The sequence below is a fragment of the Cajanus cajan genome, chromosome 9 (genome assembly GCF_000230855.2).
Source record: "Cajanus cajan strain Asha chromosome 9, NIPB_CcT2T_4, whole genome shotgun sequence".
Taxonomy (NCBI): domain Eukaryota; kingdom Viridiplantae; phylum Streptophyta; class Magnoliopsida; order Fabales; family Fabaceae; genus Cajanus; species Cajanus cajan.
The window spans coordinates 18,770,982-18,843,070 of NC_138525.1; the positions used below are offsets into that span (position 1 = coordinate 18,770,982).

Here is a 72,089-nt window from a genome sequence, read left to right on the forward strand (position 1 = left end):
GTCCATGCCCCAATTGGTACCCGAAAAAACGACAGTGATAACGGAAGTGAAAGGTCATGGTACGGTTGGTAAATCCATCTATTTTTCATTATAATTAAATATTTTAAACAAAAAATAAGGAGTGAGAACAATTATCCAATAAATATCAATAACTAAACAATATATAAAAATATTTTTAACCAATACTAAATGAATATATTTATTCTTCTTGATATAATAAAAATTTGAATTATGTTTATAGTGACTAGTCAGGATAAATAAGCATTATAATAACAAATAACTAAAGGTTATTTCACCTTAAGTTTTTACTCATTTAAATTATGTAAATAAGTATCACATAGTAATATAATTTTAATTTTAATTATAATGTTTTATTTAGAAATAAGATCTTAATTACAAAAACAACAATAATTAGGCTGTCAAAAATATAAAATTAGTTATTTGACTCGTATGAAAATTTATTTATTATACACTTAATTAAATGGGGCTAGGTCGTGTAACGTGCTCGGAAAAAAAATGGTCCATGATAATTAAATAAGGCTATATTGATTTGTTTTTTTGGGGAGAAAATTTACTTTTAACCTGTTTTAGAAAAGAAGATTTAAATTTAACCCAAAATTAATCAGATATAACTTCCCAATAAAAAGTTATCTGATATAATTTGGATTGTTTGTGTAACGACCCGCCTAGCCGTCACACAATAGTAGAGTATACATATAAATGAGTAAATATATTTTCATATGTCTAGCCTGAGGCTCAACAAGTCAGTATCTAATACTAACAAAATTGCTACACCGAGTAGTCCACACACCAAAAGTCAGCTCCTGCTACCACCTGTAGCCCTGCTACCACTCTCTAGCCTATCCATGCTCTGCTCTCATACACAGTATGATCATTGCAGTCCAATCCACATGAAAGTAGGCAAGGGTAAGCTAGTGAAAAGAAATCAACATATAGTTATATTTATAAGTAGCTTTCAACTTAACAGCAACATCATCATTCTCAACAGATTTAACATACAACACATAACAACATACAGTTCAATCACAGCTTCACAACACACTGCACATATACAACTCACATCAACATCAAATCAACGTAACACATCTTATGCGTTGTCACGCATTTCAACTCAGAGATCTCCTACAACATGGGTGAGCAGTTTAAGTGGCTAGGTCCTACCAAACCAATAACAAAGAACCTTTTTGGTTTTGTTAGGTAAACAACAAATTTGGATGCCAATCCACAACACGATAACGATTTCTCAGACTTTGCCACTTAAACAAGGAAGTATAGTACTATGTTAGGATAGAACAGTTGGGTTTTAGGCCTACCACGACATTAGCTAGCTTAACTAAGCCACCTATGGAATTAGCCTACCAACTATCCTCCAAATACTACAACCCTCCGATACTCAGTTAGGAACTAAGTTCCCGACTTCGTACTTTACTCGATTGGCCCCTTATAATTGCTATAGCTTGACCTGGCCCCTATACCGTGGTCGCTTTGTACACGTGTGCCTCGACCTTGCCCACACACGAGACCAACTAAGTACTAGAGGAGAACAACACAATGTCCACTCCAAGGGACAACTTTCCAAGGAGGGTTTTCAACAAATTGGGCTCTCTGAGCACCACAGCTTCTCAATCCTCACAATGGGATGAACAAATTCAAAAACATTTCCTCTAGTCCTAGTGATCAACAGCTCATCATCACAGCTTAATCAGCTTACAACACAGCTCAACTCAACATCTTTAACAACATAATCAATATACAACACAGCTCAACTTAACATCTTTAACAGCATAATCAACTACAACACAGCTCAACTTAACATCTTTAACAACATAATCAACATACAACACAACTCAACTTAACATCTTCTCATCATCTACAAAATTCAACATTTTCTGAGTCATAGAGTAAAACACTTCCACGCCCGGTGCAATTAAACTCACGCTCGGCCTGAACCCAACCTGAGAGCTCTAAAGCTCTTACACGCCTGGCGTATCATCATTACGCCCGGCGCAATTAGAGGCAGAGACTTCCAGGAGTCGCCTAAGCCCGACGTACCAAACTTGCACTCGGGGCAAATAAGGCAGAGACCTCACCAAGGTCTCATGCCTGACGCGCTCATTCTGCGCCTGGCGCCACCCTAGGCAGAGACCCCCACAAAGTCTCGATGCCCGGTGCCATATCAGTAACTCAAAATTTTGAGCCACTATCTGATATCATGCCTAGCGCAGTTCTCCCCACACTCGGCGTGATTCATCCTAGGACTTCCATTCCCAACCTCGCTCGGTGCAACCAACCAAGCGCCCGACATGCTTGGACAATGGAGTTCCCTGATGAACACACCCCCGATGCCAAGAACTACACCCGGCACAATTTCAAACTGCAACACTCACAACTTCGAAAATTTCAAACAAAAACCTACAAATCAGCCAGCTCAGCACACATGCAATCTATGAAATGAACTACATTTACATCATACAACTCAAAAACAAGCTCTATTTCAACATGCAACCATCAAACGCATCAAAATCACCATTTTCCCTAATTTTCCCGAAACCCCAAAAATGAACAACTCTTCAATCCAACCATTAATCTTTTGAATTCAAGCATCACTTGAGTTCCTAAACTCACTTACGACCAATCCGCACGCAATCTAACTTCCCTTACCTTGAAAAGAAAAAAATCCAAGCTTCGGGGAAGAGAAAGGAAAGAAGAACACGGAGGTCCGCGCTTCCGACTAGCTCCTAACGTCTCTACTCCACACCTTCAACCACAACAATCACCACAAGGAAGTTTGAGAATTTGATACCAAGGAAAAGGAAGTGAGGAGAAAATGAGAGTGTTGAGGGGAAAGAGGAAGAAAAGAAGTGAGTCTTACAGTTTGGGTTGAGTTAATCATGTGACGTGATGGTCAACTTTTCTTAAAGCATTTTTTGTTTCACCAATAAAAGCATTTATTTTAAAACCCCAAAAATAATAAAAATGAATTGAAGAAATTTAAAATTTATTGAAACAAGATTCAAATCATCTTTAATATTTGAATCAAGCAATTCAACTTGATCAATTTGTTTCTTAAACTCGTGCTTATATTTATATATAATTAATTGTTAGACAAATAACTAATTTTGAAGCTAATAATTAAGAATAAAAAATAATTTAAACTAGCTAGTTATTTTATAATTCTATAAAATCATCATAAAATATTAGTATAATCTTTAAAAAGACTTTCCAAATAAGAAAATTAAAACAAATAATGCAATTCTATGTTTAATTCCAAATACCATTATATATATGTCTTATTATCCGAGTACAGCTAGTTTTATGTCATTTTGTGCGTACTCACAAAATTTCATTTAGCTATTTTACGTAAAGATAAGGTGATGTGATTGATAATGAAATCCACTAATCTTAATTTTAATTTATAACCAAAAATCATAGGTGAATACAGCTTCTGCATTATTGCTTAAAGCATTTTAAAAGTATTATCAAATGTATGATCTAAAACTATTGTGAAAAATATTGTCGCTTCAATCCATTCGAACATTCCATAAGAATTGGTCAGTACCTTGATTTATCGGGTCCGTCAATTTAAGATTAAAATATAAACACATGTACATTTTTTAATGATCGATACATTAAAAAAAAAAAAGAGTACATGTTTTTTTAAAATATAATCCTAATTTCTCATATTCTAATGTAAGAATTAAAAACATTGAAGATGTTATTTTGTGTACGTGTTTTTTTAAATATAATTGTAATTTTTCATTTTTTAATATAATAATTAAAAAATAATGATAATGTTGAACGGATGTTTAGGTATTTTTAACAAGAGTTAATCACTTATACACTGTCAGTGTAAAAAAATTTTATATTAATAACTAATTATATTTTTTAATTGTATCATGTTACTGTTAAAAGTAAATATATTTATAATAAATGACACAATTAAAAAATATAATTAGTTGTTAATATAAAATAACTTTACACTCATGATTAACTCTTAAATCAAAATATCAAACACACGCTTAATTTAATTCTTGGAATTTTCCCTTACGCGTATTACTTAAAAAGCATTTCTCTTTTGATAATTTATCGTGCTTTATTAACGAAGTGTCTCACCCATTTTAACCATAAAAACTGAACTAGACAAGGTCACCAAAATGGTAGCATAAAAGGACAAAAGTCATCATCTTCTATAACAGATAATATTATCTTTATTATCATGAGAATATTTTTTGTCACGTTTGTTAATTTTTTTTTAATTTTAAATATTTTTTATTCCTAGAAATGTATCGTAATGTTTCAAGAAGTTTTTATTTTCTTTATAATTAGAATATAAGAAGTTACATGACAGTTGTAACTTTTTATTTTTGTTTAAATTATTTTAAATGTATTTCTAAGAATATTGAAATTTAACTAAACATTTTTTTTTTACGTATATCTAAAAAAAAAATTATCATTCTCACTTATAATATTATGGGAAATGCCAAATTATATTTCAAAAAAAAGTCGTTAGATATTGTATCGTAGATATTATTAAAAATTTTCTTTAATCAATTTTACTTATGTAATATGTGTTAATGGAATTCTTTATCATATATTATTAAAGAGGAACTTAAACTATAATGGTGAAAATATTTTTCTAAATTTTTTAAATTTTTTATTATTTTATTTTTTAGTTTTTACTGTTTAAATAATTTTTAAAATTTTTACATTTACAGTTTTTTTATCTTTTACTCTGTATTATTATTTTTTTAATATTATTTATTTTGTCTTGACGTAATATAAGTTTATAATGGGCGAATTGAATTAATATCTTGTCAACACAAAAATGACTAAAGTAATTAAAAAAAATACAAGTTTAAGTACTAAAAATATTTATATTAAATTATAAAAACTAAAAATGATTGAAAAATATATAAGAATTAAAATATTTATTTTAAATTATAGAGATTAAAAAATAAAGAAAGTTAAAATATTTAGATTAAAAAATGTTTTAACTAATTATAATTGAAAAATAACATCAATAATAGTTATGATATTATATGTAACTTTTAGTCATAATAAAATTAGATCATAATAAAATTAGATCTTCTTGACCGGTACTCCCTCTAAATTTATATAAAAACAAAAATAATTATTTTCACATTGATTAATAAAGATAGTTAAATATACTTATTTTTTACAATCTGGTATAAAATATACACTTTCATTTAGTAAAATATATTTAATCATATTTATTATAAATAGTGTTCACATTTATTATCTTAGTTGTATTTTGAATTAAACGTATTAAATAAAAGTAATTGAGTTAAAATTTGTTTTTAGTTATGTTAAAAATATAAATATTTTTTCAATCAACTTCTATATATAAAAAATGAATATATATATATATATATATATATATATATATTATAAGATGGTGTTTTTAGAGATTTTTTTTCAATAAGAAGATTTGTAAGATTTTTATAATTTTTTATCTAATTTAATTTTTATTTATTATAATTAATTATTCATTAAATATTAATATTTTAAAATAAATTGTCAATAAATAAAAATAATTTTTTATAATATAAATTATTTATCATAAATTAAAAATATAATTTATTTTAAATATAATTTATATATTTAAATGTAATTTTTTTTATATATAATTTAGTATAAATTTTAATTATATTATATGTAATAAACATGCTTATATTTATATTGTAGATGCTAATTCTAGTTATATATAAGTCCATATAGATTCCTTATAATACACTTGTCATTGTCAATAAATTAAAGGTGACTTTTTTTTTATTGAGTAGCTAAATTAAAAGCTATGAGAAGTGTGTCCCTACATTTTCCAGTAATTTTTTTCCCCTTTTTTATTCTTTAACCAATATCAACATTTATAACTTGATCCATTAAAAAATACTAGAATTATATTTTCTATTATACTCTCTTTATTACTTAATCTTGACTAAAACTACATAAAATTGTGTCAATTGCACAATTTATATAATATCAACAATAAAAAAAATAATAAAAAAATTACTTAAAAGATTGTGTAGACTGAGAGCATTTATAGCACTCCAGATTCAAATCATGTGATGCACGTAGTTGCACAACGAAGGTAACTCTTTCTCCTTACAAGTAGATTTAGAAGTTGACGTGATTTTTTTTTTTAAACTACACCTGATAAATACATAAAAAAAAAATATATTTGAGTGTATAAGAAATAGAAATATTATAAATAAAAAAGTGTGAAATAAAGAAAAAAGACAGTTGTAATAAAATAAAAAGGTAAAAAAAAAAAATGTTTGAGTAATTTAGAAAGTGGAAGTTGAGGTGATGTGAAGAAGTGAGAAGTGTAGAAAGCAGCCAGCGAAGGAGCTACATACCAAACTCGTGAGCTGTACACTACAGACTCTCTCACTCACTGACGGTGGTCCTAAATCCTAATCACTAATCACGCTTCTCTCTCTGCATCTGCACCACCATAATTAATCTAATTAAATTATCGGATACAGCTCACCCCTACCATACTCCTGCTTCTGCCGCAAGATTTCCATTCTCAACCCCAATTACGTCATTTTATTTTCCATTTTCCCTACGTGAAATTAAATTAAATTAAATTAAATTCTTGCTCAATTGCATCAACACTGTGTGAAAAGCTCGCCCTTTTTGGAGCTTCTGCTACACCTTTCTTTTTAAGAAGCACTTAATTCCGAATATATCTTAGCCCACTCAACCACCATTGCTACTGCCACTCTCACACCCTTCTCTCATTGCTCACTCCCATTTCTTTCTCTCCGGTAAGACCATTTTGCCCTTTCCGCTTCAGTCCTTCGATGCTCCTTGTTCTTTACTTGATTCCTTGTTTCTTTCTAGAAATTTTTTCTCATTATTCTTACTGCAATACTAATACAACTTCTGTTGCTTAATTTGTTCCTCTTCCACGTCGTTTTGTTTCCATTCGATTACTCGTCATTGCCGCGGTTTTTCTTAATCTATTAGTTTTTACTCGTCATTGCCGCGGTTTTTCTTAATCTATTAGTTTTTGTTTTTGTCAGTGTGTGTTCGTGTTCCTAGCGCTTCCAATTCAATTGTTGCGGTTAATGTTTATATATCTTCATTGTTTCTAAATTAGGAAGAAAAGAACGAAGTCGGAAACTGTTCAATTCGTTTCTGAAAAATTGATACGATTTTTCCTCGGATTATGTGTTTTTGTATTTCTTAAAAATCTGGATTAATTTGGATCTCATTTTGAGCCGCGAAGACGATTGATTATTGATATTCATGTCTGAGGTCGAATGCGTGAATCAAAACGGTATTTTATTTATTTATTCAGTTCAATTAGTGTTCTTGAATTCGAGTTTGTTTCAGGATTTTTTTCAGTGAAAAAAGAATTGACAATTGAGTCTAATTTTGTAATTATTTTTTATTTTTCAATTTTCTGAAGAGAAATGAGTTTGTGTTGGGGTGTACGGTTGTGTGATATCATGAGATGAGAATCACGCAAGAGCAATGGTTAGATCTTGGAGATCGCAAGGAGTAAGCATCATTGGGTGATGTTGGCAACTGTGGGTCACTGTTCAAATGAGTGCATCAGCAGCACAAATATAGTAACTGGAGTCAATCAGGGTTCCCAAAATGGGTGCCAAATTGTGAGCAATCTACAATTTGGCTCTGTTTGCTTTTGGTGTTGTGTGGTTTCTATTGCCACCGACACTACCGAGGAGTCAAGTGCATATAGCCATTTACTTTTTAGTGTGTTGAAAACGGAAGCCACTTGTGTGAGTGATGATATCGCGATGGATGGGGTGATGGCTTTTTGTGAAACGGTGGGATAGTTGAGTATCCAGTTTGAATTACTTTGTTGTGTAATAATAATAGCGTGTGTAAAATTCAGCAGTATCCACCGGTTAAAAAAGAGAGAAAGAGAGAGAAGAAAAGTTCCTTTTAATTTTAACTGTTTTCCGATTACAGGGTGTCCGTACTTTTCAATGGACCGACGCTGGCCATGGAAAAAAAAATCATCGGACAAGGCTGTGCTTGAGAAAGCGGCTGCGGAATTGGACTCTGCTGCGGGTGCTTCCACTCAGGTTAATCAGGTATGTATTTATTGTCGTTTCGCTAAAGCTAAGAACTAGTTTCATATTGAAAAAGGTAAAAAAATAGTTTCTAACATTTGTGCTGCTGCAGGAAATTTTCCTATAATTTTTTTTCTTCACCTTCTTGACTTTCACATGATAATTAAAAGTTTTAACAAGAGCAAAATTTCCATATTGGTCCCCCCACCCCCCTCCAAAAAAAAAAAAGAAGGTAGGGGACAATTTGATCCCTAGAAAAAAAAAATCATTTAGTCCTTCAAGATTATACATGGGATGCTCTAGTCCTTTTGTCCATTTGAGTTAACTTTTGCAAGGACCAATTTGGGTCATTGATTATTTTGTCAAGGACTAAATTAGTACATGATTAACTTCTTTAGGACTAGCCATATATGCTAACCATGGAGAGAGAATGACCCAAAAACTGGTGTGTCCCACGTTTGTAATCTTGAAGGATTAAATGAATATTATTAATTTTTTTCTAAGGACTAATTTTCAACTGTAACTTTTTTCAGAGGCTCAATTTGGACCTTATATTCTTTTTAACTATTATTTGTGTTTTTAATTTTTATTTATTTTTGCACACTTTACATAAGATCTTTTTTGTTTTTGTTTTTGGGTTAACAAGAAGCCGAGCTACGTCCAAATCTCCGTAGAGTCATATTCCCATCTGACTGGTTTAGAGGATCAAGTGAAGACATATGAAGAAAAAGTTCAGACACTGGAGGATGAGATCAAGGAATTAAATGAAAAACTGTCAGCAGCAAATTCAGAGATAAATACTAAGGAAAGCTTGGTAAAACAGCATGCTAAAGTAGCAGAAGAGGCTGTCTCAGGTACTGCTTTAATGGTTCCTATTTAAAGATATTCAAAGATGAAAGTCTTCGTTAATATAAAGTGCTTCTTATTGTTCTTGGAATTAAAATTATATTAATACTCCACAGGTTGGGAAAAGGCCGAAGCAGAAGCTTTGGCATTGAAGAACCATCTGGAAACTGTAACTCTTTCAAAACTCACTGCTGAGGACCAGGCATCGCAGTTAGATGGTGCTCTTAAAGAGTGTATGCGACAGATAAGAAACCTGAAGGAAGAACATGAACAGAAAATACAGGAAGTTGCTCTCACAAAAAACAAGCAATTGGACAAGATTAAGGGTGAGTTTGAGGCTAAGATTCACAACTTTGAACAGGAACTCCTCAGGTCTGCTGCTGACAATGCAGCTCTGTCAAGGTCATTGCAAGAGCGCTCTAATATGATAGTCAATTTAAGTGAAGAAAAAGCTCATGCGGAGGCTGAAATTGAGCTTCTTAAGGGCAACATTGAATCATGTGAAAGAGAAATCAATTCACTCAAATATGAGCTTCATGTTATTTCCAAAGAGCTTGAGATTCGCAATGAAGAGAAGAACATGAGTATGAGGTCCGCGGAAGTTGCTAACAAGCAGCATATGGAGGGTGTTAAAAAAATTGCCAAATTAGAGGCTGAGTGCCAAAGATTACGTGGTCTAGTGCGGAAAAAGTTACCTGGTCCAGCTGCACTTGCACAAATGAAGCTAGAAGTTGAAAGTCTTGGTCGAGAATATGGAGACACTCGATTAAGGAAGTCTCCTGTCAAACCTGCTAGTCCTCACCTGTCCCCATTGCCTGGTTTCTCCCTAGATAATGCACAGAAGTTCCACAAAGATAATGAATTCCTTACAGAGCGTTTATTGGCAATGGAAGAAGAAACAAAGATGCTCAAAGAAGCTTTGGCAAAACGTAACAGTGAATTGCAGGCTTCAAGGAGTATGTGTGCTAAAACTTTGAGCAAACTTCAAGTTTTGGAAGCACAAGTTCAGATGGGTAATCAGCAGAAGGGATCTCCTAAATCAATCATCCATGTAAACCATGAAAACATATACAGTCAAAATGTCAGCAATGCACCAAGCTTGATCTCCATGTCTGAAGATGGAAATGATGATGTGGTAAGTTGTGCCGAGTCTTGGTCTACAGCAATACTCTCTGAGCTATCCCAATTCCCTAAAGAAAGGAATACTGAGGAATTAAGTAAATCTGATGCCACTAAGAAGTTGGAACTAATGGATGACTTTCTGGAGGTGGAGAAATTGGCCCGATTATCAAATGATTCCTGTGGAGTTTCATTTACTTCAAACAATATAACAAATGAAACTGTGACCAATGATGTATCAGAAGTCAGTACAGTGGAAGATGTTCCCTCTAACCCCAAAGAGAATAGTGATCCAAATCCATTGCCAAGTGAGGTGTCTTCTGCTGAAGAATTGTCATCACCTGATCCCCAATCTGATGTTCGTGGCTTGTCACTTGCAGAGCTTCAATCAAGGATATCATCAGTGTTTGAGTCCATGGCGAAGGATGCTGATATGGAGAAGATCCTGAATGATATCAAACACATTCTTAAAGAGGCATGTGACACTTCCATCCAGGACTCTCTATCTGCCATTCCCCGTGATGACAAACCTTCTGATATTACATGTGATAACCAGGGTAATACTGAAGATGCTGGCTTAAATGCTGAAAAAGATATAATTTCATCCCAGCAAACTACAGAATATGTGCAGATAACTTTGGATTTAGAAGCTGCAATTTCCCAAATTCATGACTTTGTCTTGTTCCTAACCAAAGAAGCAATGACAGCACATGATATATCTTCTGATGGAGATGGAATAAGCCAAAAGATGGAGGAGTTATCTGTTACTTTTAATAAAGTTACATCCAATGAAGCAAGTTTGCTACAGTTTGTTGTAGACCTGTCTAATGTTCTAGCCAAGGCAAGTGAATTCAGATTCAATATCCTTGGTTATAAGGGTACGGAAGCTGAAAGCAATAGTCCTGATTGCATTGATAAGATTGCTCTGCCTGAAAATAAATTAGTTCAAGACGATTCATCAGGAGAGAGATATCAAAATGGTCATTCCCATATTCTTAATCCCTGTTCTGATCCTGAGGTTCCCGATGATGGAAATTTGGCCTCGGGCTATGAAACAAATGGGACGTCACAGAAGTTCTCAATGGAGGACTTTGAAGAATTGAAATTAGAGAAAGAGAAGGCAGTCGCTGATCTGTCAAAGTGTGCTGAAAATCTTGAAATTACGAAGTCTCGGTTACTGGAGACAGAGCAACATCTAGCTGAAGTTAAATCACAATTGGCTTCTGCTCAAAGATCAAACAGCCTGGCTGAAACGCAATTAAAATGTATGACAGAATCGTACAGGTCAATTGAAACACGTGCAAAGGAGTTTGAAACTGAGCTTAATCATCTGCGCATGAAGACCGAAACTCTGGAGAATGAACTTGAAGATGAAAAGAGGGTTCATGAAGAAGCTTTGGCCAAGTACAGGGAGCTAGAAGAACAATTACAAAGGTTAGACACATTCAATATCTTACTGTTTATATATACTGAAATTACACATTCTACATAGTGCAGCCCTACACGTAGGCTTTTTATCACAGCATTTGTGTTTTGTTTATGTCAGTTTGAGTAAGAAGATATAGGATAACGGTAGCATTGCATATATTTAATTTTCTTTCCAACAACTAGGGACACGTTTTCAAATATTTTATGTTAATCTCTGGTGCTGGATGTATTTCTAATTCCTAATTTCCCATTTGTCTTGTTAGGAATGAAAACTCAGCTGCTGATAATGACATCAAGACTAAGCAGGTAAAGCTGTAATTCCATTCAAATAGACAGACATATACACTGTTGCATTGCCAAATACATGAAAATACTATGAGTTGGAAAACATCAACATCCAGTGATAATGATATAATATGTATCTCAATTTGTGAGTCTTCGCAATGAGTTGACAATCTAAGATTGATTTTTCTTCTTCTTTATCATAGGAGAGAGACTTGGCAGCTGCTGCTGAAAAGCTAGCAGAGTGTCAGGAAACCATATTTCTTCTTGGCAAACAGTTAAAGTCTCTGCATCCTCAAACAGAGCCAATGGGATCTCCGTATTCAAAGGCTGAAGGCTTCACAGAGCTTGAACCTTACTCTAGAAGCCAAAATTTGCAAGATCAGGCTGAGATGGACAGTGCTACTTCTGCATTTGTGCAAAGACTGGGTGGGGAATCCCCCTTACATTTTGCCAACACTTTACACAGTCCACCACATAATGAGTCAAACTTTCCAGCCATATCTCCTGTACAGAATCCAAACCACAACCCTATGAAGTCAACCTCTTCTTCAGCTTCGTCCACTCCTACACCAGAAAAACACACCCGAGGTTTTAGCAGATTCTTTTCATCAAAAGGAAAAAACGGTCATTGAGCTTGCAGCATGCATGACCTTGAGATATCATGATTTAGGACCACGCTGTAACCTCCATGATTTAACAGAATTGGGTTTTTGGGAGGTTTATCGGGTGATTCTTGTATCTAATGGTTGTACATGGTAAACATATATTTTTCTTCTTTTCCTTTCCATTGTTTTATTCTCCCTGTTCTGTAATTTAATTAGCAAACATTGACATAGTCTCTGAATTATTACAGGATGCGTTGAATATGTTGTATTTCACAAATTTATGCACCATACCTTGATTCTTTACCAACGATAATGGATAAGTGATTTTATTTTCAAGCGATAATCAGTTTCAGAAACTATAAAGATTTCAGCAAATAAATAACATTAAAATTAAAACTTCCTTCCAATATATTTTCATTTAGGAATTTTATATAATAAATTTAAAATTTTATTATTTATTTAATTATATAATATAATAATACATTAATATAACAAACTGTAACGATAAAATTATAAAATTCAGTTTTAAAGTAAAATTATAAAATTCACATAAAATTAATTATTAAAAATATTTATTATTTTATGTTAAAAATTAATGTATGTTGCAAAATAAAAAAACACATTAGCAAAGAATATTATTTATTACGTTAATATAATAAATATAATTAAACATAATTTCATATTAAATATTACATATTTTTAATATAAATATTTAAGATTTCTCACTCAAAAAATTCTCATAAAAAATAATATTTTTATAAAATAAAAAATAACACATTAATATAATAAATCATAATACCGTCATAAAACATTAATTATTAATATAATATAAATAAAAATAATATTACTTTAAGCATAGTTTTCTTTTTTTTTTTTGGTGAATTTAAGCATAGTTTCCTAAACACATATAATATAAATATCTCAACTTATACCATAATTATCATGATAAAAAAATATTATATTACATAAGTTATCAAAATAATTTGTAAATCATACAAGTAAACAATTTAATTAAGATAGTGATAATAGAGTTTGATCTTAACTTGTATGCTACTTCAATTTTTCCATAATAGCTCAACTTTGTGGGTCTGTTATATCTAATGCTTTATTGTCGTATATTATTGTTATTATTTTTAGATGGATTTGACACCAAATTTAGAAATGTTATATTTTAATAACTTTTGAAATAGATTCTCAAAATTGTCTTCTTCTAGAAATAATATGAATCAGAACTTTATAGTAGCAATTATATTTATAATCAAACAGTTTATTTACGATACTAGAAAATACGACAGAAATTTTTTATAAATTAACTTAATTATTAACTTTTAAAAAAACTTAATTATTAACAATTTTCAAATATTAATGATAATAGCATGGAGAAAGGAAGATAGTGACATTTTACATTCTTATCTTTCAAAATGTGGAAATTGTAATAAGTGTTATATATTAAACATGTTTTTAGGTTTTTTTTTCTTGAAGAAATTTTTTCGATGTTTCAAAGCTGGCAACTAAAAATTAATTTGTATTTGTGAAGTGTAACTTTTGCTAGTTAAGTATTATTTTAACACTAATGAGAATTAATTTTGGTAGTACTAGATTGACCTGTGTCCTAGAATAGGTCATACAATCACTAAGTCAAGAAGCTTAGTTTGATGAAAGTGCTTTTACGGATTTTTTAACTTCTTATTTATTTTTAATTTATCTTTATCATGTTTATTTTTAAATTAGTTAATATTTTAAAATAAATTATCAATCCCCTATATTTTAAACACTTTAACTGTCTTCGATTAGAGTATTTGTAGGGACTTTTCCTTAAAAAGCTATTTTATATTTTTCCTCAATGAAAAGATTTTAAGAGAATCTTTTAATTTCTTATCTATTTTAATTTATACTAGTGGAAACAAAGGCACTATGTGTCTCGATGTAGGTTGAGTTATCAAAATGAGCTGAACTTATGAGCCAATCTGACCCACCAGTTATAAGAAAAATTTGACTTGACTCCCCACGAGTCAACACGCGATGAGCCGAGTTAGCTCACAAGTTGACCCACTTATGGTACTTTGTTTTTGATTCCCAAATGTTAGTTTATTTGATTATATATTTATACAATTGACTAGGTTTTATACATAGTTATGAATTACGATAGTTAATAACATTTTAATATCATTTATTAATATTTTATGCAACTACTTTGATATTATAAGCTAATTAAATTAGTTTTGATTAAGGATGTCAACGGAGCGGGGCGTGTACAGGTAATAGCCCCCTATTACTCGTTCTGTTGGATAAATATCTGTCTCATACCCATCCTCGTATGCATTTGAGTATCCATAAAGTGGGTATATGCATATTTTTTTTTTCAATATCTATGGGTATATGTAAACATATGTGAATATTTATTTAGAAAAATTAAAATTTTGTAAAAATAATTCCTATTTACCTTAATAATTTTTTAAAAATAATAGTCTCAAAGTAAAAACTGAAATTATTTAAATATTATACACAATTTTATTATTCAAAGTTCTTTAATTTAAAAATTAAATTAAATTGTTAAAGTATTTCATCCCCATAGGTCTAAACAAATTTAATATATAATTATGTAATTATGTAATTAAATATTAGCGAGTACTTGCAAGTACGAATAATATGATATTTGTACTTGCATATATGAATACTATGATACTCGTACCTATCCTACATGCGGGTATAGAAAATATCTATACTCATTACTCATGGGTAGGTGTGACAAAATGGGTCAACCCAAACCCATTTAGGTTCGCTAAAAATAGGCTAGGTCGGGCTGCCCTTCTAGAAAAAATATGTTGTAAACTCTGGTTGGCCTTGACTAAAGGCTCGTTGGCTCGCCAAAAATAAGAAGAAAAAAAAAAAGAAAAAGAAGTTTTTATATTTATTTTGAGTTACTCTTCCAACATATTTTTTTCTCAATATCTAATAGACTTACATAAATCAGTGTACCTAAATAATAAAAAAATCTCAAATTTCATCTGATTTGATTTGTTGCATAACAAATATCAAATTTGTTATATAACAAAATAGATATACAATTAAGTAATTATAATAATATTCATAACTCTTGTAACAAATTGATTGCACAACAAATATCAAATTACATATACTAAAACAAACCAAATGCACGACAATTTTGTTGTATAATAAATAAAAAATTATACACAAAATAAATTTGAGTGATTTAATTTAATTTACATTAAACATATTATATCAAACGGGCTAGCGGGCGAGTTGGCGAGTTAAAATACTGGTTTAACTCGCGAACCATGACCCATTTTGCCACTCCTACCCATAAATACTTATTTACAATATTCATTTTCTACTTGTAATAGATTTTATTCGCGAATATCCATGGTTACAATTTTTTTTTACATCTTTAGTTGTGGCTAATTCTTTTTATTATTATTTTTTTGTGACAATTTTTAGTCATATTGTCAACACAGATGTAGTTTTAAGATATAAGACTATATAGTAGGTATTTTTTTTATAAAAGTTCAATTTTTTTTAATCTAAGTGAACTAACTTGCTTAACTCACCAACTCACAGTGGATGGACAACCGAGTTTATTTTTTTTAAGCTTATCAAAAGATGAGTTGAGTTGGATTAGTCCACTTATTGCTCAACTCATGGTGGGTCAGGCGGGTGACTCACTTTAATAGCTCTACACTAGAGGTGGTAAAGTGAGTTGTAGTCAGCAAGCTAACCCTACAACCCACCAAAAAAGAAAGACGAGTCAAGATAGACATTTTAGCTTGCACTGTCTAACTTGCCAGCCTATTATGCCAAATGACGAGTTAGGGAGAATTAACATGCCAACCCGTCTAATTAAATTTTTTTATTTTTACTTATTTTGTAATTTATTGTGTTTGCCATTTTATATTGTGGTATAGTATTACTGTTGAAAGACTATTAATACCTGTGTTGTAATTCTTAAAGAATATTATAATTTTGTGTAATGGAAGGATTATTAGTAGTAATTTTGATTGAAAAAGAAAGACTATTAGTAATTTATAGTTTATTATTTTTGTATTATAATTTTGAAGTTGAAGGACAAATTTATATTACGGGTCCTTTGATTAAATTTATCAATTGCTGTAAAAAAAAAACCTTAAATTTGATAATTTGATATAATTATAAAATAGAATCTTAAACATAGTAGGTCAAGATTTTCAACCCACTCGCATCAAGTGGGTCAGTTCGTTTTTGTCCTATATTTCATTTTAATTTTAAAGGTTAAATTTGTCAAAAATATTATGTACACCAAAATAGAAAATTGTCATTTTGTATAGAAATAGATCAATAATTTAAAATAATTTTGTACCAAATTATAAATTATTTATCATAAATTAAAAATATAATTTATTTAATTTAAAATATGAATTTATATAATTTTAAATATAATATAATTTATATATTCAAATATAGTATTTATTCATATATAATATACAATACACAAATTACAATACTAATTTGAAAAAATGAGTCAAACTTTTTTGATACTTAATAATTTTAATTAATTTAAATAATAAAAACAAATTAAAACTAATTCATTCAAATATATAATCATTATAAAAACATTTAGAAAGCAATTTGTTTTCTTTTTCTTTTTGTACCAAAAAGAAACCAATCATAGGTTCCGAGAACACTTCGTAAATACTTGGTTTAATTATAAATTTAATTATTTTCTACTTATTTTTGTCATTAATAGTATAATTAATGAAATATACCATCAACATTAATCATATGTTTAACATATTACTTATTCTCTAAACTTTTTTGAGAATTTTTAATTAAATTTTTAAACTAAAAAAATAAAAATTATATTTGTTAAATATAATAATATTATTATTCTTAAATACAATAGAATTTATTTGATTAAAATAACCTAATTATTAATAATTTTTAAATCTCAATAACTGCGGAGAAAACAATACGAAGAAAAGTGACATGTAATATATTACACTATCAAAATATTTATATTTGAATGATTTATTTATAATTTAGTGTTAATTTTGTATTACGTATGTTAATTAAAATTAAAATTTGGTATAAAAATAGTTAATATTGATTTTTTTTATAGTTTATTGTTATTTTAATTTGTTGATTTTTATTTATATGAAATTTATAATTTAAATGTAATTGTAACACCATGTTTTCTAAACTTAAGTTATAGATGATGTAACTTGAGCATAAGAGTTGTGATTGGAAGGGAAGTTGAGGTTTAAAAGAAAAAATTCAAAAAAAATAAATTTCATAAGTTCATTCTTAAGAAATCTAGAAATATAAATTAGAGAGGGAGTCTCTGGATCTTTGAATCATTCTTCTTCTTCTCTTAGCATTGGGGGGGGGCTTAGGATTGCATTTTCTTTGTGGTTAGTTGTGATCTAAAGCTTCTTATAATTGAGGATCAGTGTAGTACGTTTTCTTTGTGGTCTTCGAAGTTCTTCTTCTTCCTTCTTTTGCTTGGATTCGAGATAAGGGAAGATAAAAACTTGTTTGTTAGTAGATTGTTGTGCTGCATATACCTTGATTCTTGTTACATGTTTGTTGGTATACTTGGTTTTTGTGGGTGTTGTATTTTATAGATCCTTATTGTTCTTAGTAAAGAATGGGAGGTTTGCTGATGGAAAATTGGTGTTTGTTGTTGCATGTCTCATTTTCCTCAATTTATGAGTTGTATGCATGTATTGTTGTGAGGGTTGAGAGAATTTGAGGTTTGTTCTTGAGTTGCTAGGTTTTCTTGAAGTCATGCATGCTTTCTAGGTTTGGTCGCTTAAAGTGACTAAAAAGGTCTGGTCGTTTAGAGATGCTATCTGACTTGGGCCGTTTATAGCAAATTTTGGTTGCTTAGAGCAAATTTTGGTTGCTTCAAGCAAATTTTGGTCACTTATAGTGAGTTGTTGATTGCTTTAAGTGAGTTGCTTGGTAGCTTCTAGGTATCTATTGACAGCTTTGAGCTAGGTGTTGGTAGCTTTAAGTTAGGTGTTTGATAACTTTAAGCTAGTTGTTGGTAGCTTTGAGTTAGTTGTTGGTTGTTTATATGATGCATGATGATGATTTTAAATACTTATTGTCATAAGTTTCCTATTGTTGTTAGTTGTTTAAGTTATATGTTGATTTAAGTTGTTAAAGTTGAAAGGTGTATATTGATTTAAAATGTTATATCCATTGATTTATGAAGATGATGTTTATGAGTGATACTGGCTGAAAGATGAATTGAGTTGTATATGATTCAGTTGAGTAGATGTGTTGAACATGTTCTATGCATGATGTTGTTATGTCGTTGACATGATGAATTTTGAGAATGCTTTAAGTATTTGGACAAGGTGTTGAAAGTTAAATGGTTTTGATCAACCTAAGACTAGATGAGAGGTTGCGTTTAAAAGTTGCATATCCCATTGTGTGAATATTATGCTGTGGTGCTCTAAGAGCATAATTTATTGAAAACCCTTATTGGGAAGTTGACCTTGAAGTGAAAAGTTGAGTTTCCTCCAAGCCCTTAATTGATGTGGAGTAAAGTATGAAGTCTTTAGTCGATGTGCTACCACCTTTAACTGATTACTGGAAATATTGCGTGGTTTCTTGATGATAGCTAATGGGCTAAGTCCACAAGTGCCATGGTAATGCATGCTATGGTTGTAGTACGCAAATACCCAATTATACTAGTCTTGACTGTGGAATTGAACTTTCATAGTTTAAATGGTGACATCCAAGAAACCATTATGTGTCATGGATTAATATCTAAATTTGATGTTGATTTAGCAAGCCCCAAAAGATCAACTTGTGTTGTTGGTTCGATAAGGTCAAATCAATTGGATTGTTCATTTGTATTATAGGAGATCTCATAATTGAAGTGCATGATGATGCATATAGTTGTTGTGTTGTGCATAAGTTGTGTTGTTTATATGTAGTGTTTGGTCTGAGATGAAATGTGTTGAAATTTGGGTTGTTGTTGTGTTGCTTAAGTTGACATTGTGTTATAGTAGATTTATTTATGCTAAGCATGCTATACCCATTTATAAGTTGTACTACTTGTTGAAAGTTGTGATTCAAGTTGTTCAGTTGATTAGTTATTTTCAATTGATTATTAAAATGTCGTTTTAATTGATGTTATGCTTAATGTTGAAAAGCTAACCTCATGTTAAGTTATTATATTGATTTGATGCTTTTAAGTTGACATGTCAAGTTATGTTGTGTTGTAAGTTGCTAGATTGTCATTATACTGTGTTGAGATTTTGTTTAATTGAAAGGATTATGTTGTCATGTTGCAATTTTGTACAAGTTGTTGACCATTGAAAAGTGGCATTGTCTATATGCTAAGTTGTATGTTGTGAAGGTTGTGTGTTACCAAAATGGGCTTTGGGTCGTAATTATGTTGATCTATTGATTATTTTGATATATAGCTTATCTTTGTATGTTTTCTGATGGTTGGATTATAATGATTGTATTTTCATGGGAGTTAGTTAGAGGCAAATGGTGACTTTGACGAAACCATGCTGGTGGTTGATTTTGCTGTTCTATTGGGTTACTCTGGTGTTACCAATTTGTATAATTGTTGCTTAACCAATAATTAGAATTTTTATTTCATAGTTGATAGGTTATTATACGTGTGTGTGTATATATATATATGTGTGTGTTGGACTAAATGTTTTTTCCTTAATTGTCTTACACATCACATATATATATATATATATATATATATATATATATATGTATGCGATGTGAATATAATTATTTTAAATGTTGTTAGTTGATTAAATGATTCTCTAATGTGAGGATAATGACAAGTCATTACAAATTACAATCTTTTCAATAATCTATAAAAATATATAAAGAATACTTCCATTTGATTTAAGACATTTATATTTTTTTATTATATTTAATCTTTTTCTCACCAACATATTATCAAAGATAAAATAAAAATAAAAATTATAAAAAATAACTATTTAATCTGTACTTATTTAATTTTTCAACAAAGTCGCGAAAGGTCTTTTTCGTTGCCAATAACAATAATATTATGCAAGATAAATACTAATATTATTTCACTTTGACATAAAAATAAATACTGTAACAGTGCTATTTGCAATCTTAGGAGTTAGGACACATGGGCAGAAAAATATCTGGCCGCGCGCAGCCCTTAAACCTAGGCTAATGCAATGGGCTGACGATTGAAACCTAACCGATCTCTGCATTGACAAAGACCAAAAAGCCCTCTTTAAATATCACGAAAAGTTGAAAACCCTCGCCACTCTGCGAAATCCGTAAAGGGTAGTATCGTCCATTGGATCCCGTTCTGTGCCCTAGCAAGCCAACACCAACACGCGCGAGATCAGTATTATAGCGCAACAAGCAAAGAATCGGGCCCTCACAGCGGAATCAGTGTTTGCTTCTTCTCGCATATTCTTCCTCCTTCAGATTTGAGAGAGAAGAATAAGAGAATTGGATAAGACCTTTCGCTCTCGCTTTCGCTGAATTGATCCGAGAGATGGGAGTTCCAGCGTTCTACCGGTGGCTGGCGGAGAAGTATCCGATGGTCGTTGTGGACGCAATCGAAGAGGAACCGGTCGTCATCGAAGGTGTTCAAATCCCCGTCGATACGAGCAAGAAAAACCCTAACGACATCGAATACGATAACCTCTACCTCGACATGAACGGAATCATTCACCCGTGCTTCCATCCCGAGGATAGGGTAACGCTTCTCCTCATTCTCGCGAATTCCTCTTCGTAACGGTTTTATTTGTTTGTGTATTGTTACTGTTCGAATTTCGAGATTGTGAATTTGAACGTTTGTGCGTTTTTGGTTGCAGCCGTCTCCGACGTCGTTCGACGAGGTGTTTGAGTGCATGTTTGACTACATCGATAGGCTATTCGTCATGGTGCGGCCGCGGAAGCTGCTCTATATGGCTATTGGTGTGTGTGTGTTTCTTCGTTGTGATTGTTTTTACTTTGTAATTTGTAATTGTCATTGCGTCGTGTGTAATTAGTGAGGCTTATTTGGTTTGTTTGGTTCAATTTGTAGACGGTGTTGCGCCGAGGGCGAAAATGAACCAGCAACGGTCTAGGCGGTTTAGGGCTGCGAAAGATGCAGCTGATGCGGTATGAGTTGTGCTTATTTTTATTTCCATTCAGTAGGTGTTGTGCGGTTTTCGATGCGTTAGACTTCAGTAATTCGTGTTTCTTAGTATCTAGTAGAGAATTTTTATTTGTACGGGAAATTTTACGAGAGAGGAAATAGAGGAGTGTGAAAGGTGGTAAATGATGTAATATTGAGATTGGGAAAAGAAGTGTTGGTGTATAAAATATTGTATTAACAACACGTCTCTATCTAGCAATTGTTGCACTTTGTATGAACTTACACTGTTAGGCTGTTATCAACAATTCAGTTGAATCAATGTCATGACATACTAGTTGGTAATTGGAAGCTTGAACTGCACAGTTGTCTGATTACTGTTATATATTGAAATAGTGAATACTCTGGTCTTGGTCTGGAGTATTTATGCACTGCATTTTTTTCATCTCAGTTTTGTGGCTTACATCTACTGGTAAAATGTTTTTTTTTTTTTGAAGTGGGAGATAGTCTTATGATAAATATAAGTTCTCTCATAACAACATTTGAGGTGAAAGTGGTGGTGTTTCTTACTTTCACCCATTCCTCTGTGATTAATGTTGTTGCTGTCTTACGATAATGAAATGTATATGAGCAACTTCCATCTGTCCAGAAAATGGTGAAATATTTGAAAACATGCCTAAATATTATTTTCCCACATTTCTCTTGTGTGATAGGCTGCCGAAGAAGCAAGGTTAAGGGAGGAATTTGAGAAGGAGGGCAGAAAGCTTCCTCCTAAAGAAGAGTCGCAAACTTTTGATTCAAATGTCATTACACCTGGAACTGAATTTATGGCTGTTTTGTCAATTGCACTTCAGTACTATGTTCATCTTAGGTTGAACAATGACCCTGGTTGGCAAAATATTAAGGTAGAGTTCATTTTATTTAAATTTTGTGGCTGTGGCAAATTTGTCTTAGTGGAGGGGAGGATCTTAATGCTATGGTTTATGTTTGTGCCTCAAGGTTATTCTTTCTGATGCAAATGTTCCTGGTGAAGGGGAGCATAAGATTATGTCCTATATCCGCCTGCAGAGAAATCTTAAAGGTTATGATCCAAACACACGTCATTGCCTATATGGTTTGGTAAATATCTTACTTCCAACTTCCTATTACTCTTCAAAATTCAACTTCAATTTTTTTTTCAAAAAAAGAAAATCCAACTTTTGATTTTTCACTGTGTCTTCTTTGCTTCATTTATCATGGATTATAAGTAACCTGTGCTTATCATTGGGTGTCTGATGACAGGATGCTGATTTGATTATGTTGGCATTGGCTACCCATGAAATCCATTTTTCAATTCTTAGAGAGGTTTGTGTGTAATGAGTTGTTCTTTGTCTCTGAATTGGAGTATATTAGCATAGTAAAATAATTACATGATGTTGATAGTGAAGAATGATTTTTGTAAATTTTATGCAATGTTTTTGGCTTCTTTCCATCAGACTCTGTGAGTGATAAAATTGTTGGTTGGGAAATTGCAGATTGTATTTACTCCTGGACAAGACAAATGCTTCCTCTGTGGTCAGATGGGTCACATGGCTGCAAACTGTGAAGGAAAGGCAAAAAGGAAGTCAGGAGAGTTTGATGAAAAAGGAGAGGCTATTGTGGCCAAAAAGCCCTACCAGGTCAGCGTTTATGATTTGAAATTCATGTGTCAAAGTTATCTTATATTGGATAATAATATATATATGTGTGTGTGTGTGTGTGTGTGTGAGGAGGAATTCGTTTACTTCAAGAGTAAATCTACTTAGCTTACTCCGTTTAATAAGTCATATTCTTCATCAAATTTCAACAATACAACCATTTAATTTAAAGTTTTTAATACATAGATAAGTCTGCAAATTTTAAAAAAATTTGAAAAGCATTTAATTCGTTTCATTAATTCAAATCAACGTATAAATTTGATGTAGAACATGAGTTATTAAATAGAGTTAGTCTATGTAGACTTACTCTTGGAATAAATGGATCCCTCCCCCCTCTCTCTCTATATATAACAATTTAGTTTTGGCACTTTAGTCATTCATTCTCTCTTCCTTTTCTTTTCATTTGTAGTTTCTGAATATTTGGACTCTGAGGGAATATTTGGAGTATGAGATGAGAATACCTAATCCTCCTTTCGAGATTGATTTTGAATGCATTGTGGATGATTTTATCTTCATGTGTTTTTTTGTTGGAAACGATTTCCTACCACATATGCCTACACTAGAGATTCGTGAGGTATGTTATTCTATATCTCTTGTTTTCTCTCTCTCTCTCTCTCTCTCCCCCACAAACTTTCCCTCTTTTCTATTTTCTATATATTTGGTGAATCAAATTTCAGGACTGGTCTCTTATTTTCTAAGCATTAATTGTGGATTTTGTCCTTGACTGAAGCTAACTGGTATTGGACAAATATGGGAGCTGTTTTTTTCTTTCCCTTTTCCCCTTGTTTGGATTTTGGTCACTAATGTGAACAATTTGGGTCAATATTGAACATTATGGATTTCTTTTATCTAAATACTAACAAGGAACTGACTATCAAGAAAGCATAAATTGTTAGATAGAACAAGGCAAAAGCACTTTAGGTTGTAGCATGGATAAAATATCAAACCCACTTTACCTTGCTCTGAAATTTAATTTAATGTAAAGCATGTGAGTTTTCATGCTGGATTTCATAGTCTTGAATTAGGAACAAACAACTATCCCAAAAACTCATGCTTTTAGATGGAGGCAAACCAATGTTGTAATATATGACACAAACTTTAGAAGTGAGCCTTCAGGCAAGTGCACACTTCTGTATGTGTCACTGAATCAAAACTCTTTTAAAATATATGGTATAGACTATGGATCAGTTTTCAAGGTTTTGCAAAAGTAGTAATGATTTTGAAATAACATCTGTTTGCTTTTTCACATATATTTGTTGAAAGATGTCTGCGAGTTTAGGTGGCCATTAATTTGCAGTGACCTAGCATTTTGTGAGGTCTGCTTTGCAGTCATGTTTGCCCAAGTTTGGAATTTGGATTTCATGTGACAAGCCATAGGATGTTATCATATGAATATGATCTTTCAAATGGGTTTTCTGGTACAATCATAGAGAATGTAATCTGTGTTTCTAACTGGTTGTTTTATTTGAGTTAATTGATTAAGACAATACACACACACATATATATCCTCCCACGTCTCTAAATTTTTCTCTAAATTTCAGGGATGGTCTTGATGTTGAGGCAGAAGGAAGCCATAATCTTTAGCATTATCTTTAATTTCTTAATTTTTGACATATGGAAGTAATTATGTTGTGATGATATTGGCTGTGGTTTGATGTTTTATATGCCGTATTAGGTTATGTAACTAATGTATTTGTTGGAAATCTCATTTTTTAAAATTTTTATATAGGGTGCAATTAACTTGCTGATAGCAGTATACAAGAAGGAATTTAGGGAATTGGGTGGTTATTTAACCAATGGATGCACGGTAGGTGATGGTAACATGGGGTGATTTGTTTGATATGCTGTGCCACTTTTCTTCTGGATAATGTTTGTTTATGATTTGTCTTCTTCTTTCCCTTTTTTTTCAGCCAAATTTGAGCAGGATAGAGCACTTCATTCAAGCTGTCGGATTTTATGAAGATAAAATTTTCCAGAAAAGAGCTCGATTGCATCAGGTCTGTTGAGCTTGGAATATTATACCATTATTCATGTTTGCTTTGATTGATGGTCAAGTACTATAAATATTATAATATTAAGGTCTCAAGAGAACTATGCAAAGAACCCTGAGGCATTGGTATGCAAACATATACTATTGTCAAGTTTGTCTGACTGTGTGATAAGGATGTTTAAATTATTCAGATATTTTTCATGCATGTTGAATTGCAAGACTCTATGGTTTGTTGGTACATAAATTGTTTTTCAATATTTCCTGTTATCATTGTGTCAAGTTGCATCACTTTCCCCTTTGTGGGTACTGGGTAGATAGAGAGAGATCATCAATTTGTGCCCGTTGGCAGTGTGTGTATGTCACACTATTGATGATGTATGAATGTTCAATTTTTGTCATAATTTAGAGCCATGTAGTATACAGGGGGCATTTTTGAAAGAGTGACATAGTAAAAATTTATACTTCTGCATAGTTTTTCTTCCTAGAGAGATGTTTGACTCTGTTCTGAAGTGATCATTTTGTATTTATTATTCTGCCTTCAGCGACAAACGGAGAGAATAAAGCGGGAAAAGGCACAGGCAAGAAGGGGAGACGATGTTGAGCCTCAATTTCAACCAGAGTCTTTGGTTGCAGTTTCACGATTCCATGGTTCTCGTCTTGCTTCTGCTCCAACTCCTTCACCATTTCAACAATCCGGGCATTATAATTCTCAAGTGTCCTCATCAGTTAGAAAAGACAATAAAGAAGCCTTTGAGAGGCCTGGTAAAGTTGCTAGGTTATCTTCAGGAGCAACTGTTGCTGCTGCTATTATTGAAGCTGAGAGTAGTCTTGAAATAGATGTATGTTTTCCTGCTTCAGGAGAGGCATTCTTTAGAACTAATATATGGGCTAACCTGTTACTGGGTATGAGCCTGGCAATGAATTAAATGCACTTTGTTATCTTGTAAAATCATTGTTATTCCAACTTCTAATGTTTTTACAATGAGCTGGTTATTTCCTCCATTCTTGTCTTATTATAGTATTCTTTTACCTTTCAGGTTGAAGATAATAAAGACGAATTGAAAACAAAATTGAAGGAGATACTTCGAGAGAAATCTGATGTATTCAACTCAAAAGACGCTGGAGAAGACAAGGTAAAACCTGGAGTTCTTACAGGTTTTTTCTAGTATTCTAGTTTTCCTGTGTTTGTGGTTGTGGTTTTATTTGTATTTAGTAACTAACAAATAATATGTAAATTATGCTGCCTGTGGATATTAGATCAAATCTTAGTGATTTAGTTATATTGCATGGGAGACTTTCCCATAGTGGCCTAGTGGTAGTGGGGGGGGGGTCATGGTAGTTAGAACTGCATGAATTGTACAATTCATATCCTGATTAAAATATATTTGTTTTTTCTAAAACATTTTTTAGGTGCTATCGAGCTGAATTTGAATAAGTAGTTTTTTCCTCATTATTTCCAAAAGTATATCTCACTATATTAGCTATGTTGTGAGCTATTTGAATTTAAAAAGCCAATATATATATATATATATATTTAATGTTTTTATATGTTAAAATATTTGTGTTTACAATTATTGATCATGAATCTCTTACGATTCACAATACAGTCCAATTCACAATTCAGAAAATAGATCTTATTCTGATTTGACAATTGTTTTTTATTCTGTTGTTGGTAATTGTTATTTATTTTTCCATCCTAGAAACTACATTTTATGTTGAGGAAATTTTGGGATTTTGTTGGGATCTCAGAATATTAATCATGCTTAAGTTTTCAAAATGTTTAATTCATGATTTGGAAAATAAATCTTTTGATTAACAATATGAATTCTGATTTGACAACCTTGGTGGGGTTCGTGGGGATAAGTCTCTGTTGTTGGTAATTGTTATTCATTTCCCATCAAAGAAACTCTAATTTATGTTGAGGAAATTTGGGAGTTGGGATCTTAGAATGTTAATTGTGATGATGTTGATAAGTTAACTCTCCTATGAAAGAAAACATGAAAGGAAATATTAAATATTAAATTCATGATCCAAACTGTATTGGATTAATTTTATCTCTATTATTATTTAATACAGGCTTATCCCTGTACTTTTTTGTCTGTATTCCTTATTTATTTATTTATTTTAACTACATTTAACACTTTTCAAATTGAGTCCTTGTCTCAATGTACAAAAAAGTAAAACTCCGGACAATTTTAACCGAGTTTGTAGGGCATGCCTTGGAAGGATTATCCATTTATACTTGTTTATCTGATAGTGTTGATTCATTTTGGACAATATTTACTACTATGTGCTGGAGGGAATGATTGAGTTGTTACCATGTGACCTGGAACAAGTTCAATCTATGAAATCAGTCTCTTGGTGACTTAGTAGCACTACCCTTCCCTCAAATACATGCTTAACAGGAGCTTATAGCACTAAAGCATTCTTATTTGGTTTTTGGGGGGGCAGTGATTGGATGCCAGATTTCAGTAAATATTTGTGATTGTGTTTGGATACTGTAATGCAGATGCTCACCGTTATCTTTTTTGTTATGCCACATTTGGAATTGAATTATGTGCAAACTTTGTGCCACCTTTGGAATCAAATTCTTTTTGGATCTAGGCTATAACTTTGTATTTCAAGAAGTATGACATGCATATTTATGTAGTGCTTGCATTTGTGACTATTATACTGCATTTTTGTTTGTTGAAAGTTATTTCTCTTAATCTTTTTAAGTTATTTCACTTCATTTTTGCTGATATTTCTGGTTTCAACAGATTAAGTTGGGAGAACCAGGATGGAAAGAGAGGTATTATGAGGAAAAATTTTATGCTAAATCTCCTGAGGAACTTGAAGCAATACGGAAAGATGTTGTAAGTTAATGAATTGAAGTGGTACTAATTTTGATTCATAGCGGATATCTTGGTTTTCTTATTGTAGTTTGTTGTTCAGGTCTTGAAATACACTGAAGGCCTATGTTGGGTGATGCACTATTACTATGAAGGTGTTTGTTCTTGGAATTGGTGAGTTCTTTTTCTAGTTTTTTTTTAGAACTCTACGAATCTGAAATTATGTTGGCTTTCCTTTACTTTTATTATTGAACTTAATGGTGTTTTTCTTTTTCCTCACCTTGATCAAATTTGTGATGCCTAATTTTGGGTATTGAATGCTTAATTTTAACCCTTGTTTGGTCAAAACCAAAATTGTGTAATGCATGATGCTTGTTGATAACCTTTTCCTGGCTTGTTCTTTCTACTGTTCTGCTCAGTTTCTTTGCTGAACTCCTTAATTAATGTTGTGTGAATTTGGGTACCAATGTCTGAGGTTAAGGTTGTCAAAATTGCTAGTTGAATCTCTATTGACTTTTTTCTTCCCTGACCCAACACCACAGAGTAGGGAAAAAAGAAAAGGAATCAGTTTACTTGTATTTAATAGACCAGTGCTCTCTGCAACAATTCCCTCCCACAATTTTTGACGCCTCCCCTCCCCTTTTAAGTCAATTTAATACCTTTTCACCCTATTCTGTAACCACTGTTAGTTATATAATAATAGGGTCAATACTGTTAGTCAGATAAGCATAGTGGATCATAAGTATATCCTTTCTCTTCTCTTGCCTTTTGTCTAATCTTTAGTTGAAGTCTATGCTTGACAAAGACTAAAACATCTAATCTTTTTTTTTTTTTTGCTCTAAGCAGTTTCTTCTTATTATTGACTTAATCACATATGCTACAATTTTTTTCAGAGCCAGTAGCACTACAAGTGAAACTCAACTCTCATTGCTAGCTTTTGTAACCCTTTAGCCTCTCCACCATAACTTTCCCTCCAAAAAGAGCTGCAGTTTCATAACAAAAGCTAACATAAAAATCAAGACTGTATTTTAGCTTCCATGCTCTTTCTAATAATCTCCTCATCTACCTGCCTCTAAATGTGGCTTCCTGTGATTTGTTAGAATGTTCAGGTTGATTTACAATTTAGCATCTTAGTTTCTTGTAAAATCACATTTTTTAGAGATAGTGATGTTTGGTTTTAATTGGAAAATTGTAACTCCGACGAACTACTAAATTACTACAATTGGACAAATTCCTTTTTTGAAAATGTTGGAACAAATGTTGTTTTAGGCCTGTAATACTAATACTGCTATCGCATCACCTGTATTGACACTGTTAACCACAGCACAAGCTAATTGCACTGGTTAGAAGACCAATGTTTTCTGTGTGACACTGGTAAGGTTACATAAATTTATCCTTCCAAGACCCCACTAGGCGGGAACCTTGTGCACTGGGTTGCTTTTTAATAGATATAAGGAAAGCACAGCTAGCGCAAAAATAAGAAAACTTATTTACTTGCATGTGAAATTTTCACGTTTTCTTGATTTCAAATTACATGTCTTATTTTACCAATATATTTTTTTGTTGTTGAACAGGTTTTATCCTTATCATTATGCCCCCTTTGCATCTGATCTCAAGGGCCTCAGTGAACTTGATATTAACTTTAAGCTGGGTACTCCATTCAAACCATTTGACCAGCTTCTAGGGGTCTTTCCTGCTGCAAGGTTTTCTTGCTTTCCAGCTTTCTGTTTTGGTAAAGAATTTTAGCTTGCTGAACTTTTGTTAGTGTAACATTGTTATTATCATATATCTACAGCTCTCATGCACTTCCTGAGCCATATAGGAGACTTATGACAGATCCAAACTCACCAATCATTGATTTTTATCCAATTGGTATGTCATTATTGAATTGGACTGTAAATTTAAGCTTTAGAAGTTCCACTGTATGAGTATTGCTCCCTTTATAATATTAATGTTGTTTGTCAGACTTTGAAGTGGACATGAATGGAAAACGCTTTGCTTGGCAGGTTCAATCTTCATTTACCTTTGCCTTTTTCTTTAGTATTTTCTAGACAGGACTGCATTATAGCTCATGATATGATCATTCCTCATTGCAGGGTATTGCGAAGTTGCCTTTTATTGATGAAGCGCGTCTTCTTGCGGAAGTTCACAAAATTGAAAACTTGTTAACAGTATGTCTCTATCCTTCGAGTTTAAATGCATATTGTTTATTTTTCTGTTCCTATCACAAATTATTTACATATTTTAGCTTATATATTTTGACCTTATCCTGTTTCTTTTAAAAAAATAAAAGCCAGAGGAAAAGAGACGGAATGCAATTATGTTCGACTTGCTCTTTGTGAATTCTTGTCATCCTCTCTCTGCATGCATAAGTACACTTGACAACAAGTGTAAAAACATGCCAAACACTGAACGAGCTGTGGTCAAGGAAAAAATCGATCCCAAAGAAAGGTGGGTACATAATGCTTTGCAATTTTCTAAACAAACTTTTTGGATGATGATAAGATTTAATTTTTAATTGAATTGCCTTCTTATCATAGTAGTGGATTTGTTGCATATGATGAAGCATTATTTATGGCCTTGAGTCTTGGGACTATGATGTGGCTAGCCATAATATCATCTTTGAACTTGCATGGAGCATAATTATTGAATTTAAATTTTCCTTTATGAAAATAAATTGTGATGCCTTTGTGTTTTTTTTTTTATTTTTTTTTATTTTTTATTTTATCTTTTCATTGATAATGAAATTGGATGTTGAGAAATGAGTAGTTAATGCAGAACTGATAGGTATCTATTTTTCAATTTTAAGTTAAGCTTGGACATACTACCTGCATAACTTTATTACTTTAAAAGACTTGGTAAAACTAATTAATTTGTAAGATAGCTGATCAGAATGTGGGTTTAGGTGCTTGAGCATTTTATCACTAGTTAGCTACATGTTGCTGAAATTCCAATTTAGTTCTTAGTTAATATTCAAGTCCACATACCACATATTGGTTTAGCTGCTTAGAAGTTTGAAGTAGCCATGTTTTACTCAAAGCGGACATCTTAAATGATGTGTCATTTGTGTCAGTGCTAGTCTGGAATTAGTACTATTCTGTTTGGGCACTTAATGTTTAGTTAGGCCACATTATTATGTGAACATGTAACATACTGATAAGTCATCATAACGTGAGTGGCCTTGTTGTAAGTTTTTAAGGAGGATAGTGTTTTTTGAGTAGCGAAGAAACAGTTGTTTGAATAGTTTGATAATTGTTTTTTTTTTCTCCAAAGCAAGCACAATAGCTGCTTGTTGATGCAATAGAACTTTCCCTGTAGTTTTCAAATGCATGAAATTGTCAAGTTTGGTTACTTTATATTCAAATTTGTAATAACAATTTTTAGATCTTGCTGGACTATTTTCTGATGTTATTTAGGGATACATGCAGTGGTGGAATGAATGGTTACCTATCCTTATGTGCTGGAGAACCTTGCCCTCCTATCTTTAGGTCTCCTGTTGCAAGCATGGAAGACATCATGGACAACCATGTTATGTAAGTTTCTCAATGCTGGGTATAAGAACATGATTAACGGTCATGGATCTGAAAGTTGATGTGGTTTATCTTATTTGTCTGTTCGTATCTTGTAACTCAGATGTGCAATATATAGACTCCCAGATATGCATAAACACATTGCTCGACCACCACAAGGAGTTAAATATCCAAAGAAGGTATTAATTTTTCTAGCTGCTCTTTATTTATACCCTCCAACTCCCGGAGCCCCTTTCTGGCCTTTGTGTCCAATTTGAAAGCTTTTCCATAGTAAGACACTGCTCTGTTTATACTAGGACGCTTCTTTGTGTTTTTTCTATCTTTATATACTGTAAGGTTGATAAAATAATGTGCTTTGTGTACAGACTGTAACAATTGGGGATTTAAAACCTGAACCTGTTTTATGGCATGAAGATTCAGGCAGGAGACATCATGCTGAAAATGGGAGGTGAGGCTTTGTTTTAGTTATATTGAGGCAAAAGAGTTTGGTGGTTAAATTTATGATTTACTTTTGTATTGCATGCAACATCTGGTTGGCTAAAACTGACAGGCTCTGCTGTGGTATTTCAGGAAAAACCCTCCAGGAGCTATCTCTGGTCGGGAGCTTGGAGAGGCAGCACGCAGACTCATTGTCAATTCCTTACAGGCAAAGGTTGACAGTAATGGATACCGACCCCCGCATAATGGACCTCCTGTGTCTTATCCTGCACCAATGGGTCATCGACAACCAGTGCATTCCTATGGTTATGACTCACGCCCAGGATACGTGGCAATGCCACCTGTTTCTCCCTCACTCCAAAGCAGACCACAGTTTGCTCCTTACAATGCTGTGCCTACTGCTCAGCAGTATGGTTATAATCAACCGTACCAGCCACCACCTGTGCCAGCATACAATCCTCGTCAGCAATCAAATTCTTACGAAAGAAATGACTACCAACACCATTATCCAAGAAATCACCACCAGGGTAGTGGGGGTAGGCATGGATATCAATCATCAGGTAATGCCAATGCCAGGTTTACGAATACCCAAGGTGCATATGCTAGTCACCATCATCACAACCAGAACTTCCAACCATCTAGAGGTTCTTATCAGAATTGGACTCCACGAAACAACCCAAGTGGACACAGGGAACAACATGGTCATCATTCGTCCAATCAATATTCTTTATTAGATAGAAGAGGAAACAGGAATCCAATGCCACCACCTGGTTATAGTCGCAAATAAATTCATTTGGTCCAGGGAATATGCTTCCCTATGAATTAAAAATTGTTGTACCATATCTTTTTCTTCAATTAGTTGAGGTTTGAGAGTTGTACTTGCATTTTATGCTATTGTTTTTGAGACAGTAATTACCAATTTTCCATTGAATAGATTAGTGTATCAAATTATAGCCCCTAAAACTCAGGTTTGATAACATTTTGTTACTTGATAGGCTATTCAATTGATCGTGTTTTTCCCCCTGGTTAGATTGTATATTCCAGAGTGATACTTTCATTTTCCAGTCCGTGCACGTGATGCTTGTTGAGCGTGAGAAATGACGGGTAATTATGTATTTAGTGAATTATGTCGCATATTAAGTTGATTTAACGAATAACCCAGTTAAGCAGTTACTAAGGTCATATGGGCGCAATGGTTTAATCATCTGTTAAATCTATTTTACTACTATTTTCCGATGTGTAATTTTATGACTGATACTTTAAAGACAAGTAGAAATTCAATTATATACGCACATAATTAGTTACTTTTGCACTTCATAAATCTTGAGTATGTAAGCAGTGTGATATTGAGAATATGGTATTTTTTGGTACAATTTTTCATACTATTTTAATAAATTATTTTCATCTTTTTTAGTCAATACTTTTTTTTTTCATTTATCGAAAAAATTAACATTTTTTAAGAAATATTATTTAGTCTTAACTCAATTATTTTTCTTATACAGAATGAGTATAATCTATATTCTGTAACATATAAAAGTGATAATATGATGGTCTGATAAATAAAGGTTATCGGAAATCAATTCACTTATCAAAAGGGGGTTCACCTCTTTCTCACCATTTTGTGCATGGAGTTTTGTTTTGTGAAGCTTTGGAATTGCAGGCCCATGTGATGACCTCAACTCTTGAAGAGTTTTGTTTGGCATTTGATATGAAGGTGAATCTAGACAAGTCAAAGTTTGTCATTTCCAAAGGTGTCCCTAGGTCTTAGGTTGAAGACATTTCACATACTGAGAATTGAGCATTCAACCAGGATAAAGAGTTATCTTGGGGTGCTCATGCTTTAAGGGAAGACTAAAATTGCTAACTTTAATCAAGTGTTGGATAGATTCAACAAGTAGCATCTTGGGAAAACAAACTTTTGAATAAGGCTGGGCGTTTGTATTTAATAAAATCAATTCTCACTTCTATACTAGTTTACATTATGCAATCTCTTTGGATTTTGCAAGCTATTTGTGATAAGATTAATCAAACTTGTCATAGGATGTTATAGGCCAAACCAGGAGCTGCTTGTTATTAGTTGTTGGTTGGCTAGAATATGATTTCAAAACCTCTAGAGATGGGAGGACTAGGGGTATGGGAGGCTCAACATATGAATATCTTGCTCCTTGGGAAGTTGATTTGGGATCTTGTCCACTCCTACTACAAACCTTGAGTTAGTTTTGTTCGTGCCAAATATTTGAATGGTGAGTCGGATCTCTATGCATGCAGTAAGTTAGGCGCCTCGCCAGTTTGGAGGACTATAGTTAAGGCCCTTCCATTCATCCATGGGGAGTTTCGTCCAAAGTTTGGGTTCGATCACTCATTGTTGTGATTTGATGACTGGTCTGGAATGGGTAAACTTGGAGCCGAGGTTCTAGTGATCCACATCAGTGACTTTGCTGCTACAGTGGTATAATGTTGGCAAATTGGAACATGGGATTTTGGCTTCCTTCGTACTGCTATCTCGAATGAGTGCTTGGTGTTTTTTCAACAACTTGATATACCTTTAACTAGAGTTAGGGTGGACTCATTCACTTGGACGAGAGACCCTTTATGATGTTATTTAGTTGCATCAAGATTTATATTTCTTAGTGTAGAGGGCACTGGGTTGAACAATCTTGTTTGGAAGAAAGTGTGGCGGCTACACATTTCGAAAAAAGTGAAATTTTCTCTCTCGTTAGGATTGCATACAACCTTACCTACAAACATGTTTTGCCACTTAAGACAACTGGGGGAGATTGACCTTTGTGCACGTTGTTTAGGTGGACAAGAAACAATCTTTATTCACTTTGAGATTGTCCACATTCCCGTGAAATCTAGTTTCGGTTAGGATATACTCCACCTCATCTATTCACCAGCTTAGAGAGCGTTGTATTGTTCAAAGATATCATTATGCATCATGAGGCTGTTAGGTTGGGCATGACTAGTTGGTGGATATGGAGGTATAAAAACAATATGGTTTTTCAAGGTTCATGATGGTTGATGGATTCAGTGCTAAATAAGGTGCATGTTTGCCTTGATGAACTAAATTGGTGGCTTGATTCTTGAAAAACATGGTTGGAAAACACATGTTGGTCCCCATCGAATTATCCAGGGATGAAAGTAAATATTGATGGTAGTTGGTTGGAGGGTCAAAATAGGGTAGGGTTTGGAGAGGTTATTTAAGATAGCGTGGGAAGATGGCTAGGTGGTTTTGCCAATTCAAAGAAAGGGGGTGATCCTTAATTTGCAAGCTGAACTTTTGACAATAGAGGAAAGGTTATCTTTTTGCTGAAATTTTGGTTACATATAGGTGGTGTGCGAGTCAGATTGTGGCAGGGACAGTAAGTGTAGCAAAAAACTCAAAAATTGTAAAGAATGTAACGGGACCCACCTTGCATGGCAATCATGATACTTCTCTCAAATTGCAAGAGGTCACTATACCTCCTTCTGTCCCACACTGGGATCCCAGGCATACCACGTTGATCCCAACGAATCAAACTCGACTAAAAACCACATTACCTGTGCAGGCTTTGGAGGGTCCCCAACTCCTCTATTATGATGAACCTCAACCACTAGCTAGATGGCTCCTTAAACATGGCAGAGCATAACCATCACTCTTTTGGGAATGCCGACATGGAACTATCAGACGAAGAGGATGACGATGAGATGGTGGAAGAAACCCCAAGGGAGGTGCTAGCTATTAAGAACCGCTAGGATGCACCTAACAGATGTTGTGGCTTGTTGCTCCTTTTTTACTATACATGGGAGACTTAAATTGTAAAGTGTTGTCTTGGAATGTTTGTGGGGCTGCGGGGAAGCGAAATTTATCTCATCTTCGTGATACCATGCGCAAGCATCATCCAGACCTCGTGTTCATTTTTGAGGTCCACACTCAATTTGTATTAGTGCAACATTTTTGGAAGGATTGGGCTTTCGACAAGTTGAAATTCAAGAGGCGTGGGGCCATGTTGGGGGAATCTGGGCTGTGTACCATACATCCTCTACATTTTGCTTCAAACTTCTTGATTCTCAACCACAGGTTGTCTCGTTGAAGTCTCCAAAGGCTCTCTAGTTGGATTTGTTCGGGGATCTATGCCAGCCCAGTTCTCAATGAACGTGTGAAGTGTTGGGAGGGCCTGAGAGTTCTTCATCTTCACATTACGCAACCATGGGCTATCATCGGAGATTTTAGCGAGACTTTATTGTCTTCCGATCAACGAGGTGGTATGTTTCATCCTAATCGTGCCGCTTTGTTTGGGCACATGATGGAGGAGTGTCATCTCTTAACCTTGGATCAAGTAGGCGGCCACTTTATGTGGCACCGCATGACTGGTCAACACTGTCCCATGCACAAACAGCTTGATAGGGTGGTGGGCGACATGGCATGTCGCATGCAATTTCCAGAGGCTATGGTCGAGGTTCTTCCCCGTCGCCATTCTGATCACAATCCTTTACTACTTAGATGTGGGGGCTTCCATCGTAGTAGGGGAGTTCGTCCTTTTCGTTTTGAGGCAGCTTGGTGCATACATGATGATTATGCAGAGGTTGTGCGCTCGACCTGGAACAGAGGGAATGGAGATGTGGCTAAAGTGCTTAACCATGTACAAGACGAGCCATTAGTATTTAACAAAGAGGTTTTTGGGAACATTACAACTCGAAAACTGGTGCTTGATCGTAGGCTTCGTGGTATCAAACGTTCGTTGGAAAGGGTAGACTCTTTACAACTACAACACCTATATCACATGCTCCTACAGGAATATGAGCTTATGCTTTTTCAAGAGGAAACCTTATGGTTCCAAAAATCTCGTGAGAGTTGGGTCAAGCTGGGCAATAAAAACACACGTTTCTTTCATACTCAAACGGTGGTTAAGAGGAACAAGAGCCATATTCATGGTTTGTATCTTACTTTGGGCAACTGGTGTACAGATGAGGACCAGCTTCAGACTGCAACGGTGGAGTTTTTTAGAGATTTGATTGGGCAATCTAGTAGGGTCACTACTTCCCCTATCACCCCTCGCTTGCCGCCCATCCCGACGGAAGCAACAACAATGTTAGGATCAGCTCCGTCGAAAGAGGAGGTGTTCGTGGCGTTGAAGAGTATGCCATCTTGCAAGGCTCCGGGGCCCGATGGATTCCAAGCTATTTTTTACAAAATGTATTGGCATATCATTGGCGATGACGTTTGGAAAGTAGTTCGCGATGCTTTCATTACTAGGACCTTTGATCCTAATCTTGCCAAGATACTTATAACACTTATTCCCAAGGTTGCTGACCCTAAATGGTTGAAGGATTTTTGACCAATTAGCCTATGTAATGTCTTGCATAAGCTCATCTCGAGGGTCCTAGTAATTCGATTACGCCCATGGTTATGAGACTTGGTGAGACCTCTCCAAAGTAGCTTTATCCCGAGTAGAAGTACGACTGACAATGCAATCGTGTTACAGGAAATTATTCATTCAATGAAGAAATCCCATAAGAAAAAGGGGGATGTGGTCCTTAAACTTGACATAGAAAAAGCTTATGATAAGGTTGAATGGAGCTTTGTCCAACATGTTCTTGAGGAGTATGGCTTCCCAACTATAATTGTTCGATTAATACTTTATAATCTTTCATCCCCTTTTATCTCCATTTTATGGAATGGGAAGAAAACCCTGACGTTTTACTCAAAACGTGGACTACACCAAGGTGATCCTCTTTCTCCTTATTTGTTTGTTCTTTGCATGGAGAAGTTAGGAACCATGATTGGTAATGTGGTGCGCTTAGGAAAATGGGAGCCATTTAGTGTGACAAATGGGGGGCCAACTATCTCACATTTGTTTTTTTTGCAGATGATGTCCTTTTATTCTTGAAAGGTAAGCCCTCACAATTTCGGTTTGCGAAGTCCCTCCTTGCTGAGTTCTCTATAGCCTCTAGTTTGCATTTTAACCCCGTTAAATCTAAAGCTTATGCTTCACGTGGGGTTTCTTCGAGACGAAAACAAAAATTGTTGAATATTTCTGGTGTACGATTTACTGATGATCTAGGACCTTACTTAGATTTTCGTATGGTGATGGGATGGGTTAAGGCGAGTCATTTTTCTCCTATATTATTGATAAAGTGTAGCGGCAATTGGCTTCGTGGAAAGGTAGGGTTTTAAATCGAGATGGAAGAGTGACGCTTGCAAATTCAGTGTTAGCAGCAATTCCTACTTATACCATGCAGGTGCAATGGATACCATAACAGACTTGTGATACTCTGGATCAGATGATGAGGCGTTTTATTTGGAGTGGTACCATGCAAAAAGGGCTTCATTTGGTCAATTGGGACATAATCACAAGGACTCGTAAGTTCGGAGGTTTGGGAGTGTGTATCGCCCGTTTTCAAAATACAGCATTACTTGGAAAGTTAATATGGGATTTTTATAATAACAATGAGAAGTTATGGGTCAAGTTGGTTCCTAATAAGTACCCTGGGAGGTCCTTATGTGACAAGTTGCAGGTGAAGGGGTCATACTTTTGGACTTCTCTCTGCAAGACATATGAATCATTAAAAGAAGGTTTCCATATACAACTTGGAAGAGGTGAAGTTCTCTTTTGGTATGATCGTTGGTTGGTTGACTCGCTTTTATGCTTAGAGGTGCCATATGTTCATTATCAGGATGTTGAACTTCATGTGTGCGACGTTGTGCGAGGAAATCAGTGGCAATTGCAACAACTATACACTCCCATATTGGAGGGATTGCGTAATAAAGTTCAAGAATACCATGTAACTCTTCACCCTTCATTGCCGGACGTGATGGTATGGGGGGCGAGCATTTATGGTCAATACTCTGCTCGAGCAGGATACCTTTGACTCTTGGAACGTGCGAGAAGGTGTTGTGGAACTTCATGGATGAGGTTATGGCGGCTAAGGGTACCTGAGAACTTGAAATTTTTTCTTTGGCAACTGGCGCAAAATAGCCTTCCATCGCAACAGTGGCTCATGTCTAGACATATGGGCCAAGATTCTTAGTGCTCGGGTTGTGGTAGGAGTCGTGAAGATACTTTCCACATATTTTTGGAGTGTGATAAGGTAGTGGTAGTATGGAATAGGTTTGGTCTTAGTCATAATTCTCTTTCTCGAACATCTTTGGTATGGCAGGATTGGTTGTACAAGTGTTTCTCCTCTTGGGGCCCATTAGGTTTGGTGGTGCTATGGGAGATTTGGTTGGTTTGAAATTCTGCTGTGTTTCAGAATCGAAGGATCCCCACTCATATTGTGGTGTCACAAATTTGGGCATTATATGGCGTGATTAAACGTGTCTTTCACGTTGAATCCCCTCCACGGGAGGCTCGATTAGTCTCTTGTCTTTCAGCGAGTTTGGACCAGATTGCAGTGCATGTAGATGGTAGTGCTCAGGGTTTCCCAGGGCCTGCTGGGTATGGTGGCCTTTGTAGAGATAGTAGTGGACGTTGGCTCATGGGTTTCTATGGATATGTTGGGGTTGCTAATAATTTAAGAGCAGAACTAACGACCATCTTAAAGGGCTTGGAGTTGGCGTGGCAACAAAATTTTAGCAATATCATGTGTGTCTCTGACTCTCTTAATGTTGTGCATTTGATCTTGGGACCATTAGATCCCTTTCACAGGTATGCGGTGACTATTGCAAAGATTCGTGAATTTTTCCACCGTGACTGGAGATTATCGCTTCGCCATTCACTGCAAGAAGGGAACCAATGTGCTGACTTTCTCTCCAAACTAGGTCCCAATTGTGGGTTGGAGTTGGTGGTTCTAGTTGACATGCCTGCTGGGTTGAAGACTTTTATCCAAGCAGATATAGCAGGGACTTTGTTCCTCAAAGACTAATTATTTATTTCTTTTGTTTCTTTTACTTTATATTACCAAAAAAAAACTTAATGTAATTATGTTGAAAATTAAAAAAATACAATTACAATACGATATATTTTACAATATATTAAGATAAATAATAAATAATAAATATTATATTACATTAGACAAAATATTATTTATTAAAACTAAAAAATTATATTATTAAAATATAAGTGAAATATTAAATACATGATATTGAATAAGATTAGAACGGTTGTAGCTCTTGTAACCTAAAAAGAGTAAAATGATTTGAAACATAACTTAAATCCATATTTAAAATATATTGAGTTTAATTTGTTAAACTCGTCAAAATTTCTTTTGGTCTTAGTTAAGTTATGAATAGTCAAACCAATTACCGGATTAGTGTAAAGATTCTCTCTAAAGATAAAAATACGTGTATTTTTGGATGTCTTAGAGTATCTACGATGAGAGTTGTTTATAAGTAATTCTCATTCACTTTAAATAGGTCCCACTGTACCACATTCAATACGAGTTGCTTATAAACACTTTCATTTTTTGTTCCCATCAACAATATTGATCTAATAGGCTATTTTCACAAAGCAGTTTCACAAAGTAAGAAATGTTGCTTCAACAAGCAAGGAAGACTTTTTTTTTCAACTTTTATGCCACATCAGTCAACTCTAATGGGAGTTTCTAGTAATTAAGCTACGTTGTTTACTTACAAGTAACAATCCAAGCAATTCTTGTTGGAGTTGCTCTTACAAGTGATCAAGGAAACAATGTGAACTCTAAATTTTAATTCCCAATCTTTCATGATCAGCTCTCTCGTCGCTTGCTAAGCTTCTCTTTTCTCAAAACTCGCCATTATTCAATTTGAATAACATAAAATCAACTGTGTTTATTGTTTCTTTAAAATAGTAGTCAAAGTAGATATCAAGTTATTTTAAAATTTAGTATGAAGAATTTACTATTCAATTTTAATCTTAATTTTGGGAATTCATAAACTTTCTATAAAGGGATATTTAGTTGATTATAAATGTTCTCACAAATATTTTACTTGATAATCGATTTTTTTAAGCATTAAATTAACGAATAAAATAATGTGATATTTTTTTTTTGTTAAACATTACTGAATTTCTTTCTTAAAAGATAACGAAATAGTTGTTATTAGATAAAGCTAATAAAATGAACGAACACATTAAATTACCGAATTATATAATGTGATATATGGACTCACTCATTATGAAGACAATCCATTATATAAGACATCTCGTATTCAATTTCTGTTATGTATAAAATTCCTTTGAATTGGCACGAAATGTTTGTAATCAAGTGCACCAAGAATACTTGTGGCAGAACAAAAGCATAATATGATTTTGTTGTCAAGATTTTTTAGTGTTAACTAATTTTTAATAATTATGTCATTAAAAGTTATTAATTTTATAATAAATATTTTAAAAACCGTATATATAATACTAGTATTAGTTAATCAGTTGATAATATGAATTTTTATAGTTAATGCACAACATATTAATTTTTATTTTTAAAATTAAGGAATAAAAATGTTTAAAAAAAGAAAAGGTAGGAATGCAATTAAATAATTTTGAAGGTGAGGGAAGCTAGTTTGTTTCGAAAGAAGGCGAGACAAGACAATGATACTGGCAGTTGTGTTTGCCAACGTTGAGGGCAATATCCTCATCGAACGGTGCGTTTTGATCCCTTTTTCATTTTCTCTTCTTTTTCATTTGTGTTATACCTACCACTTTTCTTCGAATCTTGATTTGTTTGTTCCAGAAATTCTGATATTGCTTTTTGATGGAATTAGCATGTTATTTCCCATTACAATTTGAAATTCAAACATTTAATTTGTGTACATGTTAAACCACTTCAACTAATTCTTAGATCAGATGTTAATACATTTCCATAATCTCGGTTGATGCTATCTTGCTAACATGAGAAGGGTTTGGTTAGTTTCATTCCCAAAATTAATAACTTGGCAAGTTAGAAAACCACACAACACACGCCTCACGTTCTAGTTTTCATGATTTAATTAAATCTCATTCAAAACTTTTTGTTTAATTCAAGAGACATTAGATCCAACCTAAGTTGTTTTATCCATGATCCACATACGATACGTACCAATTATTTTAAAATATATAGATATGATACAAGTCTTAATGTATGGATATTCATAAAATATAATTCATGTGTAATTGTAATTTGATAAAAATTCATAAACATAATATACAATTGTAAATCTGAATAAAAAAAACATGCTTCTTGTACATTACTATTTTTTTTTAAATCATTCCATTGGTAGTTACTTTCTATTATTTATAAAAATAAGAATAATGCTATCAATCTGATTTTTTTCTTAAAATATAGAAGACAATTTTTTGCTTTTAGTTTATAAATGTATAATGTTTCTACATTTTTATATTAAACATGTTTATATGTTTTATTTAACTATAATAACTTTTTAATTTTTTTAAAAAATTTGAATACTTCAACATAAGTATTATTGATAAGTATCAATAAAACATTCAAAACTATCATAATCATATAAGATTTTATAATATTTTGAAAGATTTTGATAATTAAAACACACAAGTTACTCTTTAGATTGAGGGGGAAATAGGCACTTTTTGTTGTGTGCTCTTTCTGTGGTCAACTTGCATTGAAAAATAGATAGACACTTGCTCTTAGTTCCAAAATTTTGGATCATCTGAATTCTGTGGCTTTATGAGTGCAGTTTTAATGGAGTTCCTGCAGAGGAGCGCCAACACTGGCGTTCTTTCTTGGTTAAACTAGGAGCTGATAATCTTAAGGGTGTAAAAAATGAAGAACTTCTGGTTGCTTGCCACAAGTGAGTACACTGTTTTTCCATGTATTTGTGATGTACGCATGTATGTATACCTTACCTGAGAGCATTCTGTGACTATTTGATTCTGAAGTTGAACTAGTGCAGGAGGATTGAATTCTGGTTGCTTACTTGAATCGTCATCAGTAAAATCTATGATGGACTTTGCATAGCTTGGCTTTTGTATTTTTATAGTGCAAAAAATTGAGTACAAATTGAATGATATTTGTTATTATAATATTTCAGATAGAGTCATCATTAATGAAAAAAATTGGAAACAAATTGTAGTAGTGGAAGCTAACCCACTGACATAAAAACTCATTACATGGATTTTAGTAGTTTCGATTACTAGAGCCATCAAAATTAGAATTGCAGTTGATAAAAGTTTTTCTAAAATTCCTGTTTTGCTTCACTAAGTCACCAACTATTGTTCATTCATATTCCTTTATTTTAGAAAATTATCTGTCTCATTTACTTGGATGATGCTGTTTTGTTTTTTGTTGTTTTGGTACATGATGACAGAATGTTTTACTTTTGCATTTTATCTCTATCAGGTCAGTTTATATTGTATACACAGTACTTGGAGATGTTAGCATATATATCGTGGGGAAGGAAGAGTACGACGAACTGGCTTGTATGTACTCATTGAATCAATATTCCATTTTCGATTATGATAAAATAAATGTAAAGAATCGAGTCATCTCACTTGTTAATGCTTTAATATGGAATTGCACCAAGATTTTATGATTTTTGTAAACTAATATCATAGAAATGAGCCATCTCTTGTTGATGTTGGAAAGTGATTATGCTCACTTGTTCTGAGATTGTAATGCTGGCTAAGGGGTGTTGGTTAATAATTTTTGTTCTTTTATTATTTTTTTATTATTTTTGAGATGGGGAAGGTGATGTTAGTATGTGCATAAGAAATAAAAGACTATATATGAGAAAAAACGAGATATTAGAAGGGAGGGGATTAATAGGAATACTAATGGAGACAATGATAGAGTGATATATTTAATGAAAAAAGTTATTTTGTTCATAGTGAAATCAGCTATTTATAGTGTGTTTGGATCCGCGTTCAAAAATCACGTTAACGCAGAAGTAAGAAATTTTTACTTTTTATTTTCACGTTTTTGACATGAATTAAGTGTGGCGGACGTGAAACCAAACACACCATTAGACAATGTCAAACATATTGTTATTTCACCTAGAGCTGTCAAGTGTTTTACATTAATAGTGGTATTCACCAATATTTTATTTTTCTCCAGTGACAGAAGTAATCTATGTGATAACCTCAGCTGTGAAGGGTGTATGTGGGAAGCCCCCAAGTGAACGCCTTTTCCTTGATAAGTATGGAAGAATTTGTTTGTGTTTGGATGAAATTGTATGGAAGGTAAGGATATATGCTGGACAAAGTCTACTAAAAACATTAGATCTAAAGTTTTTTAAAATTTACTTAGTTTACTTGTTTTACTTGCCTTTTGGGATGCATTGATTAATGACATTCATGTGTTACATGTTACGAACCCTAAAAAAATGGAAAAAGGAAAAGTGCTTCTGTTATTGAATTTTGAATGACCTAACTAATTCTGTAACTGCTTTCTAGAAAGTTCACTCTTCATTGGTTCTACATCCTCTTTTTTATAAAGAGAATGGAACTTTTTATTGAAGGATCTATAAAAATGGGTCTAGACCTCTTAGGGGAATAATTTGTGCAACTTCTGTGCTTCTGCCAGTTCTGTGTTCCATTTTTGAAAGAATACTTTTTCCTGGATGCCGTGCTTGACATTTTCCATGTGCATTTTTTGAAGGGACATTTGGAAAATACAGAAAAAGATAGAATCAAAAGATTGGTTAGGTTGAAGCCTCCAACTGAGTTCTGAATGACAGGTTCAAATTCAGTTATTATACAGTCATCAGTCTTTTTCCATTTCTTCACCATCTTATAACTGACAATGACAAGGCACTGAAGAGGATATCTAATGTTTGCAACAATTCTCGGTTTTGCAAAACTCTAGATATGATCTTTCTTCCAGAGGTGAGGATTTTGCTGGCCCAATATTTGCATGAACCTTCTTAATTTTAAACTCTTTTTTGCACCATTTATGTTATTGATTTTATTCTATCTTGTGCCATTGTGGTTTTTTTGTTCTTTCATGGTTGCTCTAATAAACAATTTTTGTTGCATGAGCCTTATTTTTTTTTGTTGATATTCCTATGATGATACTCATCTCTAGATAATGTGTGCTTACTAATAGATGTTTTTCTGAAACTTTAAAACGAGAATTTTGATGATCTCAAAGAGGGGGCTTCTTGGGTTCAATTCCGCTTGAGACAGAAGCTGTTGCACAAAAACGTAAACACAAATTTGTCCCTGAAAAATTATCGGCAAATGTATACGTCTTTAAAACTATAAAAATATCACTTTAATTCCTAAAAAATGTTCAAAATTTGAGGATTAATATGACCAATATGTGATTTTTAAAATTAACGTGCTTTATGTTAAATTTATTTGAGATGAATTTTAGTTTTGCTAAAAAAAAGTATAAATGATAAACATTAGTACATTAGAAACTACACTAAATTTATAGTGCTCTTCCAAAGTCCAATTACTCCTAGAAATATACTACTACTATTCTTATAGGTTCCAAGATCTTGTAGTGCATCTTTGTTGGCGGGAATCAAGTTTCTTCGTTACCTATGTCAAATTGTTGTTTTCCATGCATGCGAGAGATGGAACGAAAGGAAAAGAGACAGAGACAAACTTAATTCAAAGCTAGCAAAGGATTAATAGTATTTACTTTGTTTTTGTGTGTCATATCAATAAAATGAAACTATATCACGCGTGTTTTGCTTTGGTAGCCCAAGATTTTTCGTTGTGCGATTGAATATATTTGTGTTTTGATAACACTTCATGATGACATTGGACTAATGTTGATGGCAAAATAGTTGATTTCATATACACAATCAAGATATAATGCATTCTTATTGACTTTGCTCATAATATTGACTAGCATGATGAACAAAGGAAAAAGGTTTTTCACATCTCAATGATTTTCCCTCCTTTCCTTTTCACAGGCAGATAAGAAGCCACTTGGTTTAGCTTGAAGGGTCATTGCTCTTTCACACAAACTAGTAATGCGAAAAGAACTAAAAAGTTGTGATTATAATTGGGAAAAAATAAGAGTGATAAGTCACAAAATATTGTCATTATTCTTTCTTTCACTACACCAAAATTATTTTTTTTGACAATTAAATTATTATTTAGCGGCCATATAAATGATTATTATTTTTTTACCAGCATTTAAATAATGACTAGTGTATGCAGGGTCGCTAATACTATTATCGGCATTTATATAAAATGCTCATAAACACCTACTAAATTGTCAGAAAAACTTATTTTTTTAGTGACAATTATAGTAGTAATTTTAAAGACTATTATTAAAGGTTATTAAAAATTATTTTTTTCAATTGTCTCTTTTTCATCCATTTAGTGACTTTTATCTTTTGCTAGTAAAACTTTAAATAATTTATTCCTATAATTTTCTTTTCTAAATTCATAACTTATACTTTTTTTATCTTTAGTCGATGTGAGATTTATAAGATGAGGGTTGTCTTCTATTTATATATTTTTAATTGTCTTATCTCACATCTCTTAAGAGACTAATTCAACCCTATAAAATCAACTTATAAGGTGATAGTTATTACTCACTTATATATTATTTAATTATCTTATCTCTAATCAATGTGAGACTTAAATTTTTTCTAATAAATTATCGCTAATAATAAACTTTAGTGTAATATAAATACATTTTTAGTGGTTATTATATATTAAACATTAATATTTTTATTATATAATTAAATAACGATAATTAAATTATTATCATTAAATAATTGTTGTTAATAACAAATTTTATCATAGTGTTTCTTTCTTTCTTTCAAATGCAACGAAGGCAACATCATCATCAAAATCAACCGTAGCGTTGATGGAATGCAATGAAATTAATTTAAATGAGCAAAAAATAAAATAAAATAAAATTAAGACATTGAAATGTAATTTGAAAGTTTTTAAATAGAGAATAAATATTAATATTTAAATAGGAAAATAAACAAAAGAAACAAATTAGATTATAAGAAAAATATGTTTTGCAAAATGGGACATATATAATTTTAATCCCTAAATATTTTGTCATTTTTGAATATATATCAAATATGAGACCAAAAGGAGCACATTTTTTTATTTATTTATAGGAATTACATATGACACATTTTCATATACTAGAGATAAAAAAATTAGTCAATAAGTGACGTTTAAAACCATAACTAACCGTTACATATTTTATTTAAAAAAGAAAAACAATTAAACATTTAAAATGATGAATGATAAAAATACTAAAATATCCAAAATTATATAGAAATGATACTTAATATAAGCAAAATATTCAATTGAGACAATATTTTCTTCTTCTTTACATTAAAGAAAAAAAACAATGATCGAATGATCCGAAACTTCAAATAATAAATTCCAAAAGAAAAGAAATAGAATTAGCATTGTAGCGTTGAATGGTTATAATAATAGAAACAAGAAATTAAGGAAAGAAAAAGAAAATGTTATAAATTTGTCATCATCTACCAAGTTTAGAAAAGTTCTATGATTTGCATTTCAATTTTCTTTTAGGATGTGTTTCGGTGAGAAATTTTACAAATTTTAGGAATTTTAAATTTTTGATATTTAAATTATTTTGTTTTCAATTTCTATCATTCTTAAAATATTTTGTTTGGATAAGTTAATTCAAATTTTTCAAATTTTAAATTGTTAAGTTGAATATGATAATTTGATTCCACTATGGTAAAATTGATTTTAAAAATATATTTATATGTTAAAATTTTAAATTAAATTTTATAAAAATAAATATTAGCTAACTTTAATAATTAATAATTTTAAAAAATGAATATTCAATAATTAAAAACATGAAGAGATAAAATAAAATATATAAGTGAAATAAGAAAAAAAAAAAGAAAAATTTCAAATTCTTATTTTTTTTGGAAGAATTTGAAATTCTACTATTTCAAAATTTTTTACAAATACTTGAATTTCAAATTCTTTATAAATTCTTTATCCAAATAAGATATTTCTTCTAAATAAAATTCTTTAAATAAATAAATTACTCTATTTAAATTTTTCATTCACACATACTACTAAGATCTTTGAATCACATGTTGGGTTGTCTTTCATATAAGACATCTTGATAAGCTTATTGACTTAATATAAAATTGAGAGTAGTTTCCTAGAAGTGAATTAGTATTGAGTTTCATAACATTTTTCTATAAACAAAAGAAACATATTAATATGACTAACATAATTTGATAAAGAAAATGTATTTAACAATATAATTATAACTATCGTAAAACTAATTAATATACTGCAACATAAAAACGCCGTCAAAATGGTGTTTGTGTTGCTACCTGAAGCCTCCAAATTAGGATTTTATTTTACTATATACTTTATATGAAGAAATTCACATAAACTCAATGGAATTGATGTAGTTGGAATAGAAAATTTACTTTTCATTTATTTGTTATATCATTTTAAATTGCGATTGTCATTTTAAATTACAAGTATTATAGTGTTTATGAATATGACTGTATTGTAAATCATAAGTGTTATGATGTGAAATTATATTATATTTACACTAAATATATAATTATTGACATATCTTTAGTTTATTGATAAATAACTAAATAGTAACGACCTACATATATTTATATTTAAAAAATTACAGTGTCACAAAAATAAATAAATAAAATCTAATAATTTATTACATTATAAATATTAAACTAACTTATATTTAAAAGAACTTAAGTATTCATATACATTTATATTAATAAACTTATTAAATATTTATATTAATATTTTATCAAGACCGATAGCAGTGACTAATCTCTTGGAGGCACATCAAAAGGTGGGATAGCTGGCCCCAAGATTTAACGCGGTTGCATACACAAGGCAGGATTCGAACCCCTGACCTTACTTAAGTGTGGATCAACCCCTACAGCTAAACCACATGCTTGTGGTTATAATTTTTTATATTTTAAAAATTAATAATAATTAATTCCTCTAATTTATAATTTTTATCTAGCATATTCCTATTTAATCTATTTAATTATAATTAATTTCTTCTAATTTTTAATTTTTTTCTAGAGATTTCTGTTAAAATATATTTTCCTTTAAAAATTTAATCTCTCATTCGAGTGATTTTTTTTTCATGGATGAATTCCCTCCCATCAAAAGCTTTCAGTCACCTTAATTCCCTCCCTCCTATTTAAAATTTTTAGCAAATTGGTTCTCATTTAATTTTTGATTGACTTATAAAATATTTAAAATTAAAAAAAGAACACTCTCTTTTTTTTTTTTATCTCTCCATTCTTAAGCTCCACATATTCATCCCTGACCCTTTCCACCCATTCACAGGAATGTCATAAATATTTATGCACTCAAAAGTTGGAAAATAAATTGCCAAGGATCGAAAGAGTAAATACGGCTTTCGTGAATGATCGAAGTTTGAAATTTCAAAAAGTTTTTTTTTTCTCTACTTTTTATTTTATTTATATTTTATCAAAAACAGAACTGAACACTTTGTCCAATAAATTTGTGTTAGTTGTTGTTGAGATGAAGATATTTGATTAACTAAATTATAAGTTTATATATTTATATAAAATATTATATAATTAGGATTTTTTAAATTTTTTCTATAGTCGGTAAACTCCCTTTTTCAGTACCTGATTTGTAGGGGTAAAATATTATAAGAATAAGGTATTTTGTTATATCGAAAGTATGAATAAAAATCATTAAATTTATTTTATCTTTTAATTTGGTATCAAATCTTAGACTTTTTTTTTAAACCCTTGAAGATCTTTGGTCACAACTAATGGAAATGCATATTGTAGAGAGGGAAAAAATGTCCTACATATGTGGGAAGATGTAGTCTCCAATAGAAAAAGACGATAGATATGAAAATGATATGTTGAAAACCAAAAGGTGAAGAGATGGTTGTTGATGTCCATGAAGTCATAAATCATGAAAAGGTATATTCAATTATCCATTGTCCTTGATATTTGGAATTCTTTGTGAAAGGCGTTCTATGATGGAAGTGATGAGCTACAAGTGTTTGCCCTGAATCAAAGGTTATTCACTATAAAACGAAATAATAGAACGTTATCTAAATATTATGGGGAGCTGATTGAAGTTTTTAGGGAATTGGACCATCGTGACTAATCATGAAGGGCCTGATGATGTGAAATAATCTCAAAAGTCAATTGAGAGATTGAGGGTAAATATATTCCTTGTTGAATTGGATGATGATTTTGAGCAGGTTCATGGGGAAATCTTATTCAAGGAAGTAGCATTTGATTTAAAAGAATATTATATCTTGATTCGGCTAGAGACTAGTGTTTTAAAAACCGAACCGATCATTAAACCGATGATAGTACTAGGTCAGTGAGTCAGATGTCAAATCGGTGGGTCACCTATTAAATCACATGACTCAATTTCTATTAAAAAACTTTAAAAAACTTTATATCATACATATTTCATACTTATAAATTTCAAAAAAAAAATTCACATTATACCTTAAAGAAACCCCAACAAAATTACAAACATTTTAACATAATTTCATAATATTATTCATGAGTTTTAAGCAGATAAAACAAGTTCTAAATATGAGTTTCAAACAAATAAACAAACTCACATAAGTTCCAATCTAACTTGTGAGTTCAAACTTAATTATAACAAGTCAGATTGGAACAAAATTTAAACATAATTGAACTATAAGATTTAAACAAGTCTATATAAAATATTTATGTCCAAGGAGAAAGTTGTGGCAGCCGCTCCTTCTTCATCAAAAACCTCAAAACCTTCTCCAATAACTTCCTCACCATTGCTTTCATTTAAATTCATGTTTTCTATAGTATCATCTTGTGTTTGTGCATCATCATCATCATCCTCATCCTTATCCAAATTTAATTTATCTATGAAAACAATTTAGATATAAGTTAGTAATTACAAATTCAAATTTAGTGATAACAAATACAAAATAATGAAATAACAATGTAAAAAAAATACCAATATCACTTGAAATTGGTTGGATGGTATATTTGCAAGGTCATTACGTAATGCATCCACCTCCTCATTGGTTAAAAATGGTGGGGAATCCTCCATTACCCAATTAGAATGGTCATCAAGTGTTTCAAGATTGATAGGATCATAACTTTGATGCCTCTTTTTCCTAAGCAATGTAAATATGTAATATATTTATAAATAAAAGGATACATAATAAAAGAAGAAATATAATAATATTTATGTTGTAACCTCAAGTTGTAACGGAAAAAGCTAGATCATTAAACTTTTGATGCTCCAACCTATTTCTTCTTTTTGAATGAATATGCTTGAATACACTCCAATTACGTTCACAATCCGAAGCACTACAAGTTTGACTTAAAACACAGATAACTAACTTTTGTAGATTTTGGTGTAGCACAACCATAAGATTCCCACCATTGATCTAGAATATTACAAAAATAAATCCATATATGTATTAAACTTAAGTAAACATTAAGGATCACAAAGTCACAAGTAACAAAATCAAGAGTTATGAAAGTTACCAGGTATAACTGTATTTCTTTCATACAAAACAGATTTTGCCTTCCAAAATCTATCTCAACATCTTTATATATTCTCATCTTAGTAATCAATTTGTTTTATATCTTAGGATCTCCATGAAAATACTTTTCAATGACATCTAAAAGGTTGGATGTTGTGGACAAATGTTGTTCAAATTCTTCATCATTAAGTCTACAAGCTAGATTCAACCAATAACCAGTAGCTTGAAGATTTTTATGAAGATGTGAATCCCAACGATTATCTATCATCTTCAAGTAAGGTTCCACTTTCTTCTTATTTCTTCTAAACCTTCTCATTATCTCTTCTTTATCTTTATGTATAACTTGGTAAAGAAAACCCAAGTTTATCTTCACTATAAAAAATACGCAACACACTTACAAGTGGTTCTGTGAGTTTTACTATAGTAGCACATTTAGTCCAAAACCCAGAGTCCAAGACTTGTTCCACAAATTTCTTTTCTTTTTCTTCTTTGGCATAAGTTGAGCTTGTCCGTTCCTTAGATGTTACCATGGCTCTCAGTCCATCTTTTTTAGGCAAAATACTTTGCAAAGCAACAAAATTAGTTGCAAAGTGAGTTGGAGCAGGATGAAGTATTTCTCTTCCACTTGTGTGCTTTCTCATCAAATACAATGCATAACAATGATTATAGACATATTCAGTAATCTTTGAGGCATATGACACAACTTCACTTCCTTTAATTTTCCTATGTCTTACAACATCAAATTAATGTAATGTGCAACATAAGGAGACCAAAATAATTTTGGAAACTCTACTTCCAATAACCTACTAGTAGCAACATAATTGGAAGCATTGTCTGTCACCATGTGAACAATGTTTTTAGGACCAACATATATCACCGCCTCCTTGAAAAGCTTATACAACATAATAATTTTAGAAGCATGAGAAACATCAACATATTTAAGAAAAACAGTTCCTTTTGGACAATAAACTAAAAAGTTGATCAAAGTTTGCCTACATCGATTAGTCCACCCATCTATCATAAGAATACAACATGTTTTCTTTCAAATAGAATGATAATCTTCTACAAGCTTCTTTACATCATCAACCCACCTATTTAACAAATGACCACAAATAATATGCATACTTGGAACCTTGCACCCTGGACTCATACTACATATAGCATCAATCATATACTGAAAATATGCTAAATTAGTTGCATTGAATGGAGCAAATGCATCAATGAACCATTTGGTAATAGCAAGGTCACATTTGTCTATCACTTCTTTTCTTTGCAACACACTTTTTAAGGTAGGTTGAGCTTTAGAAGTTATAGGCATAAAAAAGTTACCAATACGGTTCTTGCCTTTTAAAAATGTAGATGTTGCTTGTGTTGATTGTTCCATTTATTGCACTTTACCTTTTTCAATAGGCAGGAAATAGTAACTATCATCATTTTCTTCTTGATTTTTTCTGTTCTTGCTCTTACATTCATCAATGTTTTGTTTCATTTGAAAACAAATATCTACAAGAACCTTCTTACATTATTCAACTTGACCTTTCTCACCAGCCAAGTGACTCTTAAACATATTAATTCCACCTCCCTAAATAAATTTATCATAATAAATGCATAACATAAAAAAAAATTTCATTCTCCTTAAGCAATTTACAATGCCCCCAAGCTATATTAGTTTTCCTTCTAACATTCTTTTGGAAAGAGTTTTGAGAGGAACCCTCTTGTGATGATAGCATTTCAGCAGTTGTCATACCTAATATAAAAATATAATGCAATAACAACCAACAAAAAATTATTGTAAACTAAATCAACCAAAACCAATATAATAGTAAGCAATCAAAGAGTAGCTAACAGTAACATACTGCTAAAACAATCAAATTATAGAGTCAAAGAGCAGCTAACAATAACATAATACTAAAACAACCAAATTATAGAGTCAAAGAGCAACTAACATAATTTCAAAGCAACAAAATTACATAGCCAAAAGGAAGCTAACATATAATTATATTTTACAAACAGAGCATCCAACATTTCAATGTACACAGCAACTAAGAAGAGCATCTAAGTTGTCAAAATTAAATAATATGATTGTTAACTTGAATAAGAACAAGGAGTGTGAACTGAAACCTGAACACAAATGTGAACACAAGATGTCGTAATGAAACACGAATGTGAGTGCGAGACGTCGATAACAATAGAAAATGCAATGCAGAGGGAAAACAAAAAATGCAACGCTATTATATGCACTGTAGAGTTGAGGTGCCATAGTGGTATCAAAGATAGAAGATATGTGACTTACAACGACTGAGGAGATGGGAGGTGCAACGGAAAAGGGTAAGAGGCATTGAACAATGACGACAACGACTTGGACTGCACGTGCTCTTCTACATGTGGCGCACATGCTTAGACTACAATGTGCTCTTCTACGTGTTGCACGACGTCAAAGAAGGGTTGTTGCACAACAAGGCCACAACGTGATCGGGCAGGGTGCGACAGGGCAATGACAAAGTAGATGATGGCATGACAAGACAGTGGCACAACAAGCGACGATGTAGACATGAAGTCTTAAACTCTCAATGTTAGGGGTTTGGAAGCATTGTGAAGACTCAAAAAGACATGCAACATCTAAATTTTTTTAAAATCAAAATGATGTCATTTTGAATTGTTATTATTATTTTTTAAAAATGATGACCGACCTGGGTCATGAAAGTCGACAAGTTGATGGTTCAACTGGAAATTTGATCGAGTCGCATCGAGTCAATTACATATTCAATTTGATCAGAGGTTTGGATTGACCAGACCTGATTCAACCAATTTGACCGGTCGATTCGAGCCAATTTTTAAAACTATATGAGAAACAATCTAACAAACAACGTTAAAGATAGAAGATATCAATTCAAATTCCATAATTATAATGACAAGGAAACAAGCCAGACAATCAAAAGATTATGAAAAAGGTAACTATAAGTGTACTCAGTGTATTAAGGATAAACACATCAAGGAATGATGCTATGAAATCATTAGATACCCCGATGGTGGGATCACAGTTGGGTGTCGAAGAAAAAATCCAATTGTTGTTGCTATAACTACAAATGAGAAAGAGAATGACAAAGGCATGATAGTTGCTACAACTATAGGTAGTGTTAACCTCAATGGTAAGGCATTAATAAACACACCCATTGTTTTGAATAATGCATGGATAATTGAGCCTACATGCTTCCATCATGTGACTTTTGATGTTAGACATATTAAAAATCTTAAACCTTCCTTACAAAAAAGTATTTCCATAGTCAATGGTAGTAAATCCATTATCATTGGAGAAGGAACTATCTCTATTTCAAAAAATTTAAACCTTGTTACTGTCCTTGTTGTTCCTTCTCGAAAATATAACCTATTGTCAATCTTTCAAATAACCAAAGCTTTATTATATGTTTTAATTTTTGGGACTGACTCATGTGTTTTTAAGGACACTCAAATGGGAAAGACTATTGGTTGTGGTATTAGACGAGGAAGGTTGTATTACCTAGATTTGACAGAAAAATATTCAGAGAGGCTTGGTCAAGTTCTAGTGACAAAAAGGTCTCAAGAAGTAAGAAAAGGCGAGGATATTTGGTTATGGCATAAACGTATAGGACATGCATCTTTTGGTTACATAGATAAATTATTTTCAAATGTGTTTGATCAAATAGACACTTTAACTTTGTATTGTGATGTTTGTGAGCTTGAAAAGAGTCACATAACTTTTTTTTTCCCTTTAATTTCAAATAAAAGTTCTTTTCTATTTATGATTATTCACTATGATGTATGAGGTCCATCTAAGGTTACAACTTGGGGTGGCTCAACATGGTTTGTAACCTTTATTGATGATTATACTCAAATGACTTGGATTTGTATGATGAAGTCTAAAAGTGAAGTTGGAGGACTATTTCAGAATTTTTTTAAAATGACTGAAACTCAGTACAAAGAACAAGTTTAGGTATTGCATAGTGACAATGGAGGAGAGTATATGCAACCAAGACTTCAAAATTTTTTGATAGCTAAAGGAATTGTTCATCAGAGGTCTTGCTGAAATACTCCACAACAAAATGGCATGGTAGAATGAAAGAACTGTCATCTATTGGAGGTGGTCCAAGTAGTACTAATTGGAGCTCACGTGCTAGCAATATATCAGGGAGAAGCTCCTACATATGCAATATACACTATCAACCAAACAACGTGTAGATCTCTTGAGTATAAAACACCAATGTAGTATACCACACTAGTAGTTCGAACAAGAACCAAATATAATTAGATGAATCCTACCAAATCGTGTCACTAGAGGTATCTCTAAGCCTACTTATGATCCTGACCTCACTAGTAAGACCAAATACCCTATACTAAAATCTTTTAATAATATACCAACATATATTGTTTTTTTATGGTGTAGGTAAATGTATGTTTTAATGACAAGTATTGTCATTATAGGGTGAGTGTCATTATATGACAATTTTTTTGTAGTGTATGTGAAGGTTATGTGTTCTTTGTTGGTCTTTTTAAGGAACACTTGCCTGCATTTTGTAATTTTTGAAAAACTATTAGTCATTCTTAGGCAGCATCCATAGCCAAGAATGGTGGGTTGAGGGCTCTGAAGGTGCAACACAGGTAGACCACTCCTAGGGAGTTGGGGGTTGTGAAAAATGTTGTTAGGTTTAATGACATGGATATTGATAAGCAGGAAGCTTCATAGCCTTGTCTTTAAGATCCTCCATTGGTTGTTGATTCTATTGCCATAGAGGGGGCGACTAACCCTCCTTTTAGGGAGGTGGAGGATGATCAACCAAAGGTAGTTATTCTTGATGCTAATATTCAATTGCTATTTCTAAAGCTAACAAAGATGCATTGGGAACATATAAACTGCTCGATCCATGCTTGGTTGGAAGGTGGGCATCCACTCCTTCTTAAGTTTCTGACTTGCTTTCTTCATGTGGTGAACTTGGAAAGGATCAAAGCATGGAGGTTTTTGTGGCGCAACATGATTTGTTGGTGGTTTCTAATCTCTAGGTGGACAAAGTAGAAACTTTACAGGATGATCTTGATTATCTTTTTAAGTAGGTGCTCATTAAGTATCAAAAATGAAAGTTGCTTATGAAGTAAAAACTGATGATGTCTCAGCCTTTTCTTTCCAAGGGTGGTCCTCAAACCTTTGCATAATAAAGGTTTTATCTTGGAATGCTAGAGGATTGGCTAATATGTGTAGACCCCTAAAATTGTCCGGGTCGGAAATAAAACTCGAAGACTCTCGAAGATCAAAGGAAAGTCAGCCGGAAGGACTCCTGGAAGACCCTGGAAGACCCTAGGATGACAATCGGTAGGTTTAGAGGTCTTAGAGTAGCAAAAAATAAGGAAGTGGAGGGAATGAAGCCCAATACGGCCTCCCAAAAGTTCAGTACGGCCGTATTGAACATTTTGAACTACAATACGGCCGCACTGAACTCAATACGGCCGTATTGAAGTTTCTGAACTTCAATACGGCCGCACTGAACTCAATACGGCCGTATTGAAGTTCAAAACTTCAATACGGGCCGTATTGATTCCAGGGACCGTATTGCGCCTGTTCCCTATAAATAAGACGTCATTTGGACGTCATTCTACACTTTGGCACTGAGTTTTGACTCCCTCCTTGAGTATTCTGGGGTTTTTGAGCAGTGTTCTGCCCTAGAAATCTCTCTGGGAGTCGATCCGACGAAGTTCTGGAATTCCGAGCATTTAGCTTGGAGATTCGAACTTAGTCGAAGGGAAATCCTCCGGATTTCCATAGTTAAAATTTTATAGGAGGGAGCGAGCGGGCTTGTAGAGCGAGGGAACGCCAAAAAGCTTCCCAGTTTTACTTGAATATAAAAGCACGCTTCAAAGGTTTCTTCATAAGTCCTTCCTTTTACTGCTTTCTGTGTGTATATTTAAATTTATCATCATGTAGATATTTAATTTACAATCGCTTATAATAAATAGGGGTAATTTAGTAATTTTGCGCTATTATTTAATAAATAATCTGTCATAGGGAACCCGAAAGGGGCGCTGTGGGGTGCTAACACCTTCCCCACGCGTACCGACTCCCTTACCCAACTCTGGTTGTAATGGCCGAAGTTGATTTATAAAATCAATTGCCTTATCCCTTTTTCCAATGTTTTGAGTAAAACATTGGTGGCGACTCCATGAACCCTTCCTTTTTATGAAAACCGCTAATCTATGGAGGGTCCCGCTTGGGATTAACATGGATTGGTGAGCCTTTTAATAAAATTGCTCGTTTGACGAGGTCTCAGTTTGAGAATAAGTCATTCTAGCAATCCATATTTTTAAACAAATAAAAGAGTCCAACCATCCTTCGCGAATGCCGAAAGCCCGTTTCGGGCCGGTGGCGACAGATGGCGACTCCACTGGGGAAGCTTTGAGAGTCAGTCCCATTTAGTGACAGATTATTTTTAACAAATAATAGTTAAAATTACTTTATTACCCCTTGTTTGTATGATAACATGCTTTATTTATATGGCTTTAATAACTGTCGTATGTTTAATTTTACGCAATTGTTTGAAATAAAAACTGCACACAAACCTTTGCACACAACAGTTCCCTCTATACCCGGGGGCATGAGTGGTAAGCCATAGGGAGTGGATGTTAGTACGGCCGGTTGTCGAATGGGTCTATAGGTGCCCGTAGACCGTTGTCGGAAAGCATCACTCAAGGTGATAACCATGAACTCGAGTCCGACAGTGCGTTGGAGCTTTCCATCGGCTTACGACGAGAGGAATTGGGTCCCTATAATGGGGGCACCTTGGGGGCCTCAGACCGGTGAGAACAGTTAGAACCACCTTGAATATGCACTTTTCTGCAGGATACCCCTACCTCGTGATTCGCTCGTGACTGTTCGTGGATGAGTGAATTGTTTGTGCATTGATTATGTGAAATTGTTTGAGCATACATTGCATTTCTTTAAACATACAACATTCCTTTTTAAATAAGAATAAATAGGAATAAGAATCTTCCATTGCATGGTGTTAACATCTACCTTCATCACATCCATGTAGGTAGTTTCCCTTTTCACCCAAAAAAATACAAAAAAGATACAAATTAAATATCCAAAAGAAAAATGATATTTACCCAAAACCAAGCAATATCATGCATCATCTTAGGGACATCCCGAAAACATGATAATGCTTAGTTCAATAAACACAATGCATGCATATTCAACATCATCATCTCATATCATGCATATAGATCATGGAGGGATCTAGGAGTCATTCATTTCATACATCCCTCCTAGTAATTCATTAATAAACATTAATAAAAAGAAAGAAATAATCGATGCGTATGTTCAAGATGGATCGCACGCCATTTGTTATTAAGTGTAAGCCAACAACCGCGCCAAGCGAGCGCACGTCAACTCCGTTGTTGGTAATCAAGACAGATGAAGGGAAAGGTCCAACGCCATTAAGGATCATCGCTCCAAGGCCTTTTCCCTACGAATCAAATAAGGCTGTGCCATGGATATACGACATCCATTCTTCTGTCGACAGCGATATTTCCAACATCGCTGGACTTGGGGGCATGACTAGGAGTGGCAGGATCTACACTCCCGAAGATCTTCATGATAAAGCCCCCAAGAATAAAGAAAAAGAAGAAAAGAAAACCGAGGAAAAAGAATCCGAGGAGGAGACAGACGAGCTGTTAAAATATATCTGACAGAGCGAGTACTCCATCGTGGATCAACTTCATAAGACGCCAGCAAAGATTACGCTGTTGTCTTTAATCCTAAGCTCCGAACCGCATCGGCAAGCTCTGTTAAAAGTCTTGAACGAGGCATATGTGTCGCACACTATCTCCCAAGACAAGTTTGAGGGGATTGTTAGTCACATCACGGCTAGTGATCACCTCACCTTCACCGATGAAGAGATCCCCGCTGAGGGACCAAATCACAACAAGCCCTTGCACACCTCTGTAAAGTGCAAGGAGTATCACATCGTTAAAGTCTTGGTAGATAATGGATCTTCCTTGAATGTGATGCCAAAAAGAACGCTCAAGCAATTGGCAATCAAGGGAGTCCAAATGCGCCCGAGCAACATGATCGTTCGAGCTTTCGATGGTTCTAAAAGAGAAGTAGTGGGAGAAATCAATCTTCCAATCCAAATTGGACCCACTATCTTCAACGTCGAATTTCAAGTGATGGACATTACTCCGGCATACAGCTGTCTCCTTGGCCGACCTTGGATTCATGATGCGAAAGCTGTACCCTCTACGCTCCACCAGAAAGTCAAGTTCATAGTGGGTGACAAACTGGTGACCGTACAAGCTGAAGATGACATACTCATCAGCAAGCCATCCACCATACCTTATGTGGATGCAGCAGAGGAAGCTTTGGAAACCGCCTTCCAAGCATTGGAAATTGCCAATGTTGAGACGTTTCCCCGAGAAATGAAGAAAGTAGCCCATATGCTCACTAAGAACGGATACTTGCCAGGACAAGGATTAGGCAAGGACTCCCAAGGAATCCCGGAGCTACCCATTATCAAGGACAATCCGGGGAAACAAGGGTTAGGATACAACCCTGTTAATGATCAAAGAACGAAGAGGAATCAAGATCCTTCTCGACGTTCTTTAAGCCAGATCTTTAGGAAGGCTGGTTCACAAACGTCAAGGCCAGCTGTCGTCATCAAGTGTCCTTTTCCTTCTAATAGGGATGTGTAAATTCAGTGACTATTAGAGATCACTCCTCGGGGACAGCCCGACCCCCGAGCCTCGATAGGGCACATGTTTTCCACTATGATTATAATAAAATCATTCTTTCTTATTGCTTCTTTTCTTGCTTGCAATAAAATTCTAAGCCACATTATTTAACCCTGTTTGAATGAACATAAGTGAGGTTAAAATCGTCTTAATAATCAATAAACCCGCATCATTTTTATGTGGAAGTGTGTGTGACAACTTGGAGCACCTTTCCTTGGCCTCAATAAGTGCCGTCATGGATAAAAAGAAATCCATTCAGGACAAAAATCCTAAAAAACAAAAAGCTCGGCAGGAAACCCAAAAAGGGGACTGCGCAAAAATAAGAGCAAAAGACCCGCTAGGAATCCCACAAAAGGGTGACCTAGGCAAAAATTAGGGTTACAAAATAATGAACAAAAACAAAAGCCCGCTAAAACTCCACAAATGGGTGTTTTAGGCAAAAGTTAGGGCAATCGAAAAACAGAATAAATCCATGATGGTACCACCAACTGAATTCAACAAAGGGGCTCAAGAAAAGCTATCCAAGTTGTCAAATCACAAATGTTAATAACCAAGACGTGCTTAACTTCATAAGTGTTTAATCAAACAAGTCTAAACACTTAAGCCTACCATTGGCCAAGCCATTCTTACAAAATCCATTTTTCAAAAAATAAATAATCCCCTCTAAAACACAAACTTTCAAAAAAGAATATACCTTTCCTTTCTTTTCTCTCTTGTCCCAAACGATTTTAGGATAATCTAGTGGAAACATGGAGATATAGTGGTCAATAGGAGGGTTGACATATCTTTTAAAGGAAGGGAAGGATCATTTGGTTGATGACACCAAATCTCAATATAACATGCATCATTCCTCGGTTACAGAAATCGGCAGCACACAGCCCGTCTAGAGGAATGGCAAAAATCCAAACAGAGAAACGCATCGGTTAATTCTTTTGAAAAGTGAATCAAATAGAATTAGGTGCATCATACTGCATACATGCATACAGATGATAGGTGTAATGGAAGATCACTTATTCTCTGTTTATTGAAAAAAAACAAAAAAAATATATATAAACTTCAGAAAAACAATACGCCCGTATCATGTTCAGTATGCCCGTACCAAAATTAGGGTTATGAACAAATTTTCAATTCAATACGGGCATACTAAAATGAATAACGGCCGTATTGGCAATAACAGAAATCCTCCCTCACATCAATGACAAAATTCCTCCAAGAAGAAGAGGATAGGGGGAGCCATTCATTTTTTCCAAAAATAAAATAATTAAACTTGCATTTTGTGCATCGCGCACATTAATTGCACATTCAAAGACCTCATCATGAGGCAATTGCATAAAATAGAAAAAATAGAAAATTGCTTGTGTATGACAGCAGTCAACAAAAGCCGAAAACGAAAAAAGGCAAGGATACAAACAATACTCCTCAGTTTGTACAGAATGATTGAGCCTGGAGAGGCTTGCTGAAAAAATACTTCCTCAGAATAATTAAGCCTGGAGAGGCTTGCAGAAACAATACTCTCTCACCATACAGAATAACTGAGCCTGGAGAGGCTCGCCGAAATAATACTCTCAGAATAACTGAGCCTGGAGAGGCTTGCCGAAATAATACTCTCTTAGAATAATTGAGCCTGGAGAGGCTCGCCGAAATAATACTCTCACAGAATAATTGAGCCTGGAGAGGCTCGCCGAAATAATACTCTCTCAGAATAACTGAGCCTGAAGAGGCTTACCAAAATAATACTTCTCAGAGACATTTCTGTACAGAAAAAGCCGAAATCAACCAAAAAAGGCAAAAACACAGAAAAAGCCAAAATCAACAAAAAAGGCGAAAACACAGAAAAAGCCAAAATCAACAAAAAGGCAAAATACAGAAAATCCAACAAATTATACAGAATAACTGAGCCTGGAGAGGCTTGCCAAAATAATACTCTCCAAAAGACATCTCAGCTTGCATTCTTGGGCTGAACAAAAAACCAATTCATCATACAGAATAATTGAGCCTGGAGAGGCTTGCCGAAACAATACTCTCTCAGAATAACTGAGCCTGGAGAGGCTCGCCTAAATAATACTCTATCAGAATAATTGAGCCTGGAGAGGCTCGCCGAAATAATACTCTCCAGAGATATCTCAGCTTCCACTCACGGGCCAAATTCCCCAGTGAAAGCTATCAAAGCAAGATCAGCAAAATTCCCCAACGGAAGCACGATCTAAACAAAATATCCAAGTCAAAGGACTTAGACTTCCTCAGTGGAAGGTAGCTTTCCAACTCAAGCGATGAGTGAAGCTAAGCCTGAAGAGGCTTTCTAAATAATACTCTGGGATATATAAACTTTAAATCCCCACTCGCCTACTCAGAGGCATTCCTACAAAAAGCAAAAATCCAAAAGATCAATAACAATTCCCCAAGCGGAATCTGGCTTTTCAGCCAAACATCAAGCATCAAGGTGATCTGCCTAACAGAAGAGGCTAATCAAAATCAATGAAAAAATCCCCAGCGGATAATAGCCTACACAGAGGCGACAAAAATCAGAAAACCCAAAAGAGATACCCGAATAAGGATAACCGGGATACTCCACCAACGTCAAAGGACGTCAGCCAAACATAAGGCATCGCTCAATTCAAGAAGAGCATCTGTGTCTACACCCCAAGGAAACAGAAATTCCCCATGGGTACCAACTAAGCAATGCAAGTTGGGGCACAAAAACCTATGAATGACTGCACATCCCCTAGACGGATCCCTGCGTTATCTAGCCCTCAGTGGCACCAAAATCAAAATCAAACCGTCGAAGCAGCATCGTGGACTGTTGAGACAAAATCATCTCAAAGCCTAAGAGGCAATACTTAGCTACCCAGATGTCCAGAGCACCGAGGTATGCACAAGCCTGGAGAGGCAATACTCAGCTACCCAGATGTCCAGAGCACCGAGGTATGCACAAGCCTGGAGAGGCAATACTCAGCTACCCAGATGTCCAGAGCACCGAGGTATGCACAAGCCTGGAGAGGCAATACTCAGCTACCCAGATGTCCAGAGCACCGAGGTATGCACAAGCCTGGAGAGGCAATACTCAGCTACCCAGATGTCCAGAGCACCGAGGTATGCACAAGCCTGGAGAGGCGGTACTCACGCTACCAGAGTGTTCAGAAGCACGAAGGTATGCAGCTTCCGGCTCGGGCGACGAGCGAAGCAAAACCTGGAGAGGCTACTCAGCAATTTTCCACCGGAAGACACTACAAGTCGGAAGGATGGCTTTATTCCCCGGACAATTGGGTCAACTCCTTTACTTATCAACCGGTACACCAAAAGGCCGTCCGACTAAGTAAAGGGGGGGCAGCTGTAGACCCCTAAAATTGTCCGGGTCGGAAATAAAACTCGAAGACTCTCGAAGATCAAAGGAAAGTCAGCCGGAAGGACTCCTGGAAGACCCTGGAAGACCCTAGGATGACAATCGGTAGGTTTAGAGGTCTTAGAGTAGCAAAAAATAAGGAAGTGGAGGGAATGAAGCCCAATACGGCCTCCCAAAAGTTCAGTACGGCCGTATTGAACATTTTGAACTACAATACGGCCGCACTGAACTCAATACGGCCGTATTGAAGTTTCTGAACTTCAATACGGCCGCACTGAACTCAATACGGCCGTATTGAAGTTTCTGAACTTCAATACGGCCGCACTGAACTCAATACGGCCGTATTGAAGTTCAAAACTTCAATACGGGCCGTATTGATTCCAGGGACCGTATTGCGCCTGTTCCCTATAAATAAGACGTCATTTGGACGTCATTCTACACTTTGGCACTGAGTTTTGACTCCCTCCTTGAGTATTCTGGGGTTTTTGAGCAGTGTTCTGCCCTAGAAATCTCTCTGGGAGTCGATCCGACGAAGTTCTGGAATTCCGAGCATTTAGCTTGGAGATTCGAACTTAGTCGAAGGGAAATCCTCCGGATTTCCATAGTTAAAATTTTATAGGAGGGAGCGAGCGGGCTTGTAGAGCGAGGGAACGCCAAAAAGCTTCCCAGTTTTACTTGAATATAAAAGCACGCTTCAAAGGTTTCTTCATAAGTCCTTCCTTTTATTGCTTTCTGTGTGTATATTTAAATTTATCATCATGTAGATATTTAATTTACAATCGCTTATAATAAATAGGGGTAATTTAGTAATTTTGTGCTATTATTTAATAAATAATCTGTCATAGGGAACCCGAAAGGGGCGCTGTGGGGTGCTAACACCTTCCCCACGCGTAACCGACTCCCTTACCCAACTCTGGTTGTAATGGCCGAAGTTGATTTATAAAATCAATTGCCTTATCCCTTTTTCCAATGTTTTGAGTAAAACATTGGTGGCGACTCCATGAACCCTTCCTTTTTATGAAAACCGCTAATCTATGGAGGGTCCCGCTTGGGATTAACATGGATTGGTGAGCCTTTTAATAAAATTACTCGTTTGACGAGGTCTCAGTTTGAGAATAAGTCATTCTAGCAATCCATATTTTTAAACAAATAAAAGAGTCCAACCATCCTTCGCGAATGCCGAAAGCCCGTTTCGGGCCGGTGGCGACAATATGACACATAAAAGGTTCTTATGAATCTATGTGTTTTCCATAAGCTAGACTTGGTGTTATTATCAAACCCTTAATCCCATTTGATAAATTACCAAGTGTTTTTGGCGGATGCTAGGTATAAAGCTGGTGGTCATTAATGATAGAGGATCGACTATACTCCAAATCTTTGGTGCTTATGTTCCTTTTCTTTATCACTAATTGTTTTATTTGTTCATTCTCAATTATGTTGCAACAAAAATGTATATATGTTGTTGTGGTTTATGGCTCCACTTCATATGTAAAAAGGAGGCAATTGTTGAAAATCTTGTTGTCTGTACAAAAACTTTATGATGGTTATTAGTTGTTCCTTAGAGATTCCAATGCAGTTATTAGGGCTCATGAGAAACATGAAGGTAATCTTCCTCTAGCTTTTCCTTGTTCTAACTTTGTAGATTGGACTGTGGCTTCTCAACTTGTTCACCTTCCATCTAAGGGGGTTAAGTTTTACTTGATGTATTGGTAGGGTTGACTTGCAACGTATTAAAATGTGGTTGGATAGAGTTGTATGTAATATGACTTGTTTGGATGCTTGGGATTCCATCTCATGTTGCACATCCTTTATTGGTCTCTTTTAGTAATAGAGAGAGACCTCCCTCTAGCTCATTTATGTTTTTGGCGATGTGCTTGGATTATCTAGATATTCGTAGGCTTGTTGCTAATGTTCGGTAAATGACAGTGTTTGGATGTCCCATGAACATTCTTAATCTGATGTTAAAACATTTAAAGGTCACTTCAAAGTCTTGGAATAAAGATGTGTTGGGAATGTCCATCAAAAAGTGGAACTTGCTAAAAAGGATGTTGATGAGGATTAGTTGTTGCATGCTAGCTTTAAGGTTTGCTTTGAGGCTAAAGCTAAAGCTCAATTGACCTTTCAATAGGCTTTAGCTTTTAAGGAGTTGTTTTGGAAGGAGAAGTTGCACTTAGGTTGGTTTATTAGTGGAGATCGTAATACAACTTTATTCATTGAATGGTCAAGTATAGAAGGGCAACGAAGTCTATGTTTTTTAAGGATGGAGATTTTATTTTGATATCAACTAAGGATATGCAATAAAGTCCATTTCATACATATAACAAAAAATACATGTAAAAATTAAACAAAAATAAAAATAGAAAAAAGAGAAATAGAAAAGGAAAACAAAATCTTCCCTTGCCTTCTTTGGATACCATCCATTGATCTCCAACTACTCTGCTACAATTGTTGCAGAGTAACCTTATCCTGCAAACAAGCCACCATGCACTGCTAAAGTCACCAAATTGCCACTTAACCATATTCACAAGGCATATCCTTGAATTTAAGGATTTTGGCAGAGAGAAAATATATCATATTAATCAAATTCAAAGAATCATGTGTGTATAAATGCTACAACATAAGATGAACAATGGTCAATGAAAAAATTGAAAAGAATAGAATAGAGAAACAATGCTAACTAGGATATAATCAAACGCATAGACAAGGAGCACCAGCCAAAACCTCAAAATTGTGGTATCATCATCACTCACTATGATTTAACATTTTCTTTTGTGCATATAGTAATACTTGTGAGTGAGCCTCATTGATTTTTATTATTATTTAGTTTTATTACAAAGAAAGACAAATAAAAAGAAAAAGAGAAAGCATAATAACCTCTACAATCTGTTGTACATGCTGTCGTATGTTGTCGTCGAAGATAATTTCTAGCGACTGTGGTGTGTTCTTCCTTTTTCCTTTTTTTTTCTTTCTCTCTTCTTCCTCTCACTCACTCTGTCAACTCTTTGCCATGCTTCGTCAGTATGTGGCCAAAACGCGAGATCCATCATGTGTTACCGCCATCAAAAACAATTTTCAATGATGGTGCTTGCTTCTTTTTCTTCTTTCCCAAACAAATCACCATAAGAACCACTTTAGGTCACCGTCAAAAGCAATTTCTAATGGTGTCCCTCTTCTCTCCTTTGAGTCTTTCTAGCTTTCACTACCATTTTCCTTTTTTCTTCACGTGTTTGACCAGCCACAGTGGCATCGTGTGCCGATCTTCTTCTGGCCAACATCAATGCGTTGCTGTTTGCGGAGAGAAATTAGAGAGTTCCTCTCATAACCTTAACGTGAAGGTTTCTCATGGTCTTCCTGATTCCTTTTTTGTTTCACGATTTGGGACATGTGGTATGGTTTTTATATTTTTTTTCTTCTCTTTGTTTTTATTATTTTTTTATTTTTTTATTTTTTTATTTCACGTGTAGGCCAAGCGCATTTGAAATGGTGTTCCTTAGGTGGCCAGATCTTGTTCTTTTTTCTTTCCATTCACACGTGGGCCTAGATCATTTATTCATTTATTTTTATTTAAAAAGAATGTTTTAAATATATAGCTTACAATCTATTAAATTGATATTTTATATCTATAATTAAAGCTAACGATTATTTACAACAAAAATTAATGTAATTAATTTTTATTTGATTATTTAAGTTATAATATGTGTTAGATTCTCACATAATTGTAATTAATAATAATAATGATGATGATGATAATGGTGGTGGTGGTGGTCAAGCCTATAAAAAAAAGTGAATGGAAAATCACTCGATTGTAATATTTATTGACAATATATCAAATAAAATTTATTAAATATGTAAATAATTTAATTAGCACACACAAGTGCGCGCGCACACACAAATATATAATATCATACGAGGACCATTTAGACAACCAAGGATTGAACTAATAGGAAAGAATCAATAGAGAACCACGTTGTTCGGCACTCTTAGGGACTGTGCAAGAAGTCGAATGGGTTGGACTTGTCGATACACTCAACAATCGAGAATAATGAGTCAAATGATCATTGACACTAATTGATATAAGATTATGTTGTTTGACACCATCGACAACTGAGACCAAGGAGTCGAATGACCATCTCATGTGAATAATAAGGGATGAATAGGTGATTAAGATTAATTAGACCAGGATAAAAACCTATAAAATCAAGACCTAATATAGTTAGTATAAATAGTAATACATTTCAAGATAAAAGACTACTGTTCATTTATTACTAGCATTTATTATTCTGATTAAGTATGGTACTTGAGTATCAAAGTATTTGTTGTATATACATCTACGACAACACTACTCAAATATTGGGTCAAAGAGTAAATAGAAGTGAAGGCAGATACGAGTGAAACTTACTAGTATCTCTAGGCAAGTAAAATTATATTTAAACTTTTTAAAAATAAATCTAATAATCATGTGTTGCACGAGTTGCTAAACTAGTATATAAGCTCACAAACATTTAAGAAGAAAGGATTATCAAAAGAAGAAAGAGTTATAGAAAATAGAGAAAAGATTATCGAAAGACAAATAAATTATAAAAATATGAATTTAAAACCAAAAACTTATGATAAGTTACATATACTATTTTTTAGGAACCTAAATGACATAAGTAGTATTTAGAGTGTAGAGTGAAACGTAATAAATAAAAAAAAAGGAAAGAAATGACTAAGGTTCCTTTATTTATAGTTTTTCTAGTCTGACCGACAAAATGTAAGATTTTGAAATGTGTACAATAGCTCTCTAACCATTACAAGATGTTAATATCTGTCTCTCAAGAGGTTATACGATTGAATGAGTGTAGCAACTTTTCATAACTGTTGATAATTACTCCACATTTAACTATGATTTCTTAAAAAATATATTAACATTTTGAGATAATTGTCAAACCATTCAAATAAATATAAAAATCTTTTTGAGATAACCATCAAATTCTTTGAATAGAAATTCTCGGAACTTCTTACAATATACTTATCATATCGAACCATCCTTTTTCGTATAACAAATTTTAACAAGTACCGAATTTACTCTTTTCTCTTTTCGAGATTGATCCAATAAAATAGTACAAGCCAATACACTTAATTCATTTTTCTTCAAGTTTATCAAGATAATATCAATTCAATCATATCTTAATGCATAGTTTAATAATTGTTTACGGTGGAATTAACCATCAAATCCTGGGTTCTTTTTATTTAGACTAGCATACGAACGTATTTCAATTTAGGTGTCTCACTGCGCGTTATCGTGTTACCGAGAATGGAGAGTAGGATGAAAAAGTCTTAGCAACTACTTGTTTCGAAATATTCTTCTATTACTACTAACAAGCGATGCTCATGTAAGCAAATAATAATATGAACAGAGTGAACAATATATATGTTAGCAATGCAAATCATAGTTCATTTCGTACAATGATCAAATTACGTTACACATGCGAACATATTGATTCCAGTACATGAATACACTACGTAATTAAACAAAGAACAAGAAGACTATTCTACTTCTACTCCTAAAAAGAAAGAAAAAAGTGGCCGAGAGTCAGTCATACCCAAAAACGATCTTGTGCACGAAAGCCATGTGTGTGTGTAGGCAGAGAGTGCTTCAGAGTCCAATTCTAGTATGAGTTTTTCGACCCCAGTAAAGGTCCGTACTCCTTGTATTTATAGAGCAATTAAAGGCGGTTGATTCTGTACATGTACGCTTTTGACTCAACCGCTATCCACTATCTTTGCTACGTGGTCTTGACTCAACTTCCTTTAACCGCTCTTCCCACGTTCCTTGTTTTCTCGATTGATTTTTTAGTAACCGTTTTGGCTTAACCTCCATGTTCTGACGGTCTCAACTTTTCAACTATTTTCGAGCAACACTTGTTTTTTTTCGAGTCCCATAATTTCATCATGTGTTGATTTTACTTCTCAGGCAGCGCTATCAATCTTTTCGAGTCACATGATTTTCGAGTATGCCTAACAAATGCCCCCCTAGGAATTTGGTTTCGATGAGCATCTTAGGAGAAAACTAAATTCCTATCAAGGTTGTTCTTCGATACTTCCTCGATTTGTTTCTTGATGTTCACTTTTCTTGACGTTAACTTAATCTTTCTTTCGATGAAAACCTATTCTTGTAAGGTACTGACCATTTGGATGTGACATCGATAGCTCTGACGGCGCGTACTTCTATTTTTCCATAAATTTGCCTTGTATTGAACAATTATTCTTCTGCTCTTTTATGGAAATGTTTTAAATATTTCCCATTTATGACTTTGCTTGCACTTGAATTATTTATCTCCTTAATTACATATGCGTTCTTTGAATATACTTGCTCGACTAGAAATGGGCCTTCCCAATTATATGACCACTTCCCCAAACATCGAGATTTTTGATCCATGGGAAGTATAACTTTTAATACCAATTCTCCGACTCGAAAACGTTGCATATTCACTCTCTTATTATAAGTTTTCTCGACTCTTTCTTTCTGTTGAACAATATTCTGTAACGCAATTAATCTTTCTTCCTCTAAAGAGATCAACTCATCATACATCAAGTTCCAATAATCCTCCACGGGTAATTCATTTTGTTTTTGTATATGAATTGATTGTAAGTTAATATCAATAGGAAGAATAGCCTCATGGCCATATACTAATTTATATGGGGTTGTTTTCGTGGCATCTCGAGGTGAGTTCCTATATGCCCATAGTATTTGGACGAGAGTTTCATGCCAATTTCGAGGTTTATTTGATATGTGTTTTTTTGATTAAACCAATTAGCACTTTATTAGCAGCCTCAACTTGACCATTAGCTTGGGCGTAATATGGTGTTGAAGTTACCAACTTAATTCCTCTTGATTCTGCATATCGAGCAATGTTTCGACCCGTAAAAACCGTACCCTGATCAGTAGTGATTGTTTGAGGAATTCCAAACCTTGTAATAATATGATCTTCGATAAAATCAATTATATTTTTTTGCTCGACTTCTTTTAAAGGAATAGCTTCAACCCATTTTGTAAAATAATCTATGGCAACTAGTATATACCTGTGGTTCTTCGAGGAAGGTGGGTGTATTTGTCCGATTAAATCCATTGCCCAACCCCGAAATGGCCAAGGTTTGATGATCGAATGCAACTCACTTGCCGGTACCTTTTGTATTGGTCCATGCTTTTGACACTCCACACAACTTTTTGCGAATTCGATACAATCTTTAATCATAGTAGGCCAATATAAGCCTTTCCTTGACAAAACCCATTTCATCTTCTTTCCAGCTTGATGTGCTCCACAAATGCCTTCATGAATCTCTGCCATTGCTATATAACCTTCATGGTCTCCCAAACATTTGAACAAAACTCCGTCGAAGCCTCTTTTGTACAATTCATCATTTAGTAAGAGATAATTGAGAGCTTGGAGTTTAATCTTCCTTTCAACCTTTATGTTAGGATCTCGCAAGTATTCGATCAATTCGCTCCTCCAATCTTGTTGACCTGCTGAACTTATATTTAGAATTGCTCGATAGTCTAACACTTCACTCTCTGTATGAATCAGATATTCAAGATACTCTTTGCTTATTTTATATCCAGAGGCTATTTGGGCCAATTTATTTGCAATATGATTTGAGTCCCGGGGAATGTGTTGTAACTCTACTTCATCAAACGTGTCAAGTAATCGTGTAGCTCGAGTTTTGAATTCAATTAATTTTTCATTTAAACACTTATACTCTCGAGTTAATTGTTTGATGACCAGTTGTGAATCTCCTCGAATTACCACATTTTTAGCGCCTAATTCTTCAAGAATCTCAAGTCCAGTAATCAATGCTTGGTATTCAGTTTCATTATTCGAGCATCCTGTATTTGTTTTGACTGATAACTTCGTCGGGACCCCTTTGGGAGAGATGATTAAAAGACCTATTCCGGCGCCTAACTCGTGTTTCGAGCCATCGAAATATAATTGCCAAGGCTTGGTGGTTATGTAATTAACTTCTTCAGTTCCATTCGAATGTTCTGCAAGAAAATCTGCAATTATTTGTCCTTTAGTTGCTTTTAGCGGCTCGAAAGTTAATGAGTATTCGGTTAAGGCAAGTGCCCATTTGCCGACTCGAGAATGTAACACAGGTTTACACAACATATATTTTATCACATTACTTCGACAAAGTATTACAACATTACGAGTCCTAATATAGTACTTCAACTTAGTACACGCAACATAAAGACTTAAACATAATTTCTCTAAAGGGGTGTATCTAAGTTCTGCTCCTACTAACATTCGACTTAAATAGTAAATGACTCTTTCGATGCCATTTTCATCATCTTGCGCCAGCATGCCCGCAATAGTCGAATCATTAGCTGAAATGTACAACTTCAGTTGCTTCCCTTCAGAGATTGGTGCAAGCACTGGAGGATGAGCCAAGTAAGCTTTAATTTCTTCGAATGCTCTCTGGTGCTCTTCATCCCATCGAAATTCTTGCTCCTTTTTTAAACGCAACAAAGGAGAGAATACTTTAGTTTTACCCGACAAATTCGAAATAAATCTCCTCAAAAAATTTACTTTACCTAAGAGAGATTGAAGCTCTTTCTTGTTCGATGGAGGCTTGGTCTCCATGATAGCCTTGGTTTTGTTCTTGTCTACCTCGATCCCCCTCTGGTGTATAATAAATCCCAGAAATTCGCCTGCTATGACACCAAAAG

The 72,089-nt window shown here is 33.8% G+C and overlaps 4 protein-coding genes across 10 annotated transcripts; all 4 read left to right on the plus strand.

The window, feature by feature from the left end:
- The first annotated feature begins 6,556 nt into the window (after nt 1-6,556).
- On the plus strand, nt 6,557-12,650 carry LOC109789271 (filament-like plant protein 4). Of its 4 annotated transcripts, none has more exons than XM_083063171.1 (7): nt 6,557-6,812; nt 7,460-7,849; nt 7,987-8,111; nt 8,737-8,944; nt 9,053-11,489; nt 11,747-11,789; nt 11,972-12,650. In XM_083063171.1, exons 3-7 carry the CDS (start codon nt 8,004-8,006, stop codon nt 12,398-12,400), a joined length of 3,225 nt encoding a protein of 1,074 aa, XP_082919297.1. In that variant the 5' UTR covers nt 6,557-6,812; nt 7,460-7,849; nt 7,987-8,003; the 3' UTR covers nt 12,401-12,650. The 4 variants fall into 4 exon arrangements, with proteins under 4 accessions (XP_082919297.1, XP_020203771.2, XP_082919296.1 ...); XM_083063170.1 differs by lacking the exon at nt 6,557-6,812 and adding an exon at nt 6,829-7,327; XM_020348182.3 differs by lacking the exon at nt 7,460-7,849 and having other exon boundaries at nt 6,558-6,812.
- Nucleotides 12,651-20,549: 7,899 nt separating this feature from the next.
- Nucleotides 20,550-32,970, plus strand: XRN3 (5'-3' exoribonuclease 3). 2 transcript variants are annotated; one of them, XM_020348186.3, is made up of 23 exons: nt 20,550-21,095; nt 21,214-21,316; nt 21,426-21,502; nt 22,190-22,381; nt 22,476-22,595; nt 22,758-22,820; nt 22,991-23,134; nt 23,562-23,726; nt 24,882-24,959; nt 25,063-25,149; nt 25,685-25,981; nt 26,180-26,275; nt 27,902-27,997; nt 28,077-28,147; nt 29,548-29,676; nt 29,769-29,845; nt 29,939-29,979; nt 30,070-30,144; nt 30,267-30,424; nt 31,390-31,506; nt 31,607-31,682; nt 31,869-31,951; nt 32,074-32,970. In XM_020348186.3, the coding sequence occupies exons 1-23, from the start codon at nt 20,892-20,894 to the stop codon at nt 32,726-32,728; spliced, it is 3,204 nt and encodes a 1,067-aa protein (XP_020203775.2). In that variant the 5' UTR covers nt 20,550-20,891; the 3' UTR covers nt 32,729-32,970. The 2 variants fall into 2 exon arrangements, with proteins under 2 accessions (XP_020203775.2, XP_020203776.2); XM_020348187.2 differs by having other exon boundaries at nt 31,402-31,506.
- Nucleotides 32,971-37,421: 4,451 nt separating this feature from the next.
- Nucleotides 37,422-39,786, plus strand: LOC145951991 (uncharacterized). The gene is made up of 4 exons (XM_083064205.1): nt 37,422-37,707; nt 37,791-38,086; nt 38,206-38,739; nt 39,175-39,786. Exons 1-4 carry the CDS (start codon nt 37,422-37,424, stop codon nt 39,784-39,786), a joined length of 1,728 nt encoding a protein of 575 aa, XP_082920331.1.
- Nucleotides 39,787-41,349: 1,563 nt separating this feature from the next.
- On the plus strand, nt 41,350-45,934 carry LOC109789269 (uncharacterized). Of its 3 annotated transcripts, none has more exons than XR_003803068.2 (6): nt 41,350-41,476; nt 42,524-42,637; nt 43,186-43,265; nt 43,900-44,024; nt 44,443-44,669; nt 45,710-45,934. XR_003803068.2 is itself a non-coding variant. In XM_020348180.3 (5 exons), the coding sequence occupies exons 1-5, from the start codon at nt 41,424-41,426 to the stop codon at nt 44,512-44,514; spliced, it is 444 nt and encodes a 147-aa protein (XP_020203769.1). In that variant the 5' UTR covers nt 41,350-41,423; the 3' UTR covers nt 44,515-44,827. The 3 variants fall into 3 exon arrangements, 1 of the variants encoding a protein (XP_020203769.1); XR_014429819.1 differs by lacking the exon at nt 45,710-45,934 and adding an exon at nt 45,276-45,569; XM_020348180.3 differs by lacking the exon at nt 45,710-45,934 and having other exon boundaries at nt 44,443-44,827.
- Nucleotides 45,935-72,089: the final 26,155 nt, after the last annotated feature.

Coding starts and splice junctions, on each gene's coding strand:
- LOC145951991 (XM_083064205.1), top strand. CDS start 37,422: ATGAAGAAATCCCATAAGAAAAAGGGGGATGTGGTCCTTAAACTTGAC. Junction 38,087..38,205: donor GCAATTGGCTTCGTGGAAAG/GTAGGGTTTTAA, acceptor ACTCTGGATCAG/ATGATGAGGCGTTTTATTTG. Junction 38,740..39,174: donor CTTCATTGCCGGACGTGATG/GTATGGGGGGCG, acceptor GCTGTGTTTCAG/AATCGAAGGATCCCCACTCA.
- XRN3 (XM_020348186.3), top strand. CDS start 20,892: ATGGGAGTTCCAGCGTTCTACCGGTGGCTGGCGGAGAAGTATCCGATG. Junction 21,317..21,425: donor GCTGCTCTATATGGCTATTG/GTGTGTGTGTGT, acceptor TTCAATTTGTAG/ACGGTGTTGCGCCGAGGGCG. Junction 25,150..25,684: donor AAAGAGCTCGATTGCATCAG/GTCTGTTGAGCT, acceptor TTCTGCCTTCAG/CGACAAACGGAGAGAATAAA.
- LOC109789269 (XM_020348180.3), top strand. CDS start 41,424: ATGATACTGGCAGTTGTGTTTGCCAACGTTGAGGGCAATATCCTCATC. Junction 41,477..42,523: donor GGCAATATCCTCATCGAACG/GTGCGTTTTGAT, acceptor TTATGAGTGCAG/TTTTAATGGAGTTCCTGCAG. Junction 43,266..43,899: donor AGAGTACGACGAACTGGCTT/GTATGTACTCAT, acceptor ATTTTTCTCCAG/TGACAGAAGTAATCTATGTG.
- LOC109789271 (XM_020348181.3), top strand. CDS start 7,297: ATGTCTGAGGTCGAATGCGTGAATCAAAACG. Junction 8,112..8,736: donor CTTCCACTCAGGTTAATCAG/GTATGTATTTAT, acceptor TGGGTTAACAAG/AAGCCGAGCTACGTCCAAAT. Junction 8,945..9,052: donor AGCAGAAGAGGCTGTCTCAG/GTACTGCTTTAA, acceptor AATACTCCACAG/GTTGGGAAAAGGCCGAAGCA.